The following is a 60,948-nucleotide window of genomic DNA, read 5'->3' as shown; positions in this document are numbered from 1 at the left end:
CAATGCAGCCCTGAACCCTTTTTGCTCCCGCTGTGACACTTGCATTCAAGAGCAAGGGCGGCTGCCATCATAAGAATGGACAATGGCATGAGGAATACAGCGGGATGGGGGGGGGGAAGGAAATCAGATGAATTCAGAGCTAAGATGGCAGAGCTCTCACCTTTTCCGCTTTTTTCGAGTAATCTGGAGGAGACGTCCCGCAGAGAAGAGATAAAAAGGGTGTTCTGAACTGTTGGAAGGTTCTGAAGACTTCTGCATTTGCAAACGCATTTTAGAACTATTTGTAGGGGTATATATGCTGCATGCCATCTCTCTGTCTCTGTCTCTCTCTCCCTCTCTCTCTTCTGTTTTATGTCCTGCTATCTCCATCCCACACCTCTATTAGTATGAAGACTTTCTGCCCATGTAAGTAAGTGAGAGTGTGTGTTCCTTAATGTTTGAATCAAGACACACGTCTGCATGCATTTCTAATCTAAGGAGCCTATAGCAGTTACTACAACTATCAATTAGTCAGCAATAGCTTGAGATCCCCATGTGTCTGAGTGAACAAAGGTGGGAAACACATGCAAATAATAATACAGCACCTGGGTCACGTACAGTAACTTAGCTAGCAACAACAAATTGCATCTGTTTCTGCCTTTTCAATGTTTAGTGCTCATTGTTATGTAAAGTTAAGGTTATTAATGTGAATACTAACATAATTAGACATAGCATTATATATTTTTCTTTGGACAACACAATAAAAATAAATTGAACTAAACAAATAACTAAATGGCGATTTAAAGGTTTTAACAAAAGAGATTCTCTGATCCGTAGCTGTGCATCCTTTTTTTTTTTTAATCAACTGTTCTGGAGTTAAAGATGCCTTTGACAAATATATATTTGATAATTTAATATATAAATATGTATGAAATTTAGTTTCTTCAGAAGAGACTAAAAGTGGGTTGACTGTATTGAAGTTAAGTCCACAAAATGAGCAAAGTATACCCTCTTAAAAACCGAAACTGTTAATTTTTTTAAAAGAAAGGTTATTTTTAAGGACATTTTAAGGGTGTTTTCCACACGTGTTTAGATGTTAGCCTAACAATTGAAAAGAAAAATACAGAACCTTTTATCCTCATTTGTTTTTAAGCTCGACAAATGAATTTGATCTTAGGAAAACCAGCAAAGTGCTACATAATCAAGAAGGACAAAAATAAAAAGACGACACCTTCCCAAATCAAAAAATCCACCATCACCTTGACTCCACAATAAGAGGTAAGGATGAGAAAGACCCTGTTTACGGTCTATTAAGCATAGAATATTTCAAAGGTGTGACTATAACCTGTGGGCAATTTTATATCCAGAGATTTCATAAGAACAACTCTAGTGTCAATTGAAATTTAATTTGAAGGAATGTTTTGAAATATGGCACAGATTAAAAATTAAATCGTTTGATGGAATTAGTTTGTTACTTATAAGTAGCATTTTTTTCTCGTGGATAATGTGCCCACAAAGTCTCATATGGAGACATGTGCTGCCTAACTATCTCATTAGCTCTATTGCTACTTTTATCACAATCCTTGGAAGGCTTGTTAGTGACACCAGACCATTTTTTCCTCTCCCAGTGACCCTGAAAAGTCATCAACTTTATTTAGCCTGAGAAGGCTTAAAAACAAAACCCTCTTTAAAAAACAAAGCAGCAAAAATACATCCCCAAAGAGAAATTCCCCAATAAGAGAATAGTAATGGCTAGAAAAAGTAGTGAATAACTAGTCGCTGGTAACCACACAGCAGGTGTTCCCAATGAAACAAGATTAAAGGGCAGCTTCAGTAAAACAATTTCTTGACCAAATGAAGCCCTGAGTGCAAGAATCCCAGAGCAGATTGTACAGCATGAACGAAAGGAATAACAGGCTTTTTTAAATTTTAAATGGTGCTGACCTGCCATGCACTTCATTTCAAAATTTAGCTGTTGGGAATTGCAGGTGCTATGGTGACTGCAGATTTCCAATATGCCAAGAGCAGGGTTTATCCTAGTCTCTTTGCTCTCTGAAAGAGACACACCACAGGATTAGTACGATAAGGAGAGCACTAGCAAGGATCTGCAGTCCCACGAAAACAACCCTGCTCTCAGCCCCTCTGCCAAAGGTCCTATCAGAGAGAGAGACAAAAGCATAACAGATTCTACAAAATAATCTCACCCTTCACTGAAGAATGAGACCTTAATACACATATGTAAGGGTGTTATATACAGAATAGGGAGGGGGACAGGACAACCATTCCCAGCAACTCATTTGATTTCATAGTATGTGAATAGGCTATTTCCTACTTTAATATGAATTACTAATCCTCCTTATTGGACCAATTTGTTGCCTGCAATATACATTTCAAGTTAAAGGAATGTTTATTTAAGAGTTTGTAACACAAAATAATCACAGTCAATGTGTTGTATCATTTGAGGGGGGCACGCAGGCAAATAGAACAGTAGAAGATCTGAATTCCTGTAGTGGATGTGTTATAACTGCTTAGGCAAGTAGGTAGGCTGAGATAGATCATTTTCATTATTATATTTTATGTCTAATTCTTCTGTTTCCTAGCCCATTTTGTATTGAGTTTATAGCCTGGTTTCTAATACCTTTGGTCCTTAAAGCATACCACATGCTGATAAAATGAGTCGTTTTCTTAAAAAATAATTAGATGAATAGACACCACTAATCTAAACCAATGTTTTTTCTTCATCTAATCTGTCTAATTTAGCTCCCTCCCTGCCTAGGCATTCATATATTTACAATTTATAATGTTATTTCACTATTTTATTCTCAAATGAGACTACAAGTTGGGTGGCTATTTTGCATTAAAAACTCTTAACCAGTAACATCAATTACAAGTAAGGGATGGACTGTACCTTCATCCTGGATGTTTATTGTTCCATTTGGTGATATTGTAGGCATTTCCTAGTAGCATGGTACAAATATTTAACAGACAAAAGAGCAACAGGAATTTAGGCAGTAGGACTCTCCAGGATCATCAGCTAAGAACAAAATCACAAGACATTTGACAAGATTTGCTGTCAAAAACAAATTGGGTGAAATCTGAAATGTTGAGAGCACAGGCGATATTGTATATTTTCCTGCTTTCCCAAATTCTAAGCAATTTCTTTCAAACTAATTATTTAAATATTGCCTGCTTCTTTTTTGCCCTAATAAAAATAACTCTCAACTATAATTTTATAGGACAACTGGGGTCCACAGATTAATGGGCAAATCAGTATCGTAGGTAAATGACAGTAGTCAAACAAACCAACAAACAAACCCTTCCAAACATCTTCGGCTGTAATAAAAATGTTGACAATAGTTACATGATTAAAGCAATTGTTTTTCATCTGTGGCCTTAACATTGAACAAATTCAAAACTGAGTGAGCAAAGTTAACCCCTTGGATTTCGCAGAAGAGATTTAATTTATAGAAATAGGGGTTGTTGGTTTTTTTTTTTACAAATATAGCTATTTTCAATGTTGTACAATAAAGCCTTTTCCTTCCTAATTTTATTTTAAGACTAGACCCCATTTAGGATTTCACATTGTAAATCTCCCTATGTCTGAATGCTGTTACAAGGTTTGACAATGAAAGAATAATTCATGTCAGACAAAAAGAGCCCTTCAATCAGCTTCATGCAGCTTTTCTCCTGCAGGGCTACGCCAAAATGAATGTGGAATCCTGAGCTGAACCATCCATCACATTTCCCGAGTCTTTCAATTAATGACACTGCAATCAGATCGATGGCGTGTAATAAGAAAAGAGCTTTGCATTTCTATACCTATTAATTCGCTGAGTAACTCCAGAGGTAAAACGTGACCAGAAAGGGAAAGGGGAAGAAAAATTTCATCCTCTGAGCAAGAGGTTTTTAGGGAGGTTTGGGCCCAATTACACAAGTCTCCCCCTTTCCTCCCCCACAAATCCAGAAAAGTCAAAAGAAAAATCAACTATGCTTTTCCTAAAATGGGATTATCTCCCTTTCCGGACAGGTATTTTCCTTCTTGTGTTGCTAAGCTTGTGAAGTGCTACGAGTTTATTAGGTATACACTCTAGATAACAAGGGGAGTCCATTTTTCTTCCAGACGCAGACTGTTCAACCCCCATTAGACTCATAGTTAGCCAGAAAAATCCTGCAGTTCAAATCATGGACCAGTGCAGTCACTCACAGAGCTGGACTCTACAGATTCCTTCCCTGGTGCTAAGGCAGTAATTAGCAACCAAATTTCCAGATCACAGAATGCGCCAGGAACAACACCTCACGCAGTGATTAACCTCCAGGGAAAAGGGGCGGAAGGAACCCACCAACAACTGTGGGACGGAATTAAAATGACCTTACATCATTGAACTGGCATAAGACTTTGGTTCGATGACAAAAAATTATCAAAGCTTTGCAGTACAGAACCCGACAAACAGGTTGCAGTCCCCCTGTATCATAGAACTGATGCCATACACACAGCCAATCACTCATATCACAAGGTTGTTTTGATCACTTTCTGGCTAACAGGAGACTTTGTATCAACAGCAACACCAGCTACTTTCTTTGTGTGTACTGGGGGAGGGCGGTTTTCTTTAAATCTAGGGCAGCTCACAAGGGACTATTTCTGACAATATCCAAGATTCCCGCGATGAAAGGTACAACTGGAGATTTACAACTCTGTTAAGTACCCTAGACTGTCCAGTTGCAAGGCACAATGTGTACTCCAGTGTTCAGTAATGTACAAATGTCTTGTCTATTAGCAGGTCAGGGAGAGGAGAGAAAGCGGTACCGTCTTGAGCCCTGGTTTGAACATTGGCTGCCATCCAGGAACTTGGAAGGAAGGAATGGATAGGCTTGCTTACATCTGTTTCCTTCTGCCATAGCTGCAGACAGACTTCGAGAAATACAATAACCATGCCTTTTTAAAATAAATTGAGACAAGCTATAGGGAGGAATTTTCAGGGGCTTTTCCTCAACACTCTCGAAAGAGCTTATAATACTATGACTGCAGATGAATTACATAAAGAGGATGCTTCTAAAATTGTTTGTCTCACACAGTAGCGTAGGGGAAGGGAGCGTCTGGCCTTGTGGAAATTTATCACGCTGCGAAAGTTGTTGAGCCTCTGGTAGCCACAGAAAAACAGAAAGTACCTGTCTGGTTGAGGTATACAGAGTGTGACAAAGTTCCTCCTCTACCTTAGTGGGTCTTGCGCTTATTGGTGGATTTGCTCGCCTTGGAGCTTCACGGCAGCCCTTAGTTTGGCCGTTTTCGTGAACCCACAGTCCAGGTTGACTCCTCCTGTGTCTGACCAGGAGTTGGGAGGATCTGTGGGGAACCTGGGCCCACCCTCTACTCCGGGTTCCAGCCCAGGGCCCTGTGAAATGCAGCTGTCTAGAGAGCCTCCTAGAACAGCTGTGCGACAGCTACAACTCCCTGGGCTACTTCCCCATGGCCTCCTCCCAACACCTTCTTTATCCTCACCATAGGACCTTCCTCCTGGTGTCTGATAATGCTTGTACTCCTCAGTCCTCCAACAGTCCGCATTCTCACTCTCAGCTCCTAGCGCCTCTTTCTCCCAGCTCCTTACATGCACACCACAAACTGAAGTGAGCTCCCTTTTAAACCCAGGTGCCCTGATTAGCCTTCCTTAATTGATTCTAGCAGCTTCTTGATTGGCTGCAGATGTTCTAATCAGCCTGTCTGTCTTAATTGTCTCCAGAAAGTTCCTGATTGTTCTGGAACCTTCCCTCTTACCTTACCCAGGGAAAAGGGACCTACTTAACCTGGGGCTAATATATCTGCCTTCTATTACTCTCCTATAGCCATCTGGCCCGACCCTGTCACAAGAGGCATACAGTAAAACCACCCGAGTTGTTAACACATGTGACCAACCCTACAGTTTGGAAAGTAATAATTACAAATCACAGTTATAAAAACACTTTCCCCCCATGTATATCCCCCTCTGTGCCTGATCAACAGAGGATTGGAGTCTGCTAGAGGATCTATTCTAGCTCATGTTCCTAGTAAGGTAGGGCCTGGGTTCAAATTCCCAACAATGACAATGTTGAAATATTGTCATTATTTAATTTATTTATAAACAATAACTAAAAAGATGCCCATGCAAAGCTCTAGGCACCCAAGCACACAACACCACACAATATAATCATATCTCAGTGGCATTCAAATGGTCAACTCAAGTGGGACGCAGCCAGCCAGACACCTACATAATCTCCTTTCGGCCCCTTCATTGTCTAGGAAGCATACCCAGAGCCATCTCCAAGAACCCTATCGAACTGTAGCATTACAATGGCACTTTTCTGCTGAAGTAAATGTAGGTAAAGCTTTAGCCCCATTTTACAAATAATTAACTAGCAGAACTCACTGCAGCAAAATATTATTGAGACAAAGCTCTTAGTAGGGTTCAAAGTTTAGATATTTATATCAGTAATAAGAATATCATAGGCAGTTACAGTAACAAGGAGAAATATTTATAAAGGACCCAGTCCTCATGCTTCGGGACAGGAGGCCACTACTAACAGCTAGGAAGAAATGCCCCCCATCAAAATAATTTACATAAATGTCCATTCAAAGGATTTTAAATCTTTTTCTGAAACTTAAGTTCTTTGCTACTGTGATGGCAGGACTAGACAAACTATTGGTCTAATCTGGCATGGCAATTTTGATATTTCTAATGGAACTGAAGTAAGAGTTGTGCTCTGAAGCACTTTGAAGTACTCACTATGTACTTCTCTCGCTTTTACTTATGAACCCCCTGGGTCAGAGTTGGGCTCATAAAACAACCCTTTAATCTTCTCGAGCCACCAAGAAAAAGATAGAAAAGAAAAGATCATACGCACAAGCTTGAGAGAATCTTTGCTGTTCTTGCCATCATTTCTGAGCAGGTCACGTGAAGGCTATACTTGTGTGAGAATCAGACTGAAATAAATGAACCTTGAAGCAAAAAAGGCATTTGGCTCTTATACAGCCCTTTTAATCCACTGGCCTCAAACCACTTTATAAATCAGGGAGAGTATCTTCAGCCCCATTTTACAGACGAGGAAATTGAGGGGAAGTGACTTGCATAAGGTCAATGGAAATAAAACCAAGGACTCCTAAATACAATCCACAAGACTATCTGCCTATCTTGGCTATTAATATGGTCCCATTCCTGTACTATCTGAGCACCTCACAATCTTTAATGCATTTATCCTCACAACACCCTTGTAAGATAGGTCAGTGCTATTATCCACAGGGTTTCTGTAGGGTCCCAGGCTAGCACCCTAACCATGGGACCATCCTCTCAGGTCAACAGCAGAGCCAAGAACAGAACCAAGTAATCCTGAATTTCACTCCATTAGATCACACTTTATCAGTTTCATCTCCGATCACTGTTGGTGGGGAGTTTTTAGGGACAGGTGGACTTAGCTAGTTAGTGGAGCCCAACATTCATTCCATGAGATACGTATACACTTAAAGCTTCCTTTTCAGAGGTGTGGTCTACCTGCCTTTGCAATTGACTTCCCATGTGGTTACTGGTGCTCAGCACTTGATGAAATCAGACCTTCAAGTTTTAATGTTGGATCCTTGAATGGCCTGGATGCAACAATTCTAACAGATTAACAAAAAGGAAAGCCAATAGGGGATATGCTAATCTCAACAATATAGATGCATCTTTTAAAATGCGGAAGTAGCTTGTGACTACCTGTAAATTACTACTCTGCTTGAGAACCATGTGCAGTCATGGCTGCCCATGTTAGTAAGTTACCCACATCTGCGGAAAAGGGAAGAAGCATGATTGTAGCTAGTGAGCCACAAAAGGCGAAGGGAAATGTATAGTAGAATGGACCTTGGAAGTATTTGGTAGCTCCAAACTTGGCACAGAGAGTGGGGATTAGCCAGTTCCTACATATCATCTAATATCTTTCCCGCTCACCTTAATACTCAAAGCAATCCAATGGCAATGAAAATACTTTTGGGGGGGGACCCTAGTACCATTCTTGGAAAGACAATCTGGCCATATTGAAATAAGTAGATTTGCCCCTGAGTCAACAATGGTAATAGGTAGTTTAATAATCACTAGATCAAACGTAAGCAAACATCTTAGCACCTGGGCTTTCAGCATAAATGTGAAAAGCAAAGAAAACATTACCGCCAATAACTACACCGAATAGTAGAATCAAGGTCGCTATATGCAGCAGTGCCCCATGAAGGGGCAATGGGTTATCCAAATTATGGTCATCACAAAACAGATTACAGCTATCAACCAGCTCCATCTAGAAATAAAAACCATCCTCCTCCTCTTGATCTCCAGGTAAACTTTTCACTGTTTACCTAGCTGGAGAGTTACATGGCTGCCATCAAGGTAGTATCCAATTATTTATGGATTTATTGTCACAACAGTTGCAGGGAAGCATTGTTTGAAGAATCATTTTACAGATGGGGAACTGGAAAGTGATTAAAAGGCCCAGCTCCTCAAAAGGTGTGTAGGCCCCCTAAGTCCCAATGATTTCCCTGGAAGCTACACACATAAATACCTTTGAGGATCTGGGCCTAAGTGACTTGCTCAAAGTCAGGAAGCAGGTGTGTTAATAAACTATGAATCAAACCCAGATTTCCTGGGTTCCAGCCACAAGACCTTTCTTCTGCTCACAGCATAACAGTATGGTACACCTGGGCTATGTCGGAGGATCTCAGAACTTCAAATGCTTGGGAAAAAAGCTGCTAGAAGAGCAAGCTCTCTCCCTCGCTGTTTTAAACTAAAGATTTCCCACAAGCAAGAACTGGGAAAGCTTAATTAAAATAAAGGATGAAGTCACTGAGATGAGGAGAGAAAGCACCTAATGGCAGACGCAAGGCAACTGCTAGAGAGGATACACGGAGAATCAGTTTTACAGGTACCGGACTGGATCACTGCATCCTACATCAGACACATGATCTCACCTCATTCCCCAATACATGTAATGGGACAAATTTAGCTCTGGTGAAATTTCTTGGGAGATCAAGGGTATGATGGTAGGATAGCGGTGATTTAGCCAGGTATTTATACAATTAAGTCACTGTGACATGTGTGAGTTTATACACACAAGGATACACTATAGATATTATACACACATTCATATATACACCCATACATACATAGGCTATATCTACATTGATTCATAGAGTCCTAGAATTGAAGGTCATATGGGACCACCAGATCATCCTGTATGATCTCCTGCATACCATAAGCCACCAACACCACCCTAAACCCAACAACCTTAGCCATGCTAAGTACAACGCCTGCCTGAAACCAGTGGGTACGTATGCGGCACAGCTAAGCTGCACCACCGCTGTGATTGTTTCTGCTGCCACAGCTACACAGCTAGTTATACTCGTGCTGGCTCTCCTCGAGCTACCGTGAGTAAGTGTACATGAGGGGAATCACACCCCTAGCTCGTATTGTAGACATGGCCATAGAGAGAGATTGGACATATAATCCCCCTCCCCCGGAAGAAGGAAAGAAAGAACTGACAGACCAGATACTAGTCATATCACTCAATGCACTAGTGGAAAGCGTTCAGATACCACGATGATGGGTATGGCATAAGAGAATCTAAATAGAATAGAATAGAATAGAACAGAACAGGAGTTCTCAACCCAGGTGTGTCGTGACCCGCCCTTGCCGTATTGCTAAATGAGGGTCCTGGATACATCCCAACTAAGGAGCAGGAGGGGCTCATGGGAGGATGGCAGCCTAGGATGGAAAATTGGTTCCAGGTATGAAAAAGGCAAAGAGGCAGTGAACGAGAAAGCCTGAAGATGTTTGCGGGAGGGATGATTGATGCTTCACATCCCTAGTGATGGCATAGGGGAAAAAATTAAACACTGAGATGCGCTGGACTCTTTCCTCCTAACTGATCTCATTTGCAGATAAAACAATAGAATCACATATTTAAATATTGGCAGCACACAGGCTTGTTTTTCACTGTGGGCCCACAGGGCACACGGCAGTGAGATCGTGAACTCTTCTGAGCATGTCTAATCAGCTCTGCCTGCCAGATTTTCATTCTCTGGTGACCAGTTTTGTTCCCAATTTATACAAAACTGCTGCTCCTAGTTCACATGGCGTTCTAAGGACAAGCCCTGGTCTTTAGGATCATCGGAGACAGGCCAAGAACACACACAGAGGAAGCAGACACAGAAAGGAGTTTTATTAATTGGCCTCTTGATTCCCCTGCTGGGATCTCTTCTCTAAGACATCAGGCTTGGCAGAAAGGGCTATATGGGCTGTGGCTTTGTGTTGCATCTCCTGGAGGTCTAAAACAGAATGCACAAAAGGAGAAAGGGGATTTTATGCCTCTTTGGCATCCTCAGGATTCTGGACTGCTCCTGGGACCGGTTCAGCTTCTGGTGTAAATTAGAGCAACCCCAGGGTTTGCTATGGGCTGTTCCACCATACAGAGAGACTTAGATTCCCCTAGATCACTCTTCACTATGCCCCTGCCGATGCCACCCCAGCACACCCTCTGCACCAGAGCTTACAGCGGGAGGCCAGCATACGGCCACTTATGAAGGCTCAACACAGTGCCTGAGCTGAGGGAATTCTCCCCTTGCAAGACATTTATGATCCCTAGACACTGCTGCCATAGCAGGAGGCAGAACCCCTGTTTCTCTCACCCTTTGTTTTGTGTTAATAGCGCAGACAGGCTGACTCAGGGTTGCATTTCACACAAGTGGCGTCCTCAAGTCATCCAGCTGATGTCCTGTCAAGTACATATCATAATTATCATACATTACTTGTCAAGTTCCAACAGCATGCTCAGGGCTGTACATATCCTGGAGTCAGACTCTCCTTGCTCTGAGGCGCTTATGATATTAGGCCCTGATTCTGCACTGTGGGGATCTACATGGCGATAGTAAGAGATGAAAGCAGAGATGCGGCCAGAAGGTCCTCCCTCTAGACAACCATACAATTTGGAAGCTATTAGCTCAGCTGATCTGAACTCCAAGGAAGCCAGCCCTTGCACTGTATAACTGTAGGCATAAAATTTCAAAGAAAAAAATATGCAATTGTATGTATAAATTAGACCTGGTCCTTGTGTAATACACTGACAGAGTATAAATACTTATGTCTTCCCCTAGGCCAGCACTGAGATTTGACACAACTCCACCCATGACACCATTCTACTATAACATGATCATGAGCTTGAGTAAACGACAGAAGAAACATTGCCCTGACGAGGGCGATCAGATATCCCGATATTATTGGGACTGTCCTGATATTAGGAGCTTTGTCTAACATAGGCAATTATTACCCTCCCGGTCCTGATTTTTCAACAGTTGCTATCTGGTCACCCTCGTCCTGACACGGAGTTGATCTTTTGGGTAAGAATATCCGCTGCAGTGCATTGAGTACAGCAAGGGATGGAAAGTGGCACCACGCGCCTCTGAAAGGAATCAACAATACAGCTATGTTCATAGTCACCCACAGAGAAGCAGTTAGTTTTTGTCTCCTCATCAGTGATGTTTGCCCCCCTTAAACTATTTAATTAAAACTATAATATTGAAAAGCCATATTGAGACACAGATGCTTTTGAAAATTTTACCCAAAGTGACTGAGAAATCTAAAGGAAATTTTTTATTTTCACAGTTATTTAAGCACCTTAAGATGCAGATAAGCACCTAATGGGATTTTCAAATGTGTCTAAGTAGGTGCCCAACCTACATTGATCTGACTAGGAGTCCAGTATCTAGATTCTTTTGAAAATGCCACTAGGCACCTATCTACATCTTCAGGCACCTAGATAACTTCAAAAAACTGGTCTTTAGGCATTTAGGTGCCTAAATCCCCTGAGACTTAGGCTGGGATATTCAAAGAAGTCTAAGAAGCTAGGTGCCCAACTCCCATTCATTTTCTCTTGGATTTGGCAGCCTAAAACTCCTAGGGTCTTTTGAAAATCCCAGCCTTAGTAACTAAGGTACTTTTGAAAATGGGACTCAGGAGCTTTTGAAAATTTTATCCAACCTCTCAGCTGTCCTTCATTTTAGACCCAAATCTGTCTCACTTCTATGATACACATCAGGAACACAAACTCATGAAAGTGAGGTTATGGGAAATGTTTTTTATGCTACAGAAATGAATCCCATCTTACTTTCAGCGGCCTAATCATTTTCTTGTGTCCCTTAAGTTGGTTCTTCCCCTCCCACCATATATACACCCACACTTGGGGTTTGGCAGGTTGAAAAGTATTGGAATGACTCTTCTAAAGAAGATCTTAATCCTAGATTTTGCAAGGATAGACCAAAGCAAAAAGTATTTACAATTCAGTGGGTTGATCAACAATTCTTATTTACTCAACTATTGAGATGCAGGATGATCTGAGGTGAGTCTGAAGAAGCTGTTTTATGCTGATTTTTAATGAGCTTTAATAGAAACACAGACTTGCCACTCTTCTTTTAAGTCAGTGATTTATATTTCACAGGAAGGCAAATCTCACTTCCACAGTACAGCTAGCCATATGTAATCTGCTGGACATAGGGAGGTGAACATTTTCCCTGACCATTGCAGTAGTTAGCTTGTGGACCTAAGCATGATGATTTTATCACTCTTATCTTAGCCTGCATAATTATGATTATTGATCTCAAAGCCAACCACTGTCCTTTGACTCAATGGCCACCTGCAGCAGTGAGTTCCCCTGATGTAAAGGGGCCCAATTTGTACCACCTGAAGCCCTGGCCCAGGGAGTTTGCTTCACAGAGCGTCCTGAAGGGATTTCTTTGGGGTATGAACCTAATGTTTATGCTTGATGTGCAACTTCATTTAACTTGCTGGTTCTAAGGATCAAAACTGGGTTTGTTTAAACCCCCCAAAAATGCTTGCAGACTACCAATCAGGCCAAATTTTCAGCAGGTGTAAATGAGTGCAGCTTCATTGACCTCAATAGAGTTTTATCCATTTACAGGAGTCTGAAGATCTCTGAGCTTTGGGGGAGGAGGATCTAGCTGAAAATCACATGCAAACCCTGATTAGAGATTTGAAATTTCTGAAGATATTCTATTGTTGTTGCAAAAACCAGCACTATCCAGAAAACAAATTGCCATCAACATATGGCGAGAGTCTGAAGTTACAGCAAACGTTTACACACATTATAAACTTTATGCACAAGAGTGGTCCTGCTGAATTCAAATGGACAACTTACATCCATAAAGTTAGTCGTATGCATTGATGTTTGCGAGACTCGGCTCTGAGATTGTAACTCCATGTACCGATGGTGCTTTATATTTTTCTGTTATTGCATCATCAATAAAAAAGCATACATAAAATTTAAAATCAGATGGCTGTTGCTTTCTTACCAAACAAAAATTAATGAGTTTTCAGGGGAATTTCATTTCCCTTCAAAATCTCATATAATTCAGGTGGGAATACTCATCCTGCTCAAACTAGAAACTATTCAACTATTTTAGCCACATAATTTTTAGGAAACAGAAAAGTGAAAGGAAATTAACTTGAAGATAATGATGATGGAAAGAAAGTACTTTGAAATAAACAGATTGCTCCTAAACTGGAGCAAATGGCAGCCCAAAGTGTAGCATGAGCAACCCCCATCAGATTTCTGTAAAAAGCCCAGTGAGCACTACTTAACACTTAAAAAATTCTCTCGGGAATAATGATCTCTAATTTATTTTGGATACAGTGATCTTCATCTGCGATTCTCTTAATCTCACTCTGAAGATTCAAGGTACTTTTTAACTAGAGAATCTGACTAATTCTCTAGTTGCTCAGTAGTTAATCTGCTCAGAAATGTTAAACATTTCTCCAAATAACCATCTGCTCTACCTTGTATTTATTTCATTCCCTATCTTAGCTCTTGGGTCCATCCTGCTGGCTCATTCAGTACTCTTTAAATTTCTCCTCTGGCCTTATGTCTGGTTGCTTATGTTTTGGACAGACAATAGAAGAGATATAGGCCATTATTCATGAGAAGCTTCAAGTGTAACGTGAGAAACATCTCCTCTCCTGACCCCTGTTAGCATAAGAATTGCTGATAAAAATTCTGATCTGAAAGAGAAAACTCTTCTGGGAAAATATAGGCAAAGTTTCCCCTGTGCGATGTGTTCTGGAAGAACCAAGAAGAATTCTCTATTTAAGACCTGATCCAACTCCTGGAGCAGTCAATGGGGGTCTTTCTAATGACTCCAGTGGGAGTTAGATGGGACCCTAAAGGCTTTCAAAATTCTAATGTTCCTCAGAGAGAGGATATTCTTCATCACCATCATAAGAGTACTGCACACTTATATTCTACTTTTCATCCAAGGATCATGGATACACACACATAATGAATTAAGCCTCACAACACCCCTGGAAGGTGGTTAAGTATCATTAGACCCATTTACAGATGGCTCATACAAGTTAGAGATGGTCAAAATATACTAGGATTATAGATCCTGATTCACCACTGCATTAGTCCAGTTTTACCGGGATGTAACTCCACTGATTTTAACAGAATTACACCCAAATTAAAGGTTTCAGAGTAGCAGCTGTGTTAGTCTGTATTCGCAAAAAGAAAATTAAACTAAACTAACGCAATAATGAGTCAGGTTCATAGGGTCCATCCCATTGAAAATGAAGGCTATCGTCTCTATCAAAGGATGCAATCAACCTTAAACTGAAAGCATACCTGATTTTAGCAAAAACAAAAGGTGAAGAGATATTATTACTTGCCCACGATCATGAAGCAAATCAGCGGCAATCAGGAATAGAAACAAGAAATCTTGACCCCTATTGGAAATCTTCTATTTTTCTATTAAAGCTCATTAAAAATCTTCTGAACTGCCTATTGGAAAACCCTCACAAGCTGATATTGGATATATTTTTGTACATCTTTACTGACACCAAGTGATACCATGCAACCCATAAAAAAACATTAAGGGCCAACTTCTATTCCCATTTATACCAGTATAAAGCTGCACTACCTCCACTAACTTCAGTGGAATTTAGTTTACACAAGTGTAACAGAGCAGAATCTGGCCTAGGGAATTTTTAACCACACTTCATTAAAGAAATCAACAGAGCCCTGCTGGAGACTGGCATTGTACACTGTCCGGCATGAACTAGAAAAAGTAACCAATGACTCATGTACACCTGACCCAGCTGAATGCCAGTCAACACTTCTAGACAATTACATCTGTGGAATAGTGTCCAGTAGGAAGAGGTGGAGATCCTGTTTGCTGGAACTAGACTGGACAAATTTCTTAGCAAACATACTCTACAGAATAATCCTGTGCGACCGGGATAAACTCAGCTACCTAAAAGGTTTTTCCATATCTGGATTCTGTGATTCCTTTCCCCAACTTCTTTATATGTTGTGTGTACATATGACTGAGGCAGCCGGTGTCCTTACAGTGACAGAGTCTGGTTCTCCTTTCACTCACATCATTTTCACATGAGCATAACGACACTGACTTCAATGAAGTTATGCTAGCAGGACTGGAGAAAAGGCCCATTAATTCCCAATTTGATGTGTACGTTATTTCATTCATCTCACTTCAAACAAATTAAATAGTCAAAGAGGTGTCGAATTCTTTCTAGTGATAATGGGTCTGATCCTCAGCTTTAGTCAATGGAACCACCCCAATTCCCAATCTCAATTCTCAATCGTAGGAGTGGATCTTGTGCTGAGTCACCATTTGATAGCTATTTAAGTCTGGGAAACTGAGGACTTGCACGAGAACCTTATTGAAACTGTCCTGCTGAGGTCTTTTTAGCTTAGGGAATGGCCTTCCGTCTACGTCTCTTCTCCTCAATGGTTAAGGGTCTAATACACCGCCAATTGAATTCAATGGGCCTTGGATCAGGCCTGCACAAATGCGCATAAAGCTAACAAAACCAAGCAGCATGCATCAAGCGGGCATCCCTTCTGTCTAACTGCAACCCAGTTTTGGAGCTGTACACAGAATCCAACAGACTCAGTGGGACAAATTCATCCCCCGTGCAACTCCTTTGACTACACTGAAATTGAACTAATTCAACAATCTCATTTGCAAGGGTGGTAGCTCAAGTATTGGACAGCTAGAGAACAGGATTGTGAAATCTCTGGTGTAAATTAGAACAGTGCCATTGAAAGAATCTGGACCTCCTTGTCTATTGAAAAACAGCAAGGAAGCTCTTTTCCCAAAGTCTGACTGCTTGGCTCACTAGCTTGTAAAAACAGGCTGCAGCTCCTGTGTAGCAGATATTTACATCTGTATATTGACACAGCCAATCAATCTGTTGACTACGATATATATGCGAGTTCCTTTAAATGGGAGAGAATCACTGGGCAGCAGTGGCAGCAGAACTGGGCAAAGCATCCTGCTTCGCTTGCTACATTTTTGCATCCACAGTGAAGTATTTCGGGAAAACTTGCAAGAACATAAGCAGTGTTGAAAGGTTGCTTGATTTTATTCAGTTTTGCAAATTAGCCACTAAGCTACAGACACAGGCTTTTCATCCAAGCAATATACTGTAATGGAAACAGTTTAAGCCACTACTGCATTGAAGACACCTCTGGGGTGCAACGAGCCAGCTTTTTAACAGCACGTAGCACCACTACACAAAAAACAATTCAGGACAGTTCATGAAAAAGCATATACATTTAAGACAACAAAAGGAATGTTTAGATAAGCAGAATATAATTATTGATATAAGGTAAAATATTTAAAAGCATTTAAATGATTTAGGAGCAGAGCTGGGAAAAATCTTTCACCCAAAACTTTTTTTTCACAAAAACACACAAATTCAGTTGACCAAAATACTTCATTAATTTGCGCTGAATTTTCAAATTGTTTCTATTGAACAAAAATCCCCCCACAAAAAATTGAAATGTTTTGTTTCAAATTTGAGATGAAACATTTTGATTTTTCAGTTTCAAACATTTTTTCTTTGAAATTTATTTCAATTTCACTTAAAAAAAAGATTTTAAAAGCTCAAAAAGGAAACAGTTTTTTCCCCAACTTTTTGGAACAGACAAAAAAAAAAGCAGTTATTTGCCAAGCTCTATTTAGGAGTCTAAGTCCTGAGTTCAAAAGTGATTTAATCACTTGGAAAAAGAAGTATGGATAAGGATCCAAACATCTGAGTGCTTATACAAATCACACCTCTGAAAGTTTTGATCTCCTCTCTAATAAAACTTAGCACTTTCATTTTTATAGATTCTTGGATTCTAAAGCCTGAAAGGACCTCTGTGACAACCTAGTCTGACCTCCTGCATTACACGGGCCATAGAACTTCCCTGAAATAATTCCTGTTTGAACTAAAGCATAGCTCCCCAAACAACAGCCACATGGGGATTCGAATGATCCCATGACCTCTAGCATCACAAGCCACCAGGCCATCTGAACTCTACTTCAGTGCCACACAGTGTTGCATAAGCACTAATTCAAACATACCACATTCACAATATCTTCATTCGACAGCTGGGGAAACTGAGAGATAGTGGTACATGACTTTATCAAGGCCATACGGCAAGTTAGTGTCAGAGGCAGTACTGGAACTCAGGAGTTCCTGGCTTTCAGCCTTGTGCACAGTCAGCTAGACCATGCCGTCTCCTGCTACTCTACATTATGCAATACAAACTGCTCTGATATTACTTTGAAGAAAAACAAATGAAATAAATGGCAAACAGCAAACCAAATGGGCAATTAATATTCTTGGATGGGATAAAGGAAAAAACTACATACACATATTCAAACTAGTCCAAAACAAAATCTAAACATACTGAGAAATGTTTATAGATGTTCAAATTGTTAATGGCATGCAGGAGGCTTACATTTCAAATATCATAGCTCAAAGAGAAGGAATATGTGAATTTCCAAATGTTCCTTGCTTGGCTGATCCATCAATGTTGATATCTAATACACACTTAAACTCTTCAAAGTACTCCCTGGAATTAAAAATATCAGATAGCACAGAAAGGGCGTACATAACCACTATCAATGGATTTCAGATAAAAATCAATATAGTTTAAAATAAAAAAAAAAGATGAACAAACACAATCAAATGAAAAAAAATGGAAATTGGTCAGGAAAGTTAGAGTTGATGTCCAATTATATTTTGCAGACATGAATCAGGGGGCAGCCATTGAAAATGTTTGTAGATTAAGAACTCCATGAAGCTGGTCTAAGATATGTTACACATTAGCAGATGAAAAGTAGGTTAGCTTGAAGGCCAGGATTGCAAGTTAATATTAAAGACTGAACAGTGGCTTTCAAGCCAGGCATTGCAATCTGCTCTTCCCATTTTGCTAATTTAAAGTGCCTAAGTCTCATTGAAAGTCACTTAGGGCCAGATTTTTAAAGGTATTTAGGCATCTAAAGATCCAGATAAGAACGTAGTGGGATTTTCAAAATTGCCTGGGCACCTTATTCCACCAAGTGACTAATTCCCATTGAAATCAATGAGAATTAGGCACCCGGTGCCTGTCTCCATCTTTAGGTGCCTAAATATTATCCACAATCTAGTCTCTGGGCACTTTTGAAAATGGGATGTAAGTGTTTTAGAAAATTTTACCCTGGATCTCAGCTAAATAAGGCAGGGAGGGAGGTTCTGGTGGATTCTGGTGTGGAAAAGGAGATCACCATATGGAAAAAGTTGGAGAAACACTGCCAACAAACATTACAGCTAAAAATATTCATTATTATTATTTGTATTGCAGTCGGTTTAGGACCCCATTGTGCAGGGCACTGTACAAAACTAGGAACACAGAGTTTATGCCCCACAAAGGTTACTGTCATAATTTGAAACAATACACAAGTAAGCACAAAAGGGAGGGTAGATAAAGAATAGTAAAATAAGCTGTGTGCACATCTTGATGGTTCCAATCATTAGGACATATTTACTTTTACCTTTTATTACTAGCATTATTATTTGTATTAGAGTATCATCCAGGGGCCCCAACCAAGATCGAGGGCCCACTGCTCTAATCACATATTCATGTGACTCCAGGAGCTGGGGCTTTAAGAACACCACCAATATCACTCACTTCACACTAAAATCCTGAGAGTTGGCAACACCGGAATAGTAGCCCTGCTAATTAGTTCAGGGAGGGCATTTCAAAGCTTAAAAATTCAAAGCATTGGTTAGGGTTAACTGTGCATTCACACACACATGAGTTTCTAGAGGAAAAATATTCCTCTCAGGCATCTCTCCCTGTCAGTGCTGGCTGCTCTAGCAGAGTCTAATTCTGCTTCTCTCTCATGGGCGGAACCCTGCAGCTCTTTGATTTCCTTTCGTATTTGCAGTTATATCATCTCTGGCTGACCCTTCTCAAAGCTGTGATGTTTCCTTTAAACACTGCAGGAGCATTATGTATGCTTGTTGAGAGGCAAGCCTTTGAGATGGGAGAGGCTTGCGGTTTTCAGAGTATCAAGACATTTTCCAAGAATCCTGTGGAGTTGCAAAGCTAGTCTGGAGGGTGTGAACCATCTTCCCGTAATTTAAGCACTTATTTTGTATGTTTTTTCTCTCTCAAGGGTGATTCAATATATCAAAAATAAATAACAACAACCCTATGTTTTCCTAGCTATAGAACAACCTGTGTTCTCTATTACAAGTGGGAGAACGGCTCAAAAAGCTTAACTACTACAAGAGGGGGCCTCTGCACAATATATGAAATGTTTTTCTATTAGAAGTTCTACTTCCTGCCTCTGTCAATTTATTTCCCACTCACTCCCATTTTCCATTCTAATGCTTCCTAGGATTTGTCCCATCTTCTGTTCTGACTCCCCTCCCTCTATTCCCTCCCCCACCTTCAGCCTCTTCTAAAGAGGAACACAAACTATTATAATGAAGTTAGAACTTTATAACCCACAAGGTTCAATGCTGGTTTAAATCAGACAGAACAAGTTTGCCCAGCCCTACTTAAAACAAAACATCACAAGAAGCCATTAAACCAACACCACACATAATAATGAGTAATGACCAGTGATGGCCAAGTCTTGAAAGGTTCAGAGAAGAGCTAAGTCCAAGCCACAAAAGTTCCACTCCACTTTGGAACCTGATCCAAATGTGGAAGCATTCAGATTTGGTATTTTTGGTTTGGCCTCATCTCTAGCATGAAGTATATTTCCCATAACAATACAAAATTTGGAAGTTTATAGAAACTATTAGATTCTTTTTATTAACAGGATCTCTCATGACATTTCCAGTCCTTCCTGATTCTGAACAGGAAGTCAGACATGCCATGAGGTCAGACATGCAGCACTAGTCACCTAGTGCATAGATATCATGGGTGAATAGTACTACAGAGAAACTGGGCAGAAGGACAGAGAGTTCCTGTCAGTTTCTTCTCTAGCCACTTTTCTTGGTAAAGGGGTCAGAGCAGACTAAAGGAGCCCTAACTGCCCAGCCGGGGAGAACTCCCCCAACACGCAAAAGAAAGACAACCGCAGGCTGTTCTCCAGGACTGCCTCAGAAGCCCCATGATAGGAAGGTATGTGCCTCTATTCGGCATGTTTCATAACAATATTTCATGAAACACATGATTGTTTGTTGATTTACAAGCAAAAGATTATGTATGTAGGCATGCATGCACATATGTATCAGCCCACATGGGTGAGAGACTGATGCAAAGAAGTTGACAAGGATCTTGTTTTCCGCCACATCAATGAAAGAAACTAGGACGGAGTCTCTCCTAGTGTATACCGATGGAACTCCACTGATTGCTATGGAGTTAATCTTGATTTACACCATCATGATATCAGTCTCAGGTCTATGCACAGGGTATGAGCCATTCAGAGCCCATATGAGAGAGAGATTTCAGTGCAATGCTTTCTACACCTGCAGCAAATTCGGATCACATTTCACTGTCACCCACATCTTTTCAATCCATGATATTGACAATTAAGATAATCAGACGAGTTTGTAAGGCAGAGCTGGGAGAGCCCTGAAACCCTCCATGTTTTTGTTTCTATGGAAACGATTCCCTTGGCATCCCCCGTCTATGTTCAGTATTCCTGTCTGGCTCTGTTTGTCTCACCAAAAAATCCAAGCCTCTTTCAAATATTCAGTTGGGGGCTGAGCTTTACTCATCAGTCTTATTATTGTACAGCATTTTCATGTGTTTATCCACAGAAAAGGGACAGTTTGGGCCCTGGCACGGCACTGTCCCAAGCCTGACAAGGAGGGACCACATATAAGAGTGAGAGGAAAGTTCAGTTACCAGAATCCCATTCACTATCTGGCCTCTTTGCTGCAACTGGCAATAAGACTGCAAATTAGTGCTAATTGTGATGCGGACATATTCAGCCAGTAGAATCTCTCAGTCTAGTAGGAACACTAAAACCAGTAACAATAACTGACACACATAGTGACTTCCACTGAAAGGGTACCACATCCTAATCTCCTTACTTGATTCGTATTCCCTTGACTGCTTCATGCATCTCTGAAATGCAGCTGTTTTGGGGGTGCCAGGCAGCCTTTGAACACCACAGAGCAAGGCTGCACAATACTTTAGGACAGTGAGTGAAGAATTTCTTATTCAGTTGAAACCAGAATCTAACTACTCCTTTGGAAGTTGGCCAGGACACTTCAGTTAACAGCCGTACTTTTGTGAAAAGTACCATGTCCCAAACAATGGAGGTTATATCACTTCCTTTCTGAGATTATTCCACAGCCCCACAAACTTAATTCTTAGGAGAAATTTCCAAAGAGTAATCCTGTATTTTCAGTTGCTCAGTTTCACCTTAATCCTGTCCCCTTGAATGACCCTAAACAATTCCTTCCCCCTCCTTGCTGTTTGTGTGATGGCTGCCATCTTGGCCAACACACCAGGGATGGAACTGGGGACCTCCAAAGCTGAAAGCATTAACTGCTACAACTTGAACAAAAGAGCCAAACTCTCTACTTGGGACTGTACCCTGTCCTTCAACAGAAGTGGCACAGAGGGGGACACTATAAGACACACACTCACCAGAGGATTACATTTACAATCTTCCAGTACACACACGTTGTTACATCCCCTAACAAGACTATGCCTATACTAGACTTTTTTTTCCCTTAAATTTCCACTGTTGCTACTAGAGCTGGTTAAACACACACACACACACACACACACACACAATTTTTTTATAATTCTTCTATCAAGATTTAGATGAAAAATATTGTGAAATGTATAAACTTTGAAATGTTTCAAATGGCTCTACTTTCTACAATTGTTGTAGGTCCACAGATATTAGCAATAGTGGAAACACTAGTGTAGACAAAATGCCAGGTAGCCTTCTGGATTTTAACCATCATGTATTCCAACCTTGCACAGAGAAGGTCTAGACATCTCGAGGCTAAAGACACAGGTTCCCTATCTAAACTATAGCTTCCATTGCTGCTACTACCAGTTAAAAAAAGGCTAAGGGCCAGATCCTCACCTGATGTAATCTGTCAACTTCTTCATTGGCTTCAATGGTGCTATGGCACGTTACACCAGTTGAAGATCTAGGCCTAAAGTCTACTTTAAATAAAAATCCCTAGGTGTAGACAAGGCCAGGAATTTTGAATTCTTTGCTCAGGAAAAGTCCATTGACTTGCAGTAGTCAATGCATCACGAAGCCATAAATTTGCAGTGCTTTTAATTTTTCTGTGTGAGTTCCTACCGCCTCTTATTTTTGTTGCTTTTCTATGAATGCCCTCCAATTTACCACACAGTATTTACTGCATTACATCTGAAAAGGCAAAAGTATGGCACACAGAAGCTCATTTTAAAATTCTGTAACTCCATTTCTTGGGAAGGTTTCTGAGACTTACCGGGCTTCAAATGAAGAATGTATGCCCCACAGATCTGAATAATTTGAAAGTATTTTCTGTGAATAAATCTACTCAGTGCTTTCTTGATCTGTATCGTCTTCTGCCATAGGGGTATAACATAAAAATACTTCAAAGGCTTTAACAAATTCCCTCAAGATGTGATCTTCAGCATTTCAAAAGTTAAAGACAATGTTTAAAGTGATCATGATGTATTTCCAAGGTACAACTATTCAGCAACTCCTGTTCACCCGTTTTCTGAGCTACAAATTATACCATATATGTAACTCTGGTGAACATCTTGTCTATAGAGAAAAGGAGTACTTGTGGCACCTTAGAGACTAACAAATTTATTTGAGCATAAGCTTTCGTGAGCTACAGCTCACTTCATCAGATGCATCACTTCATCGATGAAGTGAGCTGTAGCTCACGAAAGCTTATGCTCAAATAAATTTGTTAGTCTCTAAGGTGCCACAAGTACTCCTTTTCTTTTTGCGAATACAGACTAACATGGCTGCTACTCTGAATCTTGTCTATGTTACAAATAACAACACTAAACTGAACCTGGTGGTATGTATTTACTTTTGCTTATTATCTTTAAATAAAGCAGGCAATACCTTGTATCCAAAGACCTCCAAATGTTAAAAATGTTTAGACTTGGAGTCATATTTCAGCACCGTATTTCCACAGTGAGCCAAATCAAGAGCTCAGATCTAACATTCAGCTTTGCAGTTTGGTCCCATCTCTAGCATGAATACAATCTTTATTTTTAGTTTAAAGCCAAATGGCAGTTTTGAAACTGATGATCTTGGCTAAATCCAGGGTTCTTAATATCATCCAAACTGTTTTATAACAAACTTCCCTTAACTGTGACATATTTAGTGAGAATGCAGATGATCAATTGCAGTCTGCGTTGCATGGTTAACTCAATCAACAAAGTACTAATGACTCCAGCATGTTGCAGCTTTTTTGGTTAATGAGAACCTTACTGACCAGATTTTTCCCTTTCTCCCAGGATCAAATGGCAATATGGAACTAGTTCTGGTAAACTGTAACAGCCTAAAGGCAAAATGCTGACCACCAACAGCAGGACAAGATCTGATAGATGGATGGTCCCGTTTTTACGAATTGTTCAATTTCTGGTGGTGGCTGTCCAATGCAACAGAAACACTGAGAAGTGTGGAGCTGTGCTAAGTCCACAGGGCTACCTTAGTGTACATAGTTCTGAGGCTGCAGCCTTTTGTTTTCTGGGAAATGCGTCTTTAAGTTTCCAGGAATTCTCCCAGGTGGTAGAGTTCAGCAGCCATTTTGTATGCAGCTGTACAGTAGGAGACATTCAGGCTGTGCTCCCCCATTCGTGAAGACTGCACTTGTGTACTTTGTGTTGTTGCCCTTTTCCTTAATCTAAAATAAAAGTCATTTGCGTGTTTTGCACATGGAACTATAACAGCTAAATATGCCCTAAATTAAATGTAATGCTTATCACAGAATTGCAGGAGTGAGAGGCGGACAACAGCCCACCAGGGGTTCTCGCGTCCATTCCCAACCCAAAGCCCATGGAAATCAATGGAAAGAATCCCATGGACTTCAATGGGCTTTAGATCAGGGCTCAGTTTCCTTACAAGAGATCCTCAAGTATGCTTTTCAGTGACTCACATGATAAGTTTTTCACCACATTCTTATGGGAGACAATTCCACAGTCTAATGGATCTCCCTCTTTAAGAAACATTTCCTGTTATAGAGGAGGCAGTGTGCCCCAGCGGCTAGGGCACTGGTCTAAAATTCAGAAGATCTGTGCTCCATTCCTGACTCTGCCCCAGATTTTCTTGGTCACCTTGGCAAGTCACTTCCCTGCTTTATGCCTCAGTTTCTCCATCTGTAAAATGGGTTATGATGCTGACCTCTTTTGTAAAGTGCCTTGAGATCTACTGATAAAAACCACTATGTAAAAGATCTAGTATTATTATTCATTTTAATTTTTCTTTTGCTCAGTTTCATCCATAACTCCTGGGCTTTGAAATATCTAAATGGTTCCATTTCCTCCTTGGCTTTTAAAGCTTTCAGATAAAAAAGAATGAAAACTGAGGGTGCAACTGAGTGACAGAGAGCCAGGAGAGAAAGACAGGTAATGGTTGATCCTCCAGAGGCGACTTCTTGCACTTGACAGATTTGTTTTGACCAGCCACCTGTTAGAGAATATGCACAGATTTGGTTTTGGTGCTTCATGTTTAAGAGGGGCTTCTACATGCTTCTCTGCTTAAAAGGCATACATTTTAAATATCAGTCAGTCAAGTCATAGCAGGGGTGCACACTTGTCTTCAGTCCTCTCCTAACAAAGTGCTCGACCCAGCTTCCAGCAATTCAGACACTTAGCGTCACCAGTCTGAAAGCTCTTTGTCTCAGGTGCTGTCTCTTCTTTCTACAGTGGGAAATATGTATGTCCATATTATGCCCACTCTGGCACATCACTCCCATCTCTGCTGGTTCTCTGGGAGCTAGAGAAGTCAGACACTGTCCCAATACTCCTACCCTAAGGAAGCAGCATCCTCCAATCTGCAGATACAAACAACGTGGAGAGAGAGTAGCAGTGAACTCCTCCAAACTTTGATTCTCTCTGTTGCACTGGACAAAGTTATATTCCTGCACTAGTCACTCTCTAGCAGTGAGGGTTGGGTGCACGTACACTCCTTGTGGGCAGAGGAGGGGAATACAGGGTGAAAAGAAAATAGGAGTAACAGCCAAGTACCTGATTCTCCTCTCTGTGCCCAGACACAACAGGAGCCCGTGGGACCAGGACAAGGAGGAAGGCACCCAACTGAACCAATACAGGCAACCTTAGGAGGTAAGATTGTTCCTCATGCAATATGAATTTCTAAAGGGAGATAAGAGAATAACTCAAGATCTGACATCTACCAAACCAACAGGCATGGAAACACAGTTATCAAGGGTGACTCTGTGTTTGTATAAATGCTCCTGTTCTAGGCATAGGGAATACTGTATCCCCCCCATGGGGGTCACTACTAATTATTATTATCCACTATTTGTATTATTGTAGCACCTAGCCATCTTAATCACAGACCCAGAGCCCCATCTCCATTCTGCTAGGCGCTGTACAAACACAGAACAATCCTGTCTTCCCCTCCTCCTAGAGGCTCACAAAAAGACACCAGCAGGTAGGAAATTTTCAGTGGAAATTTGTTTTCGATAATTGAATTTTTTTATTTTAAGTCACAAAAATAAATTTACAATGCAGATTCAGATCCAAAATTAAGTGACTTGAACCCATCTCTACTTAGTGCTGGAAGACGTGAGTCATCCCCTAATACATAGCCTAAGATAAGTGAAAGTCCATCTTGGCTTCACTTTATTTCCTCGGGCATCAGGGAGTGGAGCGTACACCATCTGACCTGCAATTCCAGACAGTGGCTTCAGTACAAAGTAATTTAAAGCTAAAGAAAAAGTAAATGTCACAATTTATTTAAAAATTTGAAAATATGGTCTGGGGCACTGGCAGTACCAGTTTCTGTACTGTAGCCCTTCTTCATGACAAGACTTTTGACCTCATTGTGTTCCAATGCCAGAAAAAATGGGCAATCTTGCACTCGCTGTTAAAGGGGCACAAGGATAAAGTAAGGAATAAATTGAGTAATAAAAATGTTACTCCAGCTGGGAGGAAAGACAGTCTGGCAGCTAACTGGGATTTAGGTCAGGTCATGGGTTCCAATTCAGGATCTATCATTAGTGTCCCAGGTGACGTTGGTCAATGCACCCACTCACTGCCTCAATTTCCTCATTTAAAAACAGCAATAATAAATACTTACACAACACACTCGTGAGGCTGAATGTATTAATGTGTGAAATGCAAACAACCAAAAAATGGAGCATATTCTGTCTTTTCTGTTAATACAGTAGACCATAGCAAATACATGAAGAGGTACTGTTATCAAATAATGCATTCTGTACAAATTACATCTCTTGTTATACTTACAAAAGACCCAATGACAAAGAATTAAGATGGTCTTGTGTTTAAGGCACTGGATTGGGACTCAGGAGATCCAGGTTCAATTACTAACTGCCACAGACCCCATGTGTGACCTTGGGCAACTCACTAGATCGCTCTGTGCCTCAATTCCCCTCGGTAGAATGGGGGTACTAAACATTTCTCACACCCTTTATCTGACTTGTCTATCTACATTGTAAGCTCTTTGGGCAGGGAATGTCTCTTCCTATGTATGTTTAAAAAGCCTGGAACAATAAGGCCCCCAATTTCACTTACTCTAATGCATAACAAATATATTATATATTTAATACTGGGCAGACCAAGACTTGCAGGTAACAAAGAAAAATGTACATCCAGCACTGATTGATTGCAAATTTTTAAGCAAATATGAGAGAATAAACTTAATTTTTCCTCTTGACAGTTGCTTTTGCCTATTCTGCCTTAGGAGCATAGAGGTGAAAATGAACAGAAGGTTCTTTGGACCAGTCGATGAAGCTAATGTCCAACAAATGACCTTTCCTCATTGCCTTATAAATACCTGTCAACTTCAGAAGCGCCATCATAGTTGAACAGAGAAGCTTAAAGACAGACTGTTCATTAGACAGCAAACTATTATCCTGGAGTCTTTAATGAATTGGCTAGAGGCCAGTCTTCCCTACAGTTTAGGCACCACTGGTAAAATGGAAAGTAGCTGTTAATTGGTTTACATGGGAGACAGAGGTCTTTTAAGCCAAACTCTAACTAGACTGTTCAAGTGGTGATGGCATAACATACAAAATGGAATAGAGGAGCAACACGTACAGTACAATCAGAGAACCATGAAAATAAACAAAAGACAGTAATCACTCAAGATTTCATCTATTTTATGGCATTACTAACATTCAACCAATTACAGATATTTTAATGGATATAATCATAGAAAAGATGCAGGGAGTGTTTCACATTTTAACTCCAATTTTCCTTTATGCAGTAGGTACTAAGGACTTAGTAACTACTGAGTTACAAGCCAAATTATTATCTTCTCCAATATGTATAATGTTTGCACTTATTTCTGAAACCTGAGTTACTAGCTACCCTTTAACAAAATATTGTGTGTTAAGTGCCACATCATCTTTATCATCCTATAGCCATTTGTTATGATAATTGTTAGTAATAATCTTCTGAAGTTTCCTGTTCTAAAGCTGCTATTTATAATAGCTAGAAAAAGAACTGGGAGTCCAGACTCCTGGTTTCTAATATAAGCTCTGCTGTGTGACATGAGTACATCCTTCAACGCCTCCTGCCTTATCTGTAAAATGAGGCTATGTACCTGCCCCACTGATGTGATATTGGATAGCTGAGATCCTTGGACAAAAGGTTTTGTAGCAATGTAAAGCACAGATTGTAAACTTTTTGAGGCAGAGACCCTCTTTTTGTTCTGTGTTATCACAATGGAGTCCTTGTCCATGACTAGGGCTCCTAGATGCAATCGCAACACAATTAAATACAAGTAATAATCATAATGATATTGAACGTTCATAACTCAAAACTTCTGGTGAGTTAATTCCAAGCACAAACAATGTGGAGGACATACCACACTAACGTATCTGTGCAAGGAACACACAGAAAAGCAAGGATAACTATACCCTGATCTTTTTCAAGGGAATATACTCAGATATACTGTAGCAGAAGATTAACAAGGCATACACTTTACGACTGTAGTGAATCTATAGGGCCTGGGTCTCCATTCCACTGTCATCACTTACATCTGGGCAAAAGATCCCGTTATGATCCAGTGCATTTTGCACCCAATTTGCACAGCTGCAGATGAGGACACAATGTCCCAGCCCATGATGAATCAGGCTATGAATGCCCCAAGCCAATGGCACAGTGGAAATAAAAACCTGTGGGTGCTTAGCTGTAGAAAGCTAGGACAAGAGGTGAATAAGTGAAAGTAATTTTTCTGCTCCCTCCCCCACCAAATAAAAACTTGAGGAGCCCACACTGATTATCTAATATTATCATTAATCATATTTATTATGGTAGTGCCTAGGACCACCCAAGAAAGGGGCCCCATTATGCTAGACACTGCACAAACACCAAGTAATAGACAGTTCCTGGCCTGAATAAAAAAGTCAAAAGGTGCCTAAAACTGTCAGAAGCATTAACTGCTATTATTATTATTAACCCATCTTGCGTGCTAGCACACGACAGTGAATCTCCTGAAATAAGTGTTATAGCTATCCAGCTAAAATTGCCAGAACACTTGCAAGCTTGGAGCCATTTGTCATGGAAACATCAACATGTTTTATAGAAGTGGTTAGAAAAGAAAAAAGAAAAAAAAAAAAAAAAAAAAAAAAAAAAAAAAAAAAAAAAAAAAAAAAAAAAAAAAAAAAAAAAAAAAAAGAAAAGAGGCTATGTGACTATATAAGAAGGGATCTACATTACACGTTAAAACTATATTAGTCGTGTAGCAGGGACTTAGTAGCCCTGATGTGGACTATACCATCTCCGATGAAGGAGGCAGCATGTCTAATAGTTAGAAAAGGGGACGAAAACAACGAGGAGTCTGGCGGCATCTTAAAACTAACAGATTTATTGGGCTTAAGCTTTTGTGAGTAAAAAGCCCACTTCTTCAGATGCAAAGGGAATGGGGAGTCAAGGTGCCTGGCTTCCATTCCCAACTGTCACTGACTACATGACTGAACACAAGTCATCCCTTTGTACCTCAGTTTTCCCCATCTGTAAAATGAGAGTAATGGTACAGAGTGGCATGCAGTCACCATTCTAGGGAATTATCAGGTATATCCCTCTAAAACTCAACCTTTGTTCTAACGGAGTCGTCTATATGCTTTTTCTAAATACTACTACTTTGCACTGCTTTGGCACCATTCTCAGCAGAATCTCCCCCACTTACGCAGTAATTAACCCTCTCAACATCTCTGTGAAGTAGCTGAGGAATATATAGAGATTAGTATTAAACACACCCCACGGAAACGCAACCATCACTGCAAACACAGCAGCTGTTGAACATCACTCAGCAACGCTGCATAACAGCCTGGTGCCAGAAGTAAAGAATAGTCCTATGGCCAACTGAAATTGAAGGGGGTACCTAAGTAAGCAGAATGTAATAACCTGAGCTGCAATGTAGTTCTTGCAACACCTATACTCCACCAAGCATCAGTTTGAGGCTCCAGATCCAAACCGACTCTCAGAGAACAGTGCTACTTTCTGAATTACCAATAAAAAGCCATTCATCACCTGCAGGACCCCTTATCCACCTGTTGAGCCAATGTCACCTTACTTCGCTTGCGAGATCTGATTGTAATCACAGGACAAAGTGCTACCTGCAGGAATTCCCCTGGGCTGGAGAGGATTCACTAATCAGCTAAGCATGGTATGCATAATTATGGGGAACATTCCCGCACATGCTCGAACAACAGGGCTGTTGGAGCTAGGCACCAAAAATCAGGCTGCTTGCTAGCAGGATCTCTTTGTGCAACTCTGCACTTGCTGCTTTGTAAATTTAACTTCATCGGTTTACCTTTCATTTTAATGAATTCTTTTCATCTTTTTCTCTCTGCTTTCTTGTCTCACTGAGTTCGCTGACACGGTATACATCTGACAAGCCCAGACAGACTAACCTACTTTTTTTCCTTTTCCCTTGTACACATTAGTTCTCCCGCTTCAACCTAGCATGTAAAAGCATCGGTATAAAGATACTTCCAACAGGCCAACGAAGTGTCGTTCTCATTTGACAAATGAGGAAAATGAGACACACACACAGCTGTTAAATGACTTGCCCTTCAAGGAAGCAGAGCAAGTCAGTAGCACTGCTGGGCATAACACCAGGTGTCCTGAGTGTTTCCTAGTCCCGAGTTCCAACCTCTATTTTAAGATTTTATTTTGTTGCTCATCCCCGTAGTAGTGGACACCATCCACGTAAAAATCAATGGCAATAGTGAAGTCCCTAGTGGACTTTGTGGAATCGCTGGCAGAAGCCCCGCAACTTCTCCCTATGATGTAACTCAATTCTAAACCACGGACCTGGCCCTACAGACAACTTACATATGGGAGCAACTTTATTCGTGTAAGCAGTGAGGAAGGACGGTTATGGGGTTGAGGCACTCTGCTGGCTACTCTGAAGATCAGCGTTTAATTCCCAGCTCTGCCATAATCTTACCATATGGCCTTTCAGCCTTGCCAACACATAGAATCATAGAATCATAGAATCATAGAATATCAGGGTTGGAAGGGACCCCAGAAGGTCATCTAGTCCAACCCCCTGCTCAAAGCAGGACCAAGTCCCAGTTAAATCATCCCAGCTAGGGCTTTGTCAAGCCTGACCTTAAAAACCTCTAAGGAAGGAGATTCTACCACCTCCCTAGGTAACGCATTCCAGTGTTTCACCACCCTCTTAGTGAAAAAGTTTTCCTAATATCCAATCTAAACCTCCCCCATTGCAACTTGAGACCATTACTCCTCGTTCTGACATGAGTCAGGCCCCTAGAAATCAAGAGATTAGCTTAAAAATAATGACATTTTAAACATAATAAATCTGAGTTCTTACTTTTGAGGGGGTGGGATGGGAGTTTGAGCCTTCTGGATTCACATTTTCAAAGATTTTCTGCACAACCACAAAGGTTAGCATTTGTTTGTGAATGAATGCTAAAGTTATCACATATGGAACTCCAAGAGTTGGGACTTCAAGAAAAACCCCAAATATTACAAGACCATGATACAATCAGCAAAGTTGGCAATGTGGGACCTTGGACAAGTCATTTAATCCTTCTGTGTCTCAGTTTCCCATCTCTAAACCTGGGGATAACATTCCCTTTGTCTGTCTTGTCCATTCCGATGGTGAGCTCTTCAGGGCAGTGAAGGTCTTACACTGCATATGTACAGCACCTACCACAACAGGAATCTTGATGGGGTCCAGATACAGGCATTTCTATGATATAATAAGAAGTAGCCCCATTGGATTACTCATGTGAGTAAAGTTACTTACATGCATATCTGCAGAACAAGCTGCAATGATTTAATATAATTTATCCAAACTGAAATAATACCATATGTTGAAGGGGCTGTATTGTCAAAACATTTACAATTCTGACACTCAAAAGAAGCTTTAAACCATGTACAATCTTTGATTAAAAAATATATTTCAAAAAAAACCTAATATCTAATGTTTGATTGGCTAGATTATTGGGCGATCCTGAACTGGTATAAGTCACTGACATCAACGGAGCTCTACTTATTTATCCTAGTAGAGGATCTAGCAAATTATCTTTAACATATTGGCTGAAACCAAACACAAATAAATAGTGAGATCCACCCTATTCTGTGGGCAGCCCAATTCCCCCCTGGCTCCGAGTCATAAATTAATGCATTTCATAACCAGCCTTACAAAACAGACATATGGGATTTGTACATCTGTGAAACATATGACACACTTTCTCATGTAAAATAAATAATTTTCCAAAGCATCTATCTCATAGACTTAGATTCTTAGGGACATTTAATATAGGGAAATAATTTACACTAGAAAATCAGCTGAAGTTTCAGGTTTATAAAATATTAAATGATAATCATTTACATTATTATAGTGCCTTTCATCCAGAAGGTCCCAACACACTTTATACGCATTACCTGTATGTGGCATTTTCAGACTCCTAGTGCTTGATTAGTGAAGCATACTTTTTAGAATCACTTTCCTCATTACTGAAATGAGGCTACATCAAGAGTACAACTTGATACATGGATATCAATTTAGGATAGGAAGTGGAAAATGCCATTTTCAGCTGAAAAACAGGCAGAATTTAGGCAGGCAGACAGTAAATAGCCAAACTGGAATTTGACTCGGACACTGTAGTTAACAGCTAAGATTTTTAATGATAATGAATACACAGGACCTTGGTTTTATGTCCCATTCAAAAGAGGAGAACTCTAGCAGCACAGTGACCCACAACACCTTGGCAGGGTTCACTGTGGTCTAGTCACCATTCGCTGAGAAAGAAGATGGACAATTAATATATACAGAAGTCATGAGAGTTCAATAAAAGGTTAGCAAGCTCCTATGCAGCGGAGCCTGAACTTAGGCTGGATCAGGGTAGGTTGAGAGAAAGGCTGATCTTGTGGACAATGCACTGGACTAGAACTCAGGAGATATTGACTCTGACACAGACTTCCTATATGACATGGGCAATCACTTAATCTCTGTGCCGCGTTCCCCTTCTGCAAAATGGGAATAATATTTCCTCTTCCGTCCTTTGACTTTCTTGTCTATTTAGGGTTTGAGTTTTCAGGACAGGGACTGTCTCTCATGTATCTATGTACAGCACCCAGCCACTGAGACCTCAATCTACGCTGGGGTATGTAAACATAACCATCATCAGGCTCCAGCCCCCCGCCCCCAACCCTATCTTTAATACTCTGTAATTCAGGCTGCTGTAATCCAAGGCATCTATGTTCATTACAAGCATTGTGTTATGCCTGTGGTGAGGAAAGGGAGAGAGCACAACCAAATGAGAGATTGCTGCACTGTGTACACTACCATTGATGACACGAATGGTGACTAAAATCAAGAATCACAGCTGTTGTTGTAGCAGTGAAAACCCTTAATGAGGCTGCTAAGAAGCTCACCCCCAGAAGCAGCATAACTTGTTCGCAATGGGGAATGATCATATTCTATTACAGTACATGCTGTACAGTAAAACCAGATGCATTTCACAATGTTTGGCCTAAGCCTGGGTTTGCAAAGAGAATGGTACGTAAGAATTATCAAGATGCATATAAAGCGCACACACCAAAACCAAAAAAGAGCCGAGTAAATGCTGCAAATGAGAATATTTAATAATTATACACTTTAGTATGACACCCATCACAGTAATAATTGGATGCACCACACATGTATACCCCAGAGAAGCAAGAACCACAATGTATTCAGGAGACAATTCCCAGTCCTGCCACTAGCCTGCTGAGTGACTCTGGGCAAGTCACGTCCCTGCTCTGTACCTCAGTTTCCCCATCTACTTATATGTGCTATATAAGAGCTAGACAGTATTATCATATGGCTTAGATTGAGGCAACAACAAATGGAAGTTGTGTATGCTCCTTGGGAAGTCACTGCTTTTTGTTCTGTGTTTAGCACAATAGAATCCCGATCCCCAGTTGGTGTCTGTATTGGGTGTAACTGCAACCCAACTAAATACATTAATAGTAACCTCTCATGTATAGTGGCCTTTACTGCCCTATATGGACTGTCAAGACCAAGTCTTTCAAATATAACTGTTTAAAGAGAACAGTCCTAATTTATGGCCTGTTCTAGCTCCCATTGAAGTCACTGGGACTCTTTCCCTTGACTTCAGTGAACATTGGATTAAGCCCTTAGTGAAGCCATTAGTTTGTTTCGGCAAACGACTTAGCACACTCTGGAGTGCTGAAAAATAATAACAATTAAAACTGGTCAAAATTTTCTGAATTCTGATGTTTTCTCAATGAAATTTTAGATTTTGAAAGGGGGAATAAAATTAGGAATTGTTTTTAAAATAAAATTTCCCTGAAGTTCCTCCTATTCCCCCTGCCCCACAATGTTTTATATTTTTTAAAATTTCAGTAAAAGTTTGCACTGATATTTTGATGGAGAGAAAAACCTTGGGCAGCTCTTCTCCAACGGTTTTAAGTGAAAAATGTGAATTTGAATTTGCTCTCAGTTATACTGGTGTAAACAAGGAGTAACTCCAGTCAAGAGAGAATTAAACCAATCCAGAACTGGTGCAAGGGAGAGAAGAATCCGGCCCCAAGACGCTGTACAAAGTGACATGCGTGGGTTTTAGTATTTTTCATTTCAAGTATGTGTGTTAATTTCTCATGGGCTTTGTAGTGACCCAAGGAGTCACTGATGAACCAAAAGACCTTTTCTTTTCAGGGTCACACTCTCTCCCTTCCTCCTTCTGTTCCTGGATGATGGCAATACCGTGAGAAGACCAACTTTAACTAGGTCCTAAACAGTGACCACAGGGGGGGAAAAAAAACCCAGAACACAAATACTGAGATACTGGGAGCCTATCCACTTGGATGCATGGTCCTAGCCACTTAGTGATATGACTCATAACTTACATATGTTGACAGAGTTTGTATTTGTATGTCATGTTTGCCACAAGGCAGGCAGAGAACTACAGTGAGACCTCTGCTACTCTAAGAGTCTGTTTTTGTCCCCATTTGCCAGGAACAGCCATCTTATCTTGCATCAAATGTCCATCTTTACCTTCAAAACTCTCCCCAAAATTCATGCTTCCCACTCAGGTGTCAAGTCTTACAGCAAAAGGCTTTTTCAAAATGCATAGGATAGTTTATCGTGAGAAATGTTTGCAACAAAATATATGTGACTGTGTGAAATGGGTTCATTGGAACCCCAAGCCAAGTGATGGTCACCTGGTTTTATCTTGTATTACAAAGCTAATCCCCACGCCAGGTTTGCTGAAAGGTTCACTGAGCTTTCAGCAATCATGGGCCAGCTTAGAACTTTGCATTGTGGTGGACCCGAACAAACCCCTGGATCCAAACAACCCTGAACTCTGGATCACTTTGTATCTAACCGAAAACTTAACTCCATTGGTGGCATCATAGGAATAACTCACAGCAGTAAGGTCCAAGCCTGGTAGCAAATGTTCTCAGGACTGGTCCCTAAAGCTGTAGGATAGGCAGCAATTTGCTTCACATGGACCTCACACTTTGATTTTGACTCTTAAACTCACAGTGCCTCTATTGGCGTTCTGGGTTCAAATCAACTCAGAATCTCCAAGCAAAATTAATCTAAATTGCTGAGTTCCACGCAGTTGCCTGCTGAAATCATGACACACTGCCATGAATGTCACATGATTTCAATCAGAGCCAAAAAGTTCATTGCTCTTTTGCAAAGTTCAGGAAACTCACTGGGACTAAGTCGCGGTATTCAGCACTACATCTGAGAGCAAGGGCCATTATTTCAAAGGGACTACTCAGAGAGAAAGTCACTCGTCATCGTAAGGAAGGGGGACAGAATCTGCCCATAAATATTTATAAACTTGGAGCATTGGCTTTTACTCACATATCTAACCCAAATGTCATTTCATTGATTATAAACAAAAGAAAGCTTGGACAGAGATTAACATTTGTGCCCATGGTACGAACAATCCTAATTACAATATTAAAATAAAAACAACTGCATATCTTTCAACCACTCTAGGCCAAAGTGAATTTTCAGCACCAAATAAAATCCAACTCCTCCATGCTTTATGAAATAAATACCGATGAGATCAAGTAGCAATGCTCAGATTAAAGCAAGCTTTAGGGAGTTCAGATCCGGGCTTTTGGTACAAGACCATAAACTAGACAGTTTAAAAAAATGGTTTTGCAATCTAGCAAACTTTGAATAAATATTAGCCCAGACATACGTCACCAAGAAGAGTTCATCCCAGAGTGATCTGCCTTATTAGTTCTATGAATTTGATTTCCCTTTTTATCCCAAACCCTACAGAATACAAACTAAGGGATTTGGGGATGGTAGGGGGCACTTCGAGATACTGGAAAGTCTGTGAGGGTTTCAGAGCTTGGATTTATATTCCACATCTTGAACTAATTGTCCCCTTCCCCACCGCCACCCTCCCCAAATCCTACAAGCATGACAGAAATAAATTAGCCAGAGCTACAGGTCACACCTTCCAGGGCACTACATTCTGCGCAAAATCAATAGAGAAGATGGGCGTCGCAAATAGCTGAAGCAGAAGGAATGATGCATTGATGGCTTTACATACACACAAACAAAGGACTTGAGAACAACCCTAAACCTTGCTGCCTGGTGAACGCAATACTCATTTATTCAACCACCTGAACCCTGAGAGCGCAAGAGAAGGAGTTCAAAAAAAAGACACCTGTTCTTTCAGAGTCTTTACATGTCAATGCAGGATATTTCACCACTCATTGTCTGCTAGAGATATGGCCCAAATCAAAGTCCCAGATTCAGATACCTGCAAACTTTTAGATGCAGAGGGACAACATTAGCATTGAATTTAGTCCAAATTTTGCAGTGGTTTCCTACCTCTATAATGGCTAAACCAAAGCCCCAGACCTCTGAACTTTGTGGGGGTTCAGATTTCTAAACTGGAGGCAGACATAAATTTCACAACTATTTTTCTCCGCTATAATGGGCCAAACTATAATCCTGGATCCCAAACACTCCTGAACTTTGCAGATTCTGGCAATACAGATCGGAACCTGAATTTTGGAGCTCTAGTTTTCAGTAGCTAGTTTATACTGCTGTGCTATTGACTAGTCTGTCAAACTCCTTTTTGAACACAGAAGCCATTAACAGCAGCCAAAACTGCTGTTACATTCAATTTGTTATTTTAAAGCAGATGAGCAAAATCATGAAAATCACCTATGTGGCTTAGGGAAGCTTAAGTTCCATTATCAAAAATGACTTAGGCACTTAAGAGTCTAAGATCTATGGAAAGTCAGTGAGACTTAGGGCCAGTTTTACAAAGGTCTTTAGGCACCTAAAGATGCAGATAGGAACCTAGTGGGATTTTCAAAAGCTCCTAAAATTGGTTACACACCTAACTCCCATTGAAAATCCATGGGAGTTGGGCACCTCTTCTGCTTAGGTGTATTGTTCTTTGGTAAGTAGAATCAAAACTTCTCCCCATATTGAAATACAATGCAACTCTGAACTGGGTACTTACATTTATGACATCTGCGGACAATACTGTAAATGTAATTGCCTTTATCTCCATTGTGACCTGTAAGAATAAACAGATTTTTTTCTTAAAACAACACAAATAAAGCACTGAAAGTTTGTATTTTGGTTATGGTCACTGCCCTAACCTCTGTCCCAACCCCAGACAGCAGTGATGTGACTATACTTTCAGCCTCTCTCTAACATCGGAAAGAAAATCAGTATCTTCAGCTTAGACATAGATGTCCTTAGGAGATTAGTCCCATATTGTCCCCTTCTGTCTCCTAACGTGGACAGGCTCTCTCTGGCAAGGCTCCATAATGCTCCTTGCTCCTGCTAGTCCACGATGAACTGAGATTGCTAAACTTTATTCTGATTGGCAGCAGCACTTGGAGCTCTGGCTAGTCCTGGGGTGCCGATGCCGATGGCTTGGGGAATTCATTTCAGTAACTGAGGGACATGGGATATAAATTCTTTACTCTTTTGGTTAAGCTGGTCTACCAATCAAATTATATAAATGTGCTACAGTGGGGGAAGCCAATAACATAAGCATAGCAGTATTCGGAGAAAAGCTTTGCTTGTAGACATTCCAGCTTGAGATGCAGCCTTCACAGGAAACGCTAGGCTCTGTAGTAAATGGGTGGCAGAATAGGTTAATGTAACCTTCTAAGGATGCTCCTGATGCTGCTGCTTCGGATTCTCAAGTTTTCCCCACCTCCCTATCATTGAGACCATTGCATTCCTATGGGGCGCGAGGGGCGGGTGATGGAAGAAAGGGGCACACTCATGGGTTTAATAAAGAGGATGAGGATAATCAGTCTCAATGAAAATCAGAACTGAGGCTGGAAATACAAATGAACACAAAATGCTTCCCGTGGCTTGGCTCAGGAGCCTTAAGAAGGGCCCTCTGAACAAGGGCAGAAGTAGAGCAAGATCTCACATTCCTGCCTGCAGAAAGGACTGTGCAGGGGAATGCTACTTTAGATGTCATAAGAGATGTTGCACTGCATTTCTGCCCCAGCCCTATTAAGAGGGTAGACATAGCTGACAAAGAAAGGTTTGCTGAGCTGATTCGCAACAGCTGCTCAAGATTACACCGTATTGGACTCGAAACGGAATAAGCAAAGCTATGCCGTCTACCCCCAGGATACTTGGAGACACCGAGAGCCTCCGCCATATTCCCGTATGTTTTCAATTGTTTGAAAGTACGACATTTTCCATGATATGCTCCATAAGCACCAGTGGTACATGGGGATCTCACCAGAGATGTAGGTATGGGCCTGGTTTTCAAAAGTGACTTGAAATTTTGGATGCCTAACTTTTTGGGACCCTTCAAAGGGCTCTGGATTGTCAGAAAGCGCTGAGCAGTGGCCTTCTTGAAATCAGGTCCCTTTAAAGTGTCTGAGGATGGGCACCCACAATCGCTACTTACTCCTGAAACTTTGGGCCATTTTGTTTCTGCCCTGTCCCACTCCACCCCAGGATGGTGACCATTCTTGAAGCAAATGTAACTTGCTGCTTTGGGGTAGCATAGAACGTCCCGTGTATCTGCTACTCCTACTTCCTCCATCAAACATTCATGTCTGATTTTTCTGGGTGGCTGTTTCAAAAGACTTACCCCAAATTTAAGGAAGGCGAATGAGCAGGATCACAGATGGGAATTAGAGCAGAGAACTGCATTATAGCACTTACCCCATTTAAATTGTTCAGCAATCCAAGACTCACTGCATGAGTGTGAGAGCAGAGGAACGGCAAGTAGAGTGACATACACTGAATACATTGTTGGCTATGAATAGCAACAGATATGGGTGAGAGCTTGGAAAGGTTTGGGTACTAAAGAAATTATGGCCACGTTTTTTAAACAGATGCTTTAAGTTCATATGCGGAATAAAAGCACCAGCACATCTGTAGTGTGAAAAACAGGAGAAAGAAAAGTTTGGGGATAAAAATAAAGGTGATGTGAGGCCAAATGGAGGACCAGGTTAACAGCTGATGGTCCTCCGTTGGGGGACTGTGGTGAATGGGAAATGGGCAGTATCCCTTTAAACAAATTGGGTTCATCTAGTGTTGGAGTTTCCCTTGTTGGGGGGAATGGACTCAATATTCTAATGGTTCTTTTCCATTGATAACGTCTGTGACCCTACCAGTTGCTAAATCTTAGACCGAGAGATGGGTTGCAATCATCCAAAGATGGTTTCTGCCTTGCACTAGAGAGGGTCCAACATGAATATTTGGATCTGAACTCCCTCAAGTTGTAGGGGGGAGCAGTGATGGGATGGAGGGGCTGTTTGTGCCTACGTCAGAATTTTGTGAATGGTCCCTATCACTAAAATGACCTGAGCCAAATCTGTGGAATTTAAGACCTCAAAGTTAGCTGTCTTTGAAATCCAACTCTGGTTATGAATGTTTGCATCGTAAGCCTCTCTCTATTCTGCAAGTATAAAACACCTTTCATCAAAAGGCCTCAAAGAACTTTACAAAAAACTGTCTAAATGTCACTATCCCCATTTTACAGAGGGGGAAACTGAGGCACAAAGAGGCAGAAATGACCTGCCTCAGCCACATAGCAATAGAACCCAGGTCTCCTAAGTCCAATAGACCACACTGACTCCATGATCCTCTGTAGCTTGCTAAACCACAGGAGGGGGCAGACCTAGATGGGTTTTCCTGTCCTGCTTCCAGGCAAACATTTCCTTGAAGCCAAAGTGAAGAACAGAGAAAAGAGAAAGGATCAAAGTGCTTCAGGTCTGGTCATTTTCACATTCCTTTTGCTTGGCCCCAGATATCCTTGCCTCTTTCCTGTTCTGCAGGTAGCAGGTGACCCCAATGCAAATCAAGTGAAAGAACCAAAAGAAAAAGGTCAGATAACCCCATCACTCCCACTCTACACCCCACCCCTGTTATTGGAAAATAAAACGGCTGACTTATTGTATATGAAGTTGCAGAGTTTTCACTTACAATCACTCAGTAGTAAAACCTGTGCATTGCTAGCCCCAAAACAGAACATGCCATTCCTAATCTATCAATAACCTTTCTTCTGCTGGGCTATGTCTTTTTCCACGAAGAAACAATTGCACACTTAGTACTACTAGATAACAGAAAAAATAGTTTACGATAAAGTAATTTTACTTCTGCATATGCATAGTCCTCATTTGTTTCTTGGATTATATCAAGAGTTAAAAGACACTTCCAAAATATAATTTGTATAGTCAGTGCAGTACATACTTTCCCCAGTTAAATTAATGTTAAGTTTTGGTCTCCTCTTTGTAGTACATTTTAATGAGCATTTATCAGCATTAGCAACTAAATGAAAACATAGTTTCTAATCTGTCCACGACAGCCATAGACTAAAGACACCTTTTTAAACTCTGTATTATTTGTGTCTACCTCTCATTTAATAGTCATTTTCTTCCTTGAACACTTGGCCTATATTTAGAAAACTCTCCCTTAGACAGTACAACATATCAAGAAAAAGATTGTTCTTTCCCCTCTACAAAAGTTAAAAGTGTTTTAAAATCTCAGTCGATGAAACTTTTAAGTAAGCTCTTAAACAAAAAATGTAAAGTTCTTAAATTATTTCAAAATGCAAGCATCCACTATTCTAAACCTGTTTTTTAAAAGTAAAATCTCCTCCCACCTCCTGGCAACAAAACAAATAATACATTTCACCGAAAGAACTAGAGCCATACATTAACAGGTAAAACATCTACATTCAAATTGGAAATGACCATATCAACTAGCCACAAGAATTGCTTGATAAGACGGAGTTTATTCTTCAAAAATGTGTCCTATTTTCAGCTGAGGGGGGAGGGAGAATAGCCTTTTAAAAATTCTAAACATGCAGCATAGAAGCAAAGAACAGAGCTCTCAGCAAATACTTTTTTAAAAAACCTGCTAAGGTCAACAGTATCAAGTTTTCAAAAGTGGAGTTTGCCCAACAAAAAAATAAACTTTTGTTGCAGCGTTTTCATGTAAAACAAGTTTATCTTATCAGAGATATTGAAGAATAATAAAGCTGCTGTTTAGCTTAGAAGATGAACTTTTTAAAGAAGTTTGATATAATTTATATTAAAGTATTTGAGGAGGTGGGGTGGGGTAGGAAACAACATTAAACTACTGCCACAAATACTTGGAAAACATAGTTTCTATTCAACCTCTTTACTAACCTAAGAAGAAGTCTTCACTTCACAGGTAGCAAAGTTTCTTCTTCTTTCTCCATTGAAATAGTCATATTTGCATTCAGCACATTGTATTACTGACACTGAACTGATCATAAAAGAATACTGTTTCCAATCTTCTGGTTACAAGAGAGAAGAAAGAAGGGAAAATGCAATCCAGTCAGGTATTCTTTCCTTGTGAAAAGTAAATCCAGTATTCTGGAATGAGTTCAAACACAGGGCTTGACAGGCAAAGGAGACAAGCTTTTGCACTGAGCATGCTTGGTCCTGCATTGCCTCTGCATGAAACACACTTAATGAACATTACTTCCTTCCCAGTGGTTACTCCTAGTGGAAGTCCACACCCCCTACTCTTTCAGAAGTCAGGAATGCAGCTGCAACCAAAGTCCAGAAAACAGGCCTGATACCCAGACAAGGCCCCACAGATCAATAAACTCAGGTTGTGACCCGCAGGTCAGTTTGTCAAATAGGACACATCAGGGTGAGTTTTTTTCTACACTTGGTAGAGTTTGCTTTATGCTTCAGCTAAAGCTACACTCTCCCCTAAGAAAATAAAACTGGATCAGCATTTAAATAATGGTTAAATGTGCTGATAACATAAGGCAATTTTCTTTCAAATCTATTCCTCCCAAACTCACTTTAAAATAAGGAAAACATTTCCTGCTGTAATGCATTATACAGAGTTAGAGTTGTAGGTCCCCCTACAAACGTTACTTAAATTAGCATAGTAATGGATTATCCAGAGACACAATACTCCCTTCTGATTTAGTTAAATATTTGGGGCCCAATCCTGCTCCTTTCTTAGTCCAGGGGAGTTTGCCATTACCTTCAATGAAAATGAGACCAGGGCCTTAGACTGCAAGCTCTGTCTACTTCAATAACCTGTACAGAATGGAGCACATTCCTGTCACTTTAATAATTACAATATTGCCATCTCCAAGTGTTCAAAATATCATAAATCAGACCCCTTACCTTCCCCAAAAAATCGACTTTAAAATTATGATTTAAAAAAAAACAAATAATATATGGGGGGGTTTTTATTTGCTGTCTGGATTTTGAGACTTTAGGCTACACTTGGGTCACATTTTCCAGCTTTTCTCCACAACCATAAAGCCCAGAAATTTACTCTTTTTTAAATGAAAGTTGGTATTCTCATGACTCCAGGAGCTGAGGTTTTAGTAAAAACACCAAATACCATGAGACTCCCACCAAGGGTACATCTACACTGCAGCTGGACAGGCGCGAGAAGACAGATGTGCTAAGTATGCTCAAACTAGTGCACTAAACATAGCAGTGTGGCCACAGCACACGGGTGGTGGTTCCTTGCTCAACCCTCTGGGTACATACTTAGGCAATCTAGCCCAAACCATGAGCCATGCCACCACAGCCACACTGTTATTTTTAGCATGCTAGCTCAAGGAGAGCTAAATACATGTGTGTCTAACTTTGCTGGGAAGATTTTACAAACTCTATGGGCCAAATTCATCCCTGATTAACACCATGAACTTCAGTGGAGTTCTCTAGAAATGAATAGGGACCTGCACTTGAAACTGGAGATGGGACTGAACCTGAACTTTGTGTGTGAATAACTCCAGACTCTGGGAGAGATTGGATCCAGGTCTGAACTCTATACTGGCTGAACCAAAAACTCTGGATCCAAAAACTTCCTGAACTTTGCAGCTTAGAGTTAGGGATTTCTTTTACCCACTGTTGTGGTGTGTGAACTTGTCTGGATCCCTTGCCTGGAACAGGAACTAAATTTCAGAAGTTGAGTTCATACATCTCCGCACTTCCTAGTTTTGTTCATGGTTCCAAGAGAAAGATCCACGACAAAGGCAAGTCTTGCTCTATTTGTGGCCTGTATAAAACCAAGAAATACTAACATATGTTAACAAGAAATGTTAACATGGCTTGGATAAGTATCTACACTCTGCTAACCAAAACTAAACAAAGGTTTCCCATTGCTACATTTCCATTTCACACAACAAAACTTGCCTTCACAAGTGACTATGAGGGCAACAAAAGCAGACAAATGCACTGGATTCTATACCTGGACCATCTTTCCAACTTTTTTTCCTAGCTGTGCATCGCAACCATCCAACAGAACGATATGAAATTCCTGTGGCCACCTACTATAGTGCCCTTGGCATCAAAAGGTATCAGATAGTGATCCTCATTCACTACAATAGGAGTTACCAGTGCAAATGAGTTCATTTTTCTTGAAAGCATCACAGTGAGAGAATCAGTGCATGAGGAGCTAGAGTTGTAAGGCTGCAGCCACTCAAAGATCTCTGATGTTCCAGTAGTGTTACCAATAAACTAACTGAGTCCCTTGTGAGGGCTGTATGTCCAGGGCCCATTTTCTATTTGAGTGCCACAACTCTGAAGGCACATTGCAAATACGCAGTCTGTGAGACACAGTGGAGGGAGCAGACTGCCGATTCCCTTCATGCCTAATTACCCATAAGCACTTGGCATGGTGACTATTTAGCAGAGCGTTGGCCTAGCTTGCAGACGAATCCTCTGTCCAAGTGGAATGCGTTCCATCTCCAATTTTCTTCTTGAAAGAAAAATAACATGGGGCATTCGAGTCCAAAAAAATGATTCTCTTGAATTTGGCATTTGGAAGGTATCCAGCCCCCTGTCGGCCAATGGTGCAGTGTTTATAATTACGCAGTGATGCTACCCCAAGTTTAGCTAAGTGCTCCTCCTTTTCACAGTGACTGGCCCCATTAATGGGAAATGGGCCTAGCTCCACCTGTGACTAATAAGCAACCTCTCTGCTGAGCCTGTGGGGCAAGGGGCTCAGGTGATAGCCTGAGGAACACCTGTTCCTTAAAAAGGCCAGCAAGAACTCAGCTGGGCTGGAGAAATTGTAGGGAGCAGGAAGTTGAGTTCCTGTACTAGGACTGGTGGCTGGGGAAAGAAGCTAGCTATTATCTGAGGCCCAGGCAGGCAAGCTGAGTGAGAATGCAAGGAGCAGGAGTCCCTGGGTCAGGGCAAGGACCCTGAAGGGCTGCGAGAGGTGAAGGGAAAGCAGCCCATGTTGGGCAGAGGAACTACTTTGTTTTGAGATTATGCCTAAAGTCTGTTTAACCAATAAATTGTGCCCTGAGGCAAGAGCCTGGAACAGAATCTGGTATGGCATCACTTCATTCTGAGCTGGTGAGAGAGCCCACCAGCGCAACTCAGCAAGATCCACTAAGGAATGATTATTGCTTCAGATGTTGCCACTCTGTTGAGAACCCAACATCTGCCCCTTCCAGAGCTAGTAAATCCAGCTGAGGCAGTGTGTCTAGGATACATAAAATGCTTCCTTCTCCTGACACCAGATAAGCCTGGATCCCGTCCCACTGTACTGTGAGAGTCTGAAACTTGGCCACACTATTTACAGCATCTTCTTGCAGGGGGGATTTGAGTTCTTTCATGATTTTTTCTCCCATATGCAAACAGCAGGCACCACTGAACATGCCAGCACTACCATATGGGAAGCTTGTATCTATCTACCTGTAAGTACTTACCAGAGGCCAGGCTGGGCACTACAATTATGCCTGGTGTTAACAATGAAATATTTCCCATGAGATGCCATTTCTGGTGGTGGTGCTTTCACACTGTGGGCCCTAAGCAGGAATATTTTGGACCCCCCCCCCACACATGACACATACTAAAAAGCAAATGGGGGGCCTCCTTGAGCTGCTCGGGGCCCTAAGCAATTGCTTAGGCCATGTCTACACTAGAGACCTTATAGCAGCACAGCTGTACCGATGCAGCTGCACCACTGTAAGATCTCTCGTGTAGCCGCTCTATGCCAATGGGAGAGAGCTCTCCCGCCGACATAATTAAACCACTCCCAACGAGTGGCAGTAGCTATGTCTCTGTGCACACTACCACTTATGCTGGCAAAACTTGTAGACATGGCCTTAGTCAGCTTATGCCTAGCGCTGGCTCTGCTGGTGTCATCGTTATGAATATTGCTCTGGTTGCTCAGATACTTTGGTTGCTATGCTCTTTAGTGAGATAAAAATTAAAGCTATTTTGTGAAGGGTGGGAATGTGGGTGAGACCATGTCAGGACAGGAAGCGACGACTATCATACCCAATTAAAGTTGCAGGAGGAATTTTAGGGAGGCACATTGAAAACACGCAATCTGGAATTTGGGCAGAAGACCGAGATGCCTTGGAATTGTTAATGGCAAAAAATCTCTAGGACATACATCCATATAAAAATTGACTAAAGCATGTCTGCCAGAAAGGCATCCAAACATGAGTTATTGGGTTCAATACAGTAGTAACCAGGTGACTGGCCTGTATTATACAGGAGGTCAGACTACACAATATAATTGTCCCTTCTGGCTTTGAATATCATCTTTCATCTAATACATGGGGTCAGATCCTGAGCTGGTGTAACTTATATTTGCACCAGCTAAAGAACTATGCCAGGGTATTAATAACAGCACAGTGCCTGCTCGCAACACGCTGCACCACTGGTTCATTACTAACTCAGTAGGTGAAATACTTCCTATCACGTCACCAAGACAAGTTCCTTTAGCACCCTGGATGCTCTCAACCATATTTAACTTATGAGACCTGATTATCACTGCCCACATGGTTTGTTTAAATCACATGAAGTGTGCACAAACAAGAGAAAAAAAAATACTGAATTAACTTATTGAGCCTATACTTCCACTAATATAGAGCCCATTAATTTGCCTCATTCCCAGAATGCATCTGGATGCATGAAAGCTAAAGTGCAGACAAACACCAATGAAAGTCTATTGTAGCTTCTTTTAGTATAGGATTTGCTACAATGGGGAAGAAGTATGTGACCTAGTGAATAGTGCATTGGATTGTGAACTTGGAGAGCTGGGTTCTATTCCGGGTTTTGCTTTTGTGTGACCTTAAGCAAGTCACTTTATTTCTCTCTGCATCTGTTTCCCCACCTGTAACAAGGGGATAATGACACTGACCTCCATTGTAAAGTGCTTTGGGATTTACTAATGAAAAGTGCTATATAATAGCCAGATATTAATAGTATAGGGGTTTTACTATGATGAATTTGACTTAGCATCACCAAGGCAATATACATGAATCAAAAAAGCTCTGGCCACAGACAGCAAATAGATTCAAAGTTAACTTTTAACAGCATGAATAGAGAATAAATTACATATGCAAAGGGAAACTTGGCAAACAAAATATTCTCTGGCACCGCTTTTGCCTTTGCAATTGTCGATGTACTGGCTGAATCAGGAATTCCTGCCATACAGGATACAATGACACTGCAATAAAAACCTGCAAACTGGCCTGGGTCAGCTGACTCGGGCTCACAGGGCTATAAACTTGCAGAAGAGACATTTGGTCTCAGGCTGGAGCAGAGATTGTGAGATACCATGAAGTGGGAAGGCCTCAGAGCCCGGGGTTCCAATCCGATCCCAAATGTCTATGCTGCAAGTTAATAGCCCTAACCCAAGTCAGTTGACCCGGGCTAGCCATGGCTGTGCTGCAGGTCTTAGTGTAGATGTACCACAGACAACATTTTAAAGTACAACGTAAGTTTGGGTGTTTCAAAAAACCCTTAAAGAATGCTCTCCAGTTGTTGAGACTATTGATTGTTAAGTGGGATGCTACCGCACACAGGGATTAGCCAAAATTACAGGGCCAGATACTCAGCATAAATAGGCATAGCTCCATTAAGTGAAAGAGACTACCTCGTTCTACACCAGCTGAGGATCTGACCTATCATGTTCAGCTTGTATTTCACAAGTATTTAGAGTGTGATTATCAGTGATTTTTCTGCAAGGTTATTGCATTTACTGTAATAGAGAAAGAGACAGTGACATTTCTGACAGCAGCCTATTATTCCTTCCCTCCAGGCAACGTAAAGCTGAATGAAGAAGGAGGGGTGACTGAAAGCCATAGCAAATGTGTCCTCTTCAAGGGAAGACTTGATAGTGGTGCCTGTACCTTTGTTATTTTATCTGAGCACTGAGTGTGGCAGTGGCTACTCCAGGCATAAGATGTATGTCCAAGAGGAGGTGTGTGTACATGCAATAAATACATTCAGAAAAATGGTGGTACAATACAGTAGGAGATTAGGAAGATCTCCAGAAGGGACGAGTTATAAAAGCCAAGCCTCAGCAAAAATTTGCTTCCAATGGAAGGGACTTCACCAGGCAGAAACAGGAGCCTCAGATCAGAGGAATTATATGGGTGTTGTGTTGTCATGGTTTGACCTCTGTGGGGACCTTGACCCAAGAGAAGAGATCCCACCCAAGCTGATGACAAGAGGCCCTGGCTCCAGAACAGGGTTCCAGATCAGGAAAGCCTCACTGGTACAAATGGGTTGATGGGACTAAGGTTAACTCAGCCCCTTCCCCCTCCAGCTAGGATACTGGGGTAGAGGCCTATTTGTAAAATGTTCTGCCCTTTGGGTAAATAAACTAGACTCCTGAAGGGGCACTGTTCAATATACATAAGCCTCATTGGACTTATTGAAAGCCACTCGGGGCAGAGGCAGAGAATTAATTGCAGTGCTGCACTGTGCTGCCAGGAGATGGGGGCCACCCATCACAGAAGGCTATGCCATCATATCCATTATGGGGATTTGTATACCTTTCTCACAAGCTTTGCTACTTGCCATTTTTTGAGATCAAGATACCAGACTAGATGGGCGTGGGTCTGATAGGATCTGGGAATTTTATGTTTTTAGGTTTCAGAGTAGCAGCCGTGTTAGACTGTATTCGCAAAAGAAAAGGAGTACTTGTGGACACCTTAGAGATCTAACAATTTATTTGAACATAAGCTTTCGTGAGCTACAGCTCACTTCATCGGATGCATCCAATGAAGTGAGGCTGTAGCTCACGAAAGCTTATGCGCAAATAAATGTGTTAGTCTCTAAGGTGCCACAAGTACTCCTTTTCTTTTTGTTGTTTTTAGGAGGTGCGTTTCCTAAAAGCGGCCTCAAAAAAATAACAAATCCATTATTATATAGGTAACACCCATCCACCTGGGAAGCTGAGCACAGAACCCTAATCTGTCAGCTCGAATGTACAAGCCTCTAGCCTTAAACTAAAGCAGAACTCCTTTAGCTGATGGTGGTACCATGGTCCCATATCAGGGCGAGTGTCATACACACACACCCCACCCGTTCATATACTCACAACTAGAGCCAGTACATTAAAAACCAAAGAGCAACATCTATTTTCCCAGTCATCTCTCAGCACAAAGCCAGTGTGGTCTGCCTTACATTCCAGCTCCAAGTGGCTTTTCACAGGACATGCATCATCCTAATGAACAAATGGATCCATTTCATTTTTTTCCACTTAAGGTCACTGGTGAGTTCAACTTTGGCACTTCAACAACAAAGAAGAAATGGTCACTGCCAGCATTTACCAGTGCATTGTAAAGGGGGGGGAATGGAAAGACATTTGTAAAGCAATTTTACAGCAGTTACAAAATGATTAGGCTTTAACCCTGAATTACATATTACATTTCATACATATGTAGTTTAAGCTGTATTTCAACTCATCACATTCTGGAGGAGGGGGCTGGGAAAAGGCACAATAATTGAACAGCCCAAATTCTCCATTCCCTGATTTTATTGCAATGATTTTGCAATCTAAATTGCTTCTATACACACAAACACTCTTCTTTTTAATCAGATTTGGCTGAATTTTCCCAATCCCTTAATAAAAAAAAGTTGGTTACTTGAGATGTTACTACTACCTTTCCTTTGCACCCAGGATAAATAGAAAGGCAATATGAAAGACAGTGAAAGTACTCAGGTTAGTAAGAGATATTATGATCTGACCCTAACTGGTTTAGCCTCACAACCCCCCCTGTGAGTTAGTATTCACAGATGGAGCCACTGGGGTGCGTAGAAATTACAGCCAAAGTTTTTCAAAGCGGCCCCTTGAAGCCTTGATTTTGGGAGCCTCAATACATTTCACAGCATTTGTTATAAAGGGTACATCTGTATTGCAGGTACAGTATGATTTCAGCACATGTAGGCAAACCCAAGTTAGTTTTGATCGAACCAGCTCACTAAAACCAGCTGTGAAGTCAGGGCAGCATGGCTGATGGAGTTGGCTAGCCACCTGAGTACGTACCAAGCACTCCAGGCGGGCTTGTCCTCAGGCAGCTAGCTCATGCTGCTCCTTTTAGCGGGCAAGCTTTGGGCATTCCTACGTGTGCTGCAATCACCCCTCCTAACTGCAGTGTCAACATATCTTTAATGGGAGGGGACCAAGGACAGCTAAACAGTGGGCAAATGCATTGTAATTATACATTTAAAGGTTTCAGAGTAGCAGCGTGTTAGTCTGTATTCGCAAAAAGAAAAGGAGTACTTGTGGCACACTTAGAGACTAACAAATTTATTTTGAGCATAAGCTTTCTTGAGCTACAGCTCACTTCATCGGATGCACCCCATGAAAGCTTATGGTCAAATAAATTTGTTAGTCTCTAAGGTGCAACAAGTACTCCTTTTCTTTTTGTGACATTTAAAGGTGCATTACTTCCTGAACATTAAAAATTGCTTCCTGCTCCTCCGCTTGTGTTCCAGTAGCTTCTTAGTTAAAATAGGAAACAAAGGGTAGGAATAATAGTCCGTTTTCAGAATGGAGAGAGGGTAAATAGTGGTTGTCCCTCAGGGGTCTGTTACTGGGCCCAGCCCTATTCAACATATTCATACATGATCTGGAAAAGGGGTAAACAGTGAGGTGGCAAAATTTGCAGATGATAGAAAACTACTCAAGACAGTTAAGTCCCAGGCAGGCTGTGAAGAGCTACAAAAGGATCTCACAAAATTGGGTGACTGGGCAACAAAATAGCAGCTGAAATGCAATGTTGATAAATGCAAAGTAATGCACAGTGGAGAGCATAATCCCAACATAATCCCATACATATAAAATGAGGGGGTCTAAATTAGCTGTATCACTCAAGAAAGAGATCTTGGAGTCATTGTGGCTAGTTCTCTGAAACATCCACTCAATGTGCAGCGGCAGCCAAAAAAGTGAACAGAATGTTGGAATCATTGGAAAGGGATAGAGAATAAGGACAGAAAATATCATTATTTGCCTGTATATACATCCATGGTACGCTCACATCTTGAATACTGCGTGCAGATGTGGTCGCCCCATTTCAAAAAAGATACATGGAATTGGAAAAGTTTCAGCCAAGGGCAACAAAAAATATTAGGGGTATGGAACGGCTTTCTGTATGAGGAGGATTAATAAGATTGGCACTTTGCAGCTTGCCAAAAGAGACGACTAGGGAGGGATACAATCGAGGTCTATAAAATCATGACGGGTGTGGAGAAAGTAAATAAGGATGTGTTATTGACTCCTTCTCAAAAAGAAAAGGAGTACTTGTGGCACCTTAGAGACTAACAAATTTATTAGAGCATAAACTTTCGTGAGCTACAGCTCACTTCATCGGATGCATTTGGTGGAAAAAAAACACTCCTTCTCATCACACAAGACTAGGGGTCACCCAATGAAATTAATAGGCAGCAGGTTTAAACAAACAAGAGGTAGTATTTCTTCACACAGTGCACAGTCAACCTGTGGAAACACCTTGCCAGAGGATGTGTGAAGGCCAAGACTATAACAGGGCTCAAAAAAGAACTAGATAAATTCATGGGGAGTAGGTCCATCAATGGCTATTAGCCAGGATGGGCAGGGATGGTGTCCCTAGCCTCTGTTTGCCAGAAGTTGTGAATGAGCGACAGGGGATGGATCACTGATGATTTCCTGTTCTGTTCATTCCCTTAGGGCACCTGGGATTGGCCACTGTCGGAAGACAGGATACCGGGCAAGTTGGATCTTTGGTCTGACCAGTAGGGTCGTTCTTATGTTCTTCTCTGTCCCTCCCCGCTGTTAGTGAGAAAGCCTCCCCTCTGCAGCTCCTGCCATCTGGGAAAGACCTGCTATTATATCTGCCTCATCTGTTCTCCATGTTGGTCTTTCCAGAGCTCCTCCATAAATCTTTTCCCTTTCGCACCTCTTCATTTTTCTGTCTGCAGCACGAGTTGCTTTTATTTCACCTGAATGATCCCCTGCTGTTTATCCAACACTTTTCCCTTGCCCTTCAATCTGACTTCTTCCAGGAATCCTTTTTCCCTCCTCCTTTTCATCAATAATTCCCCACACCCCTCTCTTCTGCTCAGCAATTTATCCATTTGAATTACAAGCTCCAAGGGCCAAAGTAAGTGTCTTGATGTATGTGAAGTGCCCTGTGGATTTAAAGTGACACGTAAGAGCTCAGTTCTGCAAAACACTTCTCTCTCTCTCTCTCCCTCTCTCTCTGACTGCTTACATGACCATAGTATCTGTGCACCTTACTACTGAGTACAATGCTTGCTACTGTGACTAGTCCCCACTGATGAATTTTTAACACATCTGTGCGGTTCATACATCACCACCATTCCATTTAGGGCTAGTAGTAGACACCTAGCTATGAAACTGCTACAAAACAAGGGATTAGAATTGTGGCCCTTCATTTACTAGAAATGTAAATGCAGTGGAATAAATTCATATCTCAGTTACAAAATGTAACCCCAGTAAGTTGCCCCAATGGAGAAGGAGTTTTTAAAATACGCTGCTTTTATAAGTACATCAATTTTTTTAAAAGTCAGTAAGAATTAACTCCCAGTATTAATAGCTAAATCCACTGGCAAGTCTTTGCAGAATTTGGACTCTTTGTTGTTTAAACAACAATGAATCAATGATTGCCTTAACGCTGTAAAGCATTCACTTAGGAATACAATTCTAATGCCAAATCTGTGTTTTGCTGCATCATATTACTGAAAAGGGAGTCTCGTGACTGATGGGAAAAGGGTTCACACTTGACTTGTGAAAGACCTAGATGTGCTGTAAAAACAGATCTTTCACTCACAGCAGGAAGAGAAACACTGCAGAAAACTTCCAATAGTTTGGAGCTGTTTAGAACAGCGCCTGTTCTTTTACCAATATGCAGGAGATTTGTACAAGTAGCCTATTATCACTAATGGGGACTTACCAATTAAATAACCTATGCATCAAAAGAAGAAAAGCCAACTATGTAAATTACTTTTTAAATATCAAAGACACAAGGGCAATACATGTTGCATTACCACTCTTCTTATTCAAGGATTCAGGAAGGTATGACCCTGTACACTTTAAGACAGCTTACTTGTATTACTGAACCACCAAAATGATTAAGGCTCAATTGATCTCTTTCATATATGTGCAATGGTGTTTGCACATCGAAGGGACTTATAGTGGGTTTCTAGCATTGTGAACTCCAATAGAAATTTACCCAGGCAGGTAAAGGCAAAAGTGCATTTGAGAGAAAAAGTGTTTTTTTCCCAATATATTTAATAAAAGCAGTCAGCCACACTCTCAGCTGGGGTCAGTGGAGCTAAGCTTATTCACCGCAGCTGGGGATCTGTCCCAGCAGTTTTAAAAATGATTTCCAAGTACATAATGGGCCATATTCTGCCCTCATTGACACTGATGACATCTCATGCCCCTATCCTGCAAACACACGTGAGTAGTCCCACTGGGTTCAAAGAGCATGAAAGTTTGCAGGATCCAGATCTCACTGGGGTTGCATCAGTGTGACTGAGATGAGAATTCCTCTACATTTACATTTCTACCTAACCTGAAGATGTTCATAGGAGCCTTAAAACAGTATTTATTTTAGTCACTCATTTATTTAGATTACACTAACTATGTAAACGAGAGATTATGCCTGGCGCCCTAACAAGCTCTGAAAGATACAGTTCACACATAACAGACTCAACAATTGACTCCAGCAATATATATATTATATCTTTACCATATCTAAACACAACCAGCTAGCCAACACCAAAGTACCAACTTACCCTTCACTTGTATGTGGGGATATACGAATCCCCAGTGGTTGCTTCAAAACCGTATTAATTGTTGGTTTCAGAGTAGCAGCCATGTTAGTCTGTATTCGCAAAAAGAAAAGGAGTACTGTGGCACCTTAGAGACTAACAAATTTATTTGAGCATAAGCTTTCGGAGCTACAGCTCACTTCATCGGATGCATTAATTGTTGTGAACTTAATGTTCATGAAAGATCTAGGATCGACAGCCCTGTACTCTAGTCCTCTCTTTATCGAGAAAACAGCTACAGCATGCAGAAAGCAGCAATGCACGCTTCAAATGCTCTGCAAAGGTGCCTCAATGCTGACTTTAAGGGACAGAGAGTGTAGATCAGTCTTGGGGGTGAATTTATGATTATTTTTTCGTCTCCCTGTTGAGACGTCCAAAAAAGGCACCAATTGCAACAGTGCTTAAGGGCAATTATTCTATCAATAACAAGCTCTTGTATTCAGAGTAGCAGCCGTGTTAGTCTGTATTCGCAAAAAGAAAAGGAGTACTTGTCTCTAAGGTGCCACAAGTACTCCAAGCTCTTGTATAGCGCTCTTCATCAGTAGATCTCAAAGCGCTTTACAAAGAAAGTCTGTATCATTATCCCCATTTGGACACCTGCCCAATGAAAGTGGACTGAGACACCAAACTCATTTCATGCAGGCCACTGAAAGACCATTGGCAGTAAGAATCTGGACCATAGTTTGCCTTAATAGTAACTATGGCCAGTTTAAAAAAGTTCGTGAAACATGGCTTTTTCAACAATACAAAAATGTTCATGTTTGAATTTTTTTAGTTTTATGATGTAACAAATGGAAATTAAAAAAAAATTCTTTTTGAATAAAATTATCAAAATGAACATTTTTCAGTTTTTGATATGGTGTTTCCTTTCTTTCCCCCTTCAAAAGAGGATGAGGGGAGGAGGCTAACCAAAGGGAGAGAAAGGGGGAAAGAAAACCAACCAAGGAAAACTGAAATGTTTTCATTTTGATCCCATTCCGTTCCAAAAGAAAACACATCATTCATTTGTTTTTAATTGACTAAAAACAAAATGCTACATTATAGATCATTTCACTGGGGGAGGGAATCAGAAAAATCTCTGAAAATTTTTAAATAGTTGTCATTTTTTCACCAGCTCTCTAAAGGAACTTCTTAAATCCAAATCCCACAGTCCACTTTGCAAAATCAATGCCCAGAGATGCCTTAGTAAGAATGGCATGATTTGGGCCTTTGATGGATTATAGTATGTTTTGCAGTTATGTCACATCTTCCATTTGAGGATCTCGGTCTACTCATAAGCATTAGTTAACAAGCAATGAAGCCCTCATTGTCTCTATTTTACAGATTGGTAAAGTAAGGCACAAAAAAACCTGAGTAACTTGCCCAAGATCATGCAGTGAAATTAATAGCAGAGCTGAGAACAGAACCCACATGTCCGAACTCCCAATTCCCCATTCCAAATAAAACTGTCTCAGTTAGAAAAACAGACTCCAAGTTTTATCACCCAAGGTGGTCAGTACAGTAGGGTTAAAGTCAAGCATGCAAGGAAGGGGCAAGATAGGATAGATCAGGAAGGCTTCCTCCTTCCTAATTCATATTCTGTCTTTCTTTCTCCTTAAGGAAAACAGAATAATAGTTGCAAACTCAGCTAAACAGACCCAAGCACTGTTGTTTTGTTAGCACTGTTCACTTGCCAGTTGGAAGGAGACCCGAGTTTGAAGGGTCAAAACTCTAAGTAATGCTGACATTTCCAGCTCAATGTCTCATAAAAACGTACAAACACAATCCAGCACGCTGAGGACAAATTTCCTTTTTATGTTCTCCATTTCCAAATGACTAAACCATACAAATGCTACTAACAGCCATTTCCATGTGCTCAATGACTCTAAAAAGAATTCATCATAATTAACCCAAGCTCCTCTCAGCAATTTCCCCCACCCCCAACATTTTGAAGTTAAGAGGTTAAGTATTTGATTATGGAGGACGAGATGCCTCAGCATCGGTAATGCTCTATAGTGCCTTTTGCCTTTGAGTAAATGGTTCAAATCCAGCCTGAATCTGAAGTGATTGTAGTAAAAAACCATTAGCAGCAGATGGCTGTTTGGTTGTCTTAGGGAATGTTTACACTGAACACTAATTCAAGACTCTGACTCGGGTTTGAGCTGAACCCCGCCTTCTGACCCCACACAAATCAGTCTGACTCAGGTCAGCAAGCATTCAGATTCTGGGTCTTAAGACCCTGCTAGGAGGATGGGTCAGAGCACAAGTCCTGCTGCAATTATGTCCAAACTCTATCATTTGACCGTGTGGAGCAGCTCAAACCACAGACTCGAGTCAGAAGGTTTGTGTAGCGCAGCACGGAGACATTAGCATGGCTTTGAGACCCGGGTTCAGCCATTGTAAGCCGAGATTTACAATGCAATGTGGATGCTCAAGCGTAGGCCTGGAAAAAACAAGTCCCCATGCCAAATCCCACAGACCCAGGTTTACATGCAGTGTCGACATACCCTTAGCGGGTCTCAGTCCAGTTGACGCAAACAGATGGCCACTTACCATGGCTTTTCTGCAGGACTTGTTGGCAACCACAGCATAGAGGCCAAGGCTTCAGAACTCCCTCTTGGCTGGCAATGTGTTGGGGCAGTGTGCAAGGGGAAGCACATTCAACCTCTGGTATTCTCAGTTCCTTGGATAAACAGAGGACAGTCACTCTGCCCATTAAGTTTCCATATATAAAGAGTCAAATGATGAAAAATGTTGTAATAGTTAATCAGTTGTTATGGACTCTTATAGAGCCAAGCAACATGCTACTCTTTAGTATTATTTTTCGTATTGAAATAGCACTTAGAAGCCCCAGTCACGGGTCAGGATTCCATTGTTCTAGGCGCTGTACAAACACACATGACAAAAAAAAATGGCCCCTTTCCAAAAGAGCTTAGAGTCAAATATTCATTTCTGTAACATGCACATAACATCTACTCATCATTATTTACTCTTTATAAGCCATTTATAAATGGAACCTTAATAGAACATGTGATCCATAGCACTTCCCTTACCAGGGGTGCCCATCCATCGCCTTTCACCAGGAAATTATCAAAGAATATAAATAGAGGGTTGATTTTTTAAATATATCTATGTGGACAATATTTTGGATAGAGTATGTGCAGCCTAATATTCCAAAGGGAGAGAAACACTGAAGTCTTTCTCCTGATTTCTGCCAGGGTACAAAAGTAAGAACAGCCTCTTGTTATATTTTAGTATTTCCATTTAAGGACAATATTAGAGAGCGGCTCAAACCAATGCCTTGGATTTGAGCACCCTCAAATGCTACAGTTCCAAACGTTCAGACAAATTCAGGGTCTGAGTTGGTCTAATGTACAAATTCTTCTGATTCCCTCAAAGCAAAAGTTATACCACCATGTACATCCTTTAAACGCCTTCAAACTTGGATTAAGATTCACTCCCAATTACCAGTGTGCGATTTACAACCCTCAATTACACATCACCTCTGAATCAGACCACTGAATCTACAGAAGTCTGCACTGGTATAACTCATATGTCCAGGAACCAGAAGAAAGGAGTATATCAGGAACCAGTACAGGAGGGTGTAGGTAGGAGCCAAGAAGGCATACATAGGTTCTAAGGAAGTATACCCATCAGGTCTGAATCTGGTGCTTATCTTTATAATGAGCTGCAAAAAAACCCTGGATCTTCAGACATTCCCTGCTCCCCCAAATTTTGAAGAACTTTGGGCATGGATCTGAACTTTGTTGTTCTGACATACAGCCTGACAAACCAAGAGCTTGCAAAATAATTTCCCCGTATCATCAGAGGAATTCGAACCTGGGACCTTCAACACCAAAGCATGGCCTGTGCTGCTTGAATTAAAGGACTAGGCTCCGTTGGTTGGTGGACAGTTGTAGGCTATTATCCTCTGTGTGGACCAGCCTGTAGGAGATCTGACCCTTATTTTCAAGTGTGCTGCACTTGCTTACTTAAAAAGAAATAAAGTTAAATCAAAGTTTTTTTATTTAAGTCAAGAAAAGTTGCCGGTTCAAGTTTAATTTGAATTTTAGAAGAAAGTTCAATTCTGATTTTCTCCTAACAGATCTGAACCGAACTTTCTAGTGATATCCTGCATATTAAGAAGAGACCAGAAGTCATTTACAATAGCACTACAGCAGACATTTAGACAGCTGACAATTTAACATGCTTAGGAATATGCAATCATCACTTTAGCTTTTCAGGCAATAAACCATGATTGCCTTGTCCTTCATCTGCAACAGTAATTTTAATCCACTTGACTCAGTTTAGTAGTGTCCTTTAAAGAAAAGATCTGCAAACCCAGGTAATTAATAAGAGTAGGACTTGAATTTGCATTTCAGAGAGAGAAAGTAATTCATAAGTATTAAGACAATGTTATTCAAATATTAAACATTTTCAAAGTACATATATTATAACCCTGGAGAAAAGTAATCTTATTACACTGATGTTCTGGGAACATTTCTACTCTCTCTCTCTCTCTCTCTCTCACATATACACACACACAAAATATATGTCTTGACTGAGTACGAATCTGGGCTCTCAGACAGGCTAGCCCAAGTCGCAGATGCTGCTACTGCAGTCAAGCTACTATTTTTAGTGCACTACCTTGAATAGACCTATTGCATGTATTTCTGCCCGAACAGGGAATCACACCTCCCAGATGTTGTGTCAACGTACACACACACGCACACTCACAGAGTAGTAACAAGATTATGAGATCAAGCACTCAGAAATCAAAGGATTCACAAAGTTACAGTTGCTCCCACAGGGCTAACTCAGCCATGTTGCTAGTCCTGTCTATTTTATATTAGACACTAATGACAGATTAAAACAGTGAGGTTTATGTTTCACAATGGAAAGAGGAATGGAAAACACTATACATGGGCCACACTGTTGACTTAATGCAGCAAGAACAACATTAAATTTCAATGAAATTGCCCCCTCCCACTTTTTGTTGTCAAAATTTGATGTTTCTATGAAATTTTTCAGCAAAATTCAAAATGTTTTGGCCAGGTCTAGCAACCGCAGTGTGGAAGCCATGTGGAATTTGGGAGGGTCTGCCTAGTCTCCCCGCCATAAACGACATAAACTTTGGAGGATTTGGCGGAATTTCATATTGAGCTTTGAGGCTCATCCAATCCCGACATTCAAATTCTCACATTCAACCTATTCAAAACAAAACCAAACCTTTCCAGCTGAAAGAGCGGAGATTTCTGGAAAGGTACCTTGATCCAGTCTCTCTCTGCTCTTCCTTAGCAAGCTCCCCATGGCTATTCTATCCCCTCACCCCAAATAGTGACAAAACTCTGAATTCATAGTAGTAGTTAAAAAAAACTGACTTCACTTGCAAAAGACTCTTCAAAAGTAAATGCATTGGTTTTTGGTTAAAGCCGGCAATGAGGGGTGAAGTCAACTCTGGGGTTCTATTCCTAGCTCTGCCACTAATCCGCTATGAGGCACAGAGTTCAAGGTTGCACCCCCCCCATCTGAAAAAATGGAGCTAAAATTAACATTGGTTAAATAACCTGGCTGGTTTTAAACGGGAATTACACCCCAGTATGCTGTGAGATACAAGTAAAGCATTTCAATCCATTTGAGAATCTCAGATGTAAGTCCAAAGGATTATAAATCTACTTTCTAAAGGCATTCTACATGCAGAATATCTCCAGGTATGGTTAGGGCTTGTCTGCATGGGATGTCCCTGCATGGTAGCAGACAATATAAATCTACAGCACACTAGTTTGTTGCACAGAAACGTCCTGTGTGGACATTGTGAATGTGCACGTTCCACAGTGCACTTTGATGGTCTCCTGTTTCCAACAGAAGTATGTCAGAGCATAATACGGAAGTTTTAGAGCACAGTAGCAGTGTCCACGCAGACGTTACTGCATGGCAAGCTAGTGATCTGTAGAGTCACACCCTAGCTTGCGGTCCAGTAACATCCCCTGCTAACAAGCCCCGAATCTGTTGCAGAGACCACTGGTAGGCAGTATTTTGATTGCAAGTTTTTTGGAGCAGGAGCCATATTTATATCTTGTGTTTGTACACCACCTAGCACAGTGAGGTCCTGGCTGATGACAGAGTTTCCTAGGGCCACCACAGTACAAATAATACATAAAATAAATATTTATGGGAAATATACTTGGACAGTGTGGCATACACATACTGTGTTTGTTACCATTTCTTGGCCTTTGAGCTCTTCTACTTTCCCTTTCTCTTTAAAGAAGGGATGGAACAAAGCTGCAAAACTCAGATTGAGGGTCTGGATCCTGCAATCTGATCTGCATGGGTAGCCATGTGTAGCCCCATTAATTTCCATGGGCCTGTGCAGAGGGTCCACCCATATAGATCTGATTGCAGGATCAGGACCTAGGTTTGGGTTTTGAACATCTCTCCAAGTCTGGTGGTGTTTGGATCCAGAATTTTAGCCCAGGTCCACCTCTAATAGACAAGTATATGTACAGGACAAACAGACGAGACAAATGGACTAGCAGACAGAAAAGGGAGAGTAAAAGATATATTTCCAAAGTTCTATAACTATGAGAAAAAATAAATGCAGCTTAGTGTAGCACCATCTTCTTCCATTCAAAATTTTCTACTAAAGCCTCCAGAGTTCACATGATGTCTTGCCATTGTTTCTTTAAAGAGGAATTCTCTCCCTTTCTCTGTCTCTCTGAGGCAGCACATGGCACAATAAGAGCCCTTTCATGTTCAAGACTCAGAGTCGTTGCTGTGGTAACTCTCCCAACCTCACTGGGTATCCAAATAAATAGTTAAAATTAAAAAAAAAATCAGTGGCGCTGCTGCAGGCAAGTCCGTAAGATGAAGGGTTAGAGTACACAAAGAAGTTAGGTTCAACAGGACAACAAAGAAAAAAACATCTGCAAAGATTAGGCATCTTAAAGTGCTGATTATTTCAGACCAAAGTAAATTTGTGCCATTTCAAGAAATATTTGGCTGAAACAGGAGGCACAAAGACACAGGAGACGCAATGCAGAATGCTAGTAGCTGGTGGCATAAGTATTCTGGTGACGGCATTTTAACCATTTAGAAACAGATTATCCGCCCCCCACCCAGACCCTCCTTCCTCAAATATAATAGAGCTTTGGGATAGACAAAGTATAAGAGGAGCTTTTGAAGGATTTTATGCAACAGTCAGAAAGTAGCATAATGTGTCATTAATTACTACCTTGCAGGAAATGCTGCTACAAAGAGAAACTAATGCTTTCCTTTAAAAAAAGGTCTTTTTCTTTTCTTTTCCCCCTCTACGTGCTCAGACAATCTACCGCTTGAGGCCCCCAAGTATCTGCTATTATCAGTTGAGTCACGTCTAGTGCCAGGCAAAAGGTCATTTCAGGTCATTCTGGAGATGAAAGGAAGGGGTAATGTATGTGAGAATGCATGAATTGGCAAGCA

General features: G+C 41.0%; 1 long non-coding RNA gene across 1 annotated transcript; it reads right to left on the bottom strand.

The window, feature by feature from the left end:
- Positions 1-1,235: 1,235 nt before the first annotated feature.
- On the bottom strand, positions 1,236-56,159 carry LOC122457181. Its single transcript, XR_006276581.1, has 4 exons — positions 56,044-56,159; positions 37,446-37,502; positions 2,888-3,013; positions 1,236-2,133 (listed from the first exon to the last, which is right to left on the bottom strand). It is a non-coding gene; the product is annotated as an uncharacterized LOC122457181 (long non-coding RNA).
- Between the last annotated feature and the right edge of the window lie 4,789 nt (positions 56,160-60,948).

Source organism: Dermochelys coriacea, chromosome 22 (genome assembly GCF_009764565.3).
Source record: "Dermochelys coriacea isolate rDerCor1 chromosome 22, rDerCor1.pri.v4, whole genome shotgun sequence".
Lineage (NCBI taxonomy): Eukaryota > Metazoa > Chordata > Testudines > Dermochelyidae > Dermochelys > Dermochelys coriacea.
Note: the sequence above shows the minus strand (reverse complement) of the source record. Positions and strands in the feature narration are given on the sequence as shown.